Consider the following 72089-nt stretch of genomic DNA (forward strand, 5'->3'; position numbering starts at 1 on the left):
TAGGTTTATCGTAGTTAGAAAAATACAACCCTCAAATAGACTGGATTTCTCGAACTCTCACTTTCTCTACAAGTATAACTAATAGTGTTGTTAAGCAAGTAGAGAGTCATAAGTCCAGTTCAATTAAACCCATATTTATAGGTGCAAAAGCTTTCTTGCATGTTGCTATGAAAGAATCACCATACATTATTTATGCTACACCCGTTTCTATTGGTGAAAAGACTTCAAGTGGCATTCTAAGCCAATATCAAGAATTTCAAGATGTATTCGAAAAACAGAATGCGGATACACTTCCGCAACATCATCCCTATGATTGCTCAATTGACCTTCAAGAAGGAGCACAACCGCCATTCGGACCAATCTATAGTTTATCACAAAATGAGTTGGCAGAACTCAAGGAGTATATTGAAGAAAATCTAGCCAAGAATTTCATACGCCATTCTAAATCTCCGGCAGGAGCTCCAATTCTATTTGTGAAGAAAAAAGATGGATCATTGCGGATGTGTGTTGATTATCGAGGACTCAAGAAGATTACCATCAAAAACAGGTATCCACTACCTTTAATATCCGGACTTCTTGATCAACTGAATCAAGCTAAGATCTATACAAAAATAGATCTTCGAGGAGTATACAATCTAGTACGCATCAAAGAAGGAGATGAATGGAAGACTGCATTTCGAACTAGGTATGGACATTTTGAATACAATGTCATACCTTTTGGACTTACAAGTGCACCAGCAGCTTTTCAACATCTAATGAATGATATTTTTCGAGAGTTTTTGGACGATTTTGTGGTATGTTCTCTAGATAACATCTTGATCTATTCTAAGAATCCAGAAGAACATGAACTTCATGTTCGTGGTGTGTTACAAAAATTAAGAGATGTAGGATTCTATGCCAAGATAGAAAAGTGTGTATTCCACACTACTCAAGTCGATTTCTTAGGTTACATCATTTCAAATCATGGACTTATGATAGATCCTAAGAAAGTTCAAACTATTATAGACTGGAAGATTCCAAAAACGGTAAGAGATGTCCAATGTTTTTTGGGATTTGTCAACTACTATCAGATCTTCATCAAAGACTCCTCTCGAGTTGCAGCTCCACTTACACGTTTGACTTGTAAAGACAAACTCCAATGGAATCAAGAAGCGGAAATTGCTTTTGAATCTTTGAAGACATCGTTTGTTTCTGCACCAATCTTGTATCGTGTTGATTTTTCCAAAGCATTCTTTATGGAAAGAGATGCATCGGACTTTCCTCTGGGTGCGATTTCATCACAAATGGGAATAGATGACAAACTTCATCCAGTAGCCTTTCATTCAAGAAAATTCTCAGCAGCAGAAATTAATTATGAGATCCACGACAGAACTTCTTGCAATTGTGGATTCTTTTCAAGAATGGCGTCATTATCTAGAAGGCGGTTCTAGTCCAGTCATCGTGTATATGGATCACAAGAACCTCGAATATTTTATGTCAGTACGCGTATTAAATTATCGCCAAGCTCGTTTGAGCATGTCTTTATCAAGATTCGAGTTCATCATCACTTATCGGCCAGAAAAACAACAAGGTTTGTCCGATGCCTTGTCTAGACGTTCTTATCTTGTACCAAAAGAAGGAGATGCAGCTTTTGAGCAACAAAGAACGATTCTCTTGAAGCCGAAATAATTTCATCTTCGAGCAATAAAATCAACATTGACTGTTGATTTAACTTTTCTTAAGCAAGTCTAGTTAAGTATGTCTTCATACCCTCTTGTTCATGATATCAAGAACAATTCTTCTAAATCTCATGAACCATCTAAATTTGAATTCAAGAACAACCTACTCCATTTCGAAGGACGCCTATATGTTCCAGAAGGAAAAGCTCGTTTACGTGTTCTTCAAGTTCGTCACGACTTCCCAGCAGCAGGATATTTTGGATATAATAAGACTTTGGAGCTGATATTTAGGGATTTTTGGTGGCCTCAAATGTAGAAGGCTATTAAAGATTTTGTACAATCATGTGAAGTTTGCTCAAGATCGAAAACTCCTCGTCATCGATCTTTTGAACTTCTTCAGCCATTACTTAGTCCATAACAACTATGGTCTTCTGTTTCTATGGACTTCATCACGGATCTTCTAATCTCAGGTTCTTATGACTCTATATTCGTGATAGTAGATCGTTTTACCAAAATGGCACATTTTGTACCATGTACAAAATCTATCACACATGAAGAAACATGTAAGCTTTTTGTTGACAATATCTATCGCTATGATAGATTATCCAAGGATATTATATCAGATAGGGAAATTCAATTTGTATCAAGATTTTGGCAGACTCTTTTCAAGATTCTTAAAGTGGATATAAAACTATCTTCGGCATTCCACCCTCAAACTGATGGACAAACGAAGCGTGTTAATCAAGTTTTGGAGCAATATTTAAGATGTACCATTAATTACCAACAAGATGATTGGACAACTCTTTTGCCATTGGCAAAGTTTGCTTACAAAAAAACGGTACACTCTTCTACAAAATAAACACCTTTCTTTGCTAATTATGGTTATCATCCACGACTTGATACTTTTGACTTTTTAAAAGTTGATCATCCTGCTGCGAAAGATTTGGCAATTCATTTATCACAGCTACATGCAATGATGAAGGTGCAGTTAAAAGAGGCTCAAGAACAACAAAAGGCCAATGCGGATGTCTATCGAAAGGAACAACCATCATTCATCTTGGGTGATAAGGTATGGCTACTTCGTCGTAATATCAAGACCACTCGTCCTTATGACAAGTTGGACTATCGAAGGCTGGGACCATTTTCTATTTCTGTACAAATCAATCCAGTTGCATATCGTTTACATCTATCGAAGACAATGAAAATCCATCCAGTATTCCACGTGTCTCTTCTTGAACCATACAAGACAGTAGACATATCAAGAAGACGACAAGCTCTACCTCCTCATATAGAAGTGGACAATAATGAAGAGTTTGTAGTAGTAGAAGTCTTAGATTCAAGGCGACACCGAAATAAATTAGAATATCTTGTCCATTGGCGCGGATATGATATTAGTGAACGCATATGGGAGCCAATAAAGAATCTTGCAAATGCAGCAAAGGCGGTGGAGGCTTTTCATCGACGACATCCATCAAAATGAAGATGAAAACCTTCTTTATAAAAGAAACAACATCTAGGCAAGATAACATTCTACTTTCAATTCTTGTTCGTAGCTTCGTTGTAGTAGTGGCGCTCAAGAGATGGAGAACCAACAACCAATGGACTTAACTCAAGAGCCTTCATTTGCTGACCTGCTGGACGAGACATTACGATTGTCACAACCTTCAAGACGACGCAATCGAGATGAAGATCTTTAAAAACGACATGTTCCTCCTCGAATAGATAGTGAGATACAACGCGTTTGGTATCACGATTTGGGAAGGGACTCCCAATGTTTTCTGATTTTGCTAGAGGTATGAACAACTCCTGATGGTGTTTCATATATTCTATTGGAAGGAAGTTACGAAGGCCTCAACAATGATCAAATAACTGGCTGGTCTTCCCGCCCTAGTATGAGACACTACCGATGGTTGAGAGGCCCTATCAATCATCTTCGAAGAGAACAGAGATTAGAGTATGTGGCGAATACAATTCGTCGCATCATAGATTTCCTCAACATATGATGATCGCTCCTCGTGGAACTCGTCTCTAGAAAGGGGGGTAATGTCACGGCCATAATCATGTAAGCTAATAATTACATATAGAAATAGGTAGAAGTAAGTAAAAGTAAATAAAAGTAAGTTAATTCTATAATATTTAATATGGAAGCTTCCTAGAAACTTCTTAGATACTGCTTTGACTTCATAGGTGTCTTTAATTGACTTTTTGGATTAGAAACGTGGTCAACAAGTTGGCCATGTGCCACACATGTTGTTAGCTTGAAGATCAAGCTAACTATGTTGCCCACACGTAGAAAAACTTGCCTTGTAAGTCAATGCATGTGTCCTACAAAGTCAACACATACTAGAGGTCCTATAGAACGTCGCCACGAAGCCCATAGTTAGATAGTATATATAGAGACAAGAGTAAAGGCTTCTTCACTCTTGTCAACTCCTTTCTTGCTTCTAGTCTAGTTTCAAGGGTCTCTAGTTTTCTTGTCTTTTGGCAATAGCCATTCCAATTTCTCTTTCAATATATATACTTGTTTATTTATATTTTGTTACCTCTCTTTGAGTGAAGGCTCACTTGTCTGAATTGTTTTTCATCGAGTTCTTATCCTTGACATCTGGTGTTGTTCTTGTATTCATCTGATTAATCTAGTTTTTGCCAGTTCTTCTTGAACTTCTTGTTAGATCTCAAGTCTGTATTTTTGTGTCTGTGTCATCAAGTCGCTTGCTATGCCAACATTTCGATGACATGGAGTAAAAAAGCAAAAGGATTCAAGTTACTTGCTATGCCAATATTTTGGTGACATTGAGTAAAAAAACAAACAGAATTCAAGTTGCTTGCTATGCCAACATTTTGGTGACATAGAGTAAAGAAACAAACAGGATTCAAGTCGCTTGCTATGCCAGCATTTCGGTGACATGGAGTAAAAAATCAAATAGGATTCAAGTCGCTTGCTATGCCAACATTTTGATAACATGGAGTAAAAAAACAAACAGGATTTGAGTCGCTTGTTATGCCAACATTTTGGTGACATGGAGTAAAAAAGCAAACAGGATTCAAGTCGCTTGCTATGCCAACATTTTGGTGACATTGAGTAGAAAAGCAAACAAGATTTAAGTCGCTTCCTATACCAACATTTCGGTGATATGGAGTAAAAAAACAAACAGGATTCAAGTCGCTTACTATGTCAACATTTCGGTGACATGGAATAAAAAAGTAAACAGGATTCAAGTCGCTTGTTATGCCAACATTTTGGTGACATGGAGTAAAAAAGCAAACAAGATTCAAGTCGCTTGCTATGCCAACATTTTGATGACATGGAGTAAAAAAGTAAACAGGATTCAAGTCGCTTGCTATGCCAACATTTTGGTGATATGGAGTAAAAAAGCAAACAGGATTCAATTCGCTTGCTATGCCAATATTTCAGTGACATGGAATAAAAAAGTAAACAGGATTCAAGTCGCTTTCTATGCCAACATTTCGATGACATGGAGTAAAAAAGCAAACAGGATTCAAGTCGCTTGCTATGCCAACATTTTGGTAACATGGAATAAAAAAGCAAACAAGATTCAAGTCGCTTGTTATGCCAACATTTCAATGACATGGAGTAAGAAAGCAAACAGGATTCAAGTCGCTTGTTGTGCCAACATTTTGATAATATGGAGTAAAAAAGCAAACAGGATTCAAGTTGCTTATTATGCCAACATTTTGGTGACACGGAGTAAAAAAACAAATAGGATTCAAGTCGCTTGCTATGCCAACATTTCGGTAACATGGAATAAAAAAGCAAACAGGATTCAAGTCGCTTGTTATGCCAACATTTTGGTGACATGGAGTAAAAAAGCAAACAGGATTCAAGTTGCTTGCTATGCCAACATTTCGGTAACATGGAGTAAAAAAGCAAACAGGATTCAAGTCGCTTGCTATGCCGACATCTCAAGCCTTCTCAAGCTCACACATGAAATCGACATGTTCCCATGCAAAGAATGGTTTCAATAGGTGGGTGGATTTAGTAAAAGTTGGGGTCAATTTAACATTCTCCTATTGTTAATGCAAGGAAGGAAGTAGTGATGGATGAATGGATGAGTGAAGGCGACTTCGGGTCCTTCGGGAGAGAGGGAAGGAAGCAAGGCACGAAGGGGGTTAGTGTGTCTGCGTTTTCACATGCACGCATGGCGCACGCGATTCTAAAGGCCGGATTGAGACTCCGAGGCCTCGTTTACTTCTGCGACACAGCCACGCTCGCTCATCGAAATCCACCCCGCAAGTGGTAGTGGGGCGCACACACAACAGGGCGATGGGATGGCGCTTTCTCCAAGGCCAAAGCCGTCTGCTGCGGTTCGGATACTTCGCTCCTCGTCAGGCGTTGTTAGGACCGAAGCAAGTCGGAACCGTCGTCGGCTCTTGCGTGACGACCGCATGGATTCGTTCGCTGCTTTTCGTATGACCTCGCTTCCTATGATTCCATTCCAGAGCTGAATCGCAAGCTCCCTGTTGTTGCAACCAGTGCGTGAGCGAGAGCCGGTTTGATGGCTTCACGTGCGTTGCAGTTCCTCCTTCTATGGAATGTGAGAGAGAGAGAGCTCATGAATCGATCCGGGCTCGTTGTTGCGGTGCTGCGCGGCATCGGTTCCGCTTGCAAATGCGATTCAATTGCCTTGGTCGCCGATGAATCCCCTTCGCGGACTCGACAACGAGCTCGGTTGCGCAACTCGTGCATGTTGGGTATCTGCTTTCGTAGATATTTCACGAAGTATCTTGTGATGAATTTAATCTATTTCTTCACATGGCTATTGCATGGCTACTTCTCAGCAATTTAAAAGAATTGGAATTTTCTTAAAGAAACAATTATTATTGCATGATAATTTATAATTTAATGATGAGTGACAATTCAAATAATGCAACAAAACAATGTGTTCATAATCACATGTATATATAAAAAAATGTGTTTCTCAAAAAAAAAAAAAAAAAAAAAAAAAAATTATGAGTGACAATTCAAATAATGCAACAAAACAATGTGTATATAATTACATTATATTTTATTGTCTTTTCACTTTATTTTGTCTCTAAAAGCCAATGCATCTTAAAATAGTATATATTTATCAATCCAAAGATCTTTATAAGATTTTTGCAAACTATAATCTTTCAAAACGAGCTTTTGGTGATAAAATCCCCCTACAATCAAACTCACCTATGCAATTACTAAAATATCAATTTGTTAGACACAATTTATTTATTAATTATTACTATTTTTGAGGATCAAAATATTAACATGAATTTATTACCTATCATTTCAACAATTTAAGATTGCTACTTCACAACTCAAACTATAAAAAACTACAATGTACACCTAGAACATTCTTTTCGTATTAATGATAAAAGACATATGTTATTCTGAATCATTTTACAACACTTTATACTACTTCACTTTTTTTACTTTTTCTTTTCGAAGCATATATTTCACTACTTTACTGTATCCTAGTCGGAAGAAGCTCCCTAGTGCATGAAACAGCACTCACTCATTCTAGCTTTGGATGGGTAGAAAAAAACGTGCTTTATTCTATCCAAACACGGAAATAGGGGAAATTTTGGAAGTGAGGTCCAGCCAATGGGAAGCCACACACCACCTCAGGCCAGTCCGGAGCGCTTGGGTTCGAGAAGCTCCAAGTCGCTTCCGCCACATGGCAGATGGTGCACGAGGTGCCGTGGTCCTCATCCATCGCGAACTCTGAGGGGAACGTGGTTCTATCCATGGGCTCAACATTGGGTTCGCATGGGAGCGCCGTGGGCACAACCCTCGGTATGTCACATCTTCTAGAAGACTAGCTGATGGGGATGGGGTTGCTGTCAGCGCCTATGCGTAGGTGGCTGCCACCTCGGATATTTTACACGTCCCATTCGCTGTCGGCTAATCACATCGCTTCAACACATGTCGACGCTGCTTGAAGATGGATGGATGATCCATTTCGGTCACTGTAGCTTTCTTAACTATCTACCGTTTACTTCGGTTTCAATTGAGGGAAATGTTGACGATAACTGGTTATTCTTCTTACGAAGAGGAAGCTTCATTGTGCACTTCACTTGCAATTAACCCATAGTTTCATTATAATACACCACTTTTTCTCTTTCTTTTTCTTTTTAAAGTTTTGTTTCTTACAATAACATATTGGTTTGTTTTATATCAAGTTAACATGTTCAAGATGAATTAGCGAACAATTTAAATAGAAGAATGTTAAATAGACCCAAGTTTTTACTAAATTAACCCACCCATCCTAATCATCATGAACTAAAAAAAAAATGACCTCTAGATTCATTTCTCCTTAATTGAATCTCCAACCAATTAAAAGCAACCACATTCATCATGATTACCATATTTTTCATCAAGAAGTTGGCATATATTTAGTAAAACTATGAGTCTATTTAACATTCTCCTATAAATATAAATATTTCACTATTTGTGATATATGTTGAGTATAAATTGTAAAGTAACACTAAATGGTTAATGAAAATTAAAATAAGAAAAAAATATTGCATGAGTGTGTGCATGAGAGCACTTGTTACTCATGATTTTGAAATTCTCTTATATATATATATATATATATATATCCCTCAAATGGGTAAATACATTTGGTCTAGAGGGGCATGAAAAGAGGGTGAGGTTGTATGGAGATTCTAATAAATGGATTCTGTTGAGTCAAAAACCACTATTGGTCTTCTTATTGAAAGAGCCTCTTCGCTTTTGTTCATTCGAGGGCTGACCTGGGTTGACGTGTCGCGTTCACACACCACACCAAGGCAAGTCTACAACATACGCATATATATACTAAAATTATACGAAATATCAATACCGTACCCCATAGTGAGGGAGTTCCATTTTCCTGCTAGAAAGAAAGGGGGAAATGTGCCAAAAAGATAAAGAAAAAGTGGAAGGGGGAATGGCAAAAAGGCAACAAAAAAAGTATAGCATGATAATGGAGATTCGAAACCTAGCCCTATGTTTTATTTATTTTTGTTTTCAGACAAGTTTTATGTTAAAAAAAGGTTACTTTTCCCAAAAACTTTTGTTAATGACATGTTCCCCAGGGATAAGACTAGGGAAATGTTAAATACTTCTACATGTATATACGTATCTACATACATACAGACATATAAATGAAGAAACTTTAACATAGAATAAGAGTTGAAAGAATGATGTTGTTACTGATACTTTGGCTATAGGATATATTTTTAAGTTTATTAAATTTTGGATGTGTTTACCAAAGTTCCGTGGAATAAAATTGGGTTTTGTAAAGGTGGTACCTTTCAAAACATAAGTGCATGACTTTTATTAATAAAACATTATACCATGAATAGGAATAAGCAAAATAGTGGTGTGTGAGTGAGTCACTAAACATGTGGGAGAATTTTAAGGCAGGAATGAATGCTCGATACGCTTCTTCAGAAAAAACGATATTCTATGCATTTTTGTAAAATTTTATTTAAGGTTCACCTGGCGAACACTGAAGCACTGTAAACACTGTATACATTTGAAAACGTGGCATTACTGGTATGAGAATGGTTCATTGTATACAAGAAAAAAAAACCCATTTGAAAGAATTTGACGTTTGAATCGAAATCATCAACTTCATGGGTATTTTTTGCAGACTAAAACAAAACACACATCTCCCCATTAAAAAGTAAATTTGCCATCCATTTTCTGTGCTGTCTTAAGATATAACAAAAGCACAGGATCTTTCCTTTTGAGGACTTGTTATGACATTGCCATCCACTACAAAACAAAAGGCGAAAGAAAAACACACATCTGTACCATTTTCTTTGCAAAATGAAGCTTCAAATTAGGGTTTCACAGCTGAAGTCAACAATCACGATACAAATGACGACGATGACGACGGCGACGGCGGCGGCGACACGGCGTTGGTGGAATCGGGCGAGTAATCGCAATGGGAGGTTCGGAAATCGTCGTGTCGAAAATCATGCCCAATTTTAAAAATAACACAACAAATCGAGAGGAGGATGACTCAGACAAATTTGGAGGCAAAACGGGGGCCACTAAGTAGGGTCTTGTTTGTCTTCGGCAGTGCGGAGTGGAAGATGGTGGTGACAGACGCAACTAGATCGCTGACAGGACAAGACCAGTTCTGTGTGTTTGTTTTTTTGTGTATTATTCCTCCTGGTTGTTGTCTTCCTCCGCCCACCCTCCTTCCTTTTGTGTTTTGTGTTTTTTGTTTTTTTTTTATTAATTAATTTATCACAGTTGAAATTTGGGTGCATTGTGGGGGAAGAAAAACGGGGGTATGTTGATCACATGATGTTTCCGTGTTCACCTACTGCCTCATCATTCGTCATGTTCGGCGAGGATTTGCTTGCTTTCTTCTCTTCGTCTGGTGCGGCACAACCAATGAGGTGGTGGGCGACGGTGGGCCATGGTGTTTGCGGTGTCAGCAGTCCATAACCTGGTTGCAAAGCACACAGAGAGAGAAAGAGACGAGAAAGTGAGAGGGCAATCGAGTAGGTGGTTTCTTCGCAAAGGGCTGCGTTGCGTGGGAATTGGACCTGGGGGCTTGACACGGTGAGAGATCGGGATGGAGTGTCGAGCCTGCAGTTTGTTGGGGCACCAGTCGGCATCTAGGGTGATGTTTGAGGTCGGCGATTGAATTCAGGGGAGTGTGAAGCGGAAGGAGATGCATAGTTCCGAGTGCCGACTCTGAGGTTTACTTGGGAGGACGGTGGTTTGCGGAAAGTTTCAATAGTTGTCGCTGTTGGGTGAATGCGTCGTGGGTATTGATTCACCGTGTGAGAAGAATCTCAAAGAGTTCCTGCAGCGCTGAGTTGAATGCGTCTTTAACGTTGTCGCTCGTGAGAGAAAGGTTTTCGCTGTTTGGATCAAGAACCAGTTGTGGTAGATGTTTTCTATCGTGAGTTTGATAAATGTCTCATTCCAAATCAAATTCGCTTCGATCTGGTTGTTCGGAAAGTCTACCTCTCTTCAAGTTTGTGGCACCTTTTGCAGTCGCAGAATTGTGAGACTGAGCTGATTTTCATCCAGATTTTTCTTTCTCCTATATTAGGGTTGGAGTTTTAAGCTCGTCTCAGTTGCTAGACTGGAAATTCATTTCGAGGAAGGATCTTCCTGTCGGAGAGTTGTGCCTAGGAAAACTCGAAGGTATCGTTGTCGGTCTTCATATGGAGAAGGTGCAATTGTACGAACGACGAAGGCCAGCCAATCCCACGTCTTAAATTCAGGCATTAGTTTTGTAGCAATCGCCGTGGGTGAGCTCCGTTTTTAGCACTTGTGAAATGCACAGATCCATCTCATGATCCGAGAAGGAAACTCTGTAATACTGGAAAATGGCGGAAATTTCGTCCGGGTCCAAGCTATCACTATGGCCGAAGCTCAAGAAGAAGATCGGAAGTGCCGCAAAGAAGACGACAAAGAAGAAGCAGAAGGTTAACCCATTCGCGTCGCAAGGACTGGAGAAATTTGCTGTCTTGATGTCTGAGTTGCAAGCGAAGAAAGCATCTTTAGTAGACAAGACTGGGAACTCGGTGTCCGCGGCCAGGTACTTGTCCCGATCCGCTCAGGAGTGGACAGCCACAACCTTGGCCCGAACGGCAAGTAGGTGCCGAGAGAGGGAATCTCCCAAAGCGTCTGCGCTCTTGTTGCAACAAACCTCGTCACCATCAAACCCTCATTTGAAGGAGAGGGTCGAAATTGAAACCATCGATTTCTCTCAGAGCTTCTCTTTTCCAGACCCTCGGCATGAGACGCAGGACGGGTCCTATGGATTTGGGTTTGGACCCGAGGCGTTGATAATTGGGGATTTGAAGGAGGAGACTGCTTCTACTCCAATTTCTTTAGAAGATGCTGAGAAGTCAGAGGAAAGAAGGGCTTCCTGCGGAGGTCTGGACGTGGAAGAAAAGGCCGGTTGCTCCGGGAGAATAGCCGGTAGTGCAAGTTTGCCAGAAAGATCTGAAAGACTTATCAGGAATGGGCAGCTTTTGATGCTAGAGAAAGGATGGGCACGGTCACCAAGTTCAGTCTTTGCTTTGCTGGTTGCGTTGGGTGCTTGTTTAGGAGGACGGGTAACGAAGTTAGGAAATTCTGTTGTAGAGCTATTGATCCTCAGTGTCATGGTCAGATTGCAAAAAGGAAAGACTTATGCTCAATTGTTACGGTCTTTGGTTTCAAGACATATTGTACCCTATTTCTCCATTCGTGTACCAAGAGGACTGACCTTGCTGCCCCTGGTTAGCCGCAAGACGTCGACAGAACCAGGCGCAAATTCTAAAAATTCTGAAGGGCAGACAGGAGAGCTTCCCAAGCCTGAGATTAAGAGTGATTACGATGAATGTTTGGGCGTTACATTGCCTGTTGCTCTTGAAAGCTCTTCTTCTCCCCTATCACCAGTGGATAACTGTCCAGCTTCAGCAATACTCCCGAGAGCAGAAGCTTCTGATGACAGTCCTCGGCCATTGATCAAAGTATCCACCAGTTTTCTTACTCCTGCGTCCTCACCAGACAGAGAGACGTCAAGCCCGACCCGCCGTTTTGTGAAGAAACTATCCTCAAAGTTGAAGTCAAAAGCTTCAAGATCTTCTCCTCCTGCATCAAGTGCCCCTGGTAGTCCTCTATCAGATTCCTGCATCACATCTGGGGGTTTAAGCTCCAGGAGGCATTCCAGAAGTTTCTTCTCACGAAGAGATAAGGAGAAAGAGCTTTTGGAGGATTCAAGTGGCTGGCCAACTGACGAAGTCTTCTCTGATGGAAACCTATCGTCGAAGAGGCGATGCATAATGGCCAAAAAATGCAGCTTTCGGAAGGACAAGACGCCTGAGCCCAGTATAAGCAAATCAAGCGTTATCCGAAAATCCCCATTGGGCAGGATGTCCTCGTCGAAAGCTATGGATCCTGCATCAAGTGCGGACATCACCTCAAGCTCCTCTTCAGGGGTCTTTGACGTCAAAGTAAAAAATTTCGAACTCTTGTTGACTGTGGGACTCCTTGTCGCATTGACGTTTCTTGTAGTGAGCCGATTCTCGGCGATTGTTGCAACATCCGTGATGTTCTTGGTTCTCTCTTATGTCTACAAAGATAGTTCTTATCCTGCACGAAAGGTGCAGAGGAGTCCACCTGTGCGTGGACGGCTTGGATAGTCCCGTTAATGGGAATGTCATCCGACGCGCTTCTTGAAGAGAAGATTTCCAAGCGGGGAACAGATCGGTCACTTTGGTTTGTGTAACATCGTGATTGTGAATCATGCAGAACAGTAATACTTGTGAGTACATTATGTTCCTGGGGATGCTTTTGTTTAAGCTGCTTCACCCTTTGTGATAGTGGAAGATGCTGAGCATGGTAGTTGTCTGCTACCGTATCTCAGCAAAGAGGAGCCAGATTCAAGGTTGGGATTGTTGGCCCAGACTTCCTGCACCTCGCAGCTCTCTGCCTTAAGTTAAAAATTCTATGCTGAAGGTGTGAATTGCATGTCAAGTCTGGGGTTTCTCTGGAAATTGGGAATGTGTATCATATGCTTTACACTCAACCGGGTGTTCCTCAGCTTGCTGAAGCTTATACCGTGGGGAATCTGCAAATTGTAAGGATGGATTGTAGAGCCGCTTGACTAGAGCGCGTCTTACGACAGCCAGTTCATTTTGGTGTTCGTTGTAGAGTGGTTAACTTTTTGATTGGTCATTGTGATAGTGTTGGTTTTCGAAAGTGCATAATTCCATCGAATTTGTACTTAAAAAAGAAGGGCGTTTCATTTTTGTAGAGGGGTGTGTAGGAGACTATTTGTCTTCAAACTTATTAGAGAAGATGTTTTTGTAATGTCTGAGAAAGTAATCCCTGCAGTTAGATCGATGCTAAGATGCAGTGAGAGATGCATGGTCATGTTTAGGTACACTTCCGAGGAACTCGAGCTAATATCACTGCCTACCTTGTGTATATATTGTGTAACGCTTTGCACAGCTCTTTTAATTAATAGTATCACCAGCTCTTACCTCGATATTGTCGGACAATTTGAGGTTCAGCTTTTATTTTATTTTAAATTTTGCCTTCATGAATTGAATGAGAAATTCCCACTCGGCAGTCTGACATATACTTCGAATATATGGATTTAGGGTTTACACAAGGCTACTTGATAGTGGGGTTGGGCTCAAACCCACAATGCAAAGTAGCTAACCAATGTAGGTTTAACCTCAACCTGAGTTATCAGAATTGAGAAATGTCACAAAATGAATGCCATGTTACAACTGAATTTCACGTAGAGACGACCATGTACAAGATGAAATTGCAAATTAGGCAGAATTCATGCAATTACATCCAATCAACTTTACTACACTTATCAACAAATCTTCCGCAGCTTGAGATCGGAAATCTATTTCATTGTCACGAAATTGATAAAACTGCCACCAAGAGTTCTTCCTCGTAGCTTGTGCTTATAGATCATGTTTACTCAATTTCCTATTTAGATCTCCAGAGAGACGAGGCTGTTTCAAAAATTTCAAAATAAATATCTATGTATTTGAAGAATGTGTTTCTATTCAAGAATCCGACTCCCAGAAAAAGTTGCACAACCACAGCATGGAGAATGATGCAATTTAGAGGATACTGCTATGACACTGAAAGTACTGGAAGTGTACCGGATGTATACTGCATGGGTACCTGACATTTGAGGTGATTTGGTGTACAAAGTGATATACAGAACGCAAGTGAGCTGCATTCATTTCTTGGCTCATCCACCATTTCAATCCGCTGATCTAAACATCGAAGTGCCATAATTAGTTCTCCCGAATGTGATGTGCTGCGCTACTGATGTCACTGTTGCCTAAACAGATTTAGGCGAGCTGCGGACTGGTTATTCCTGTAACATTTCTGCATGCTTCCGAGTAAGTTGAACCGCCTCTCATCAAGTCACACTTCGCACTAAACAAAGCTTTTTATCACACAGTTCACCCTTCAGTAAGCAAAGACGCTTGTAGGTTTATGAAATCTGTGGCACAAACAGTTGCCGCTTCAAAAATGCTGCACGAGAGAACGAGATTAGAAAGTCGCGTGAAGATGCGCCTCACGTAATGAAACTTTAAAATTCTGTTCACGTGTATCTAAAGATTTACGAGAGGATGAGTGGAATATATACATTTTTACGAGGAAAATAACTGCTATCCAACTTATTACCTTATCCTCGAAATCTCAAGACTCTTCCCAGCAGCATAAAAAGAGAGGATGTAGTGGTATCCCCAACGTAAAGTTGAAAACCTCGCCAGAAACATGAGCACATCACCCATGTTTCAAAAACAACCTGCAAACCTTCCAGAATCTCTCTGCTCACAAGCTTTCATTGTAATCTAGTTCTCTCTGACCCCCGAACAGCTGTTTGATAAAAACATCCAGTTCCCTGCAGTCAACAGGTCCCTTGTTGCATTTACATATATATATATATATATATATATCTGCGGATTCAAGCTAATCCGATTCAAAACATATTGACAACACTCGCTGTGATATCTATCATCATCCACCTTCAAACGAAAGTTTCAAAGCACCACCACTCTACCCTAAAGAACTGGAGCAGAAACTTCCGTTGAGAGCTAGTTTCAATGTCAACGCAAGTCTTGCAGACATCTTCAATTAACGCTTGCATAGCTTGATCGTCCACTGTTCAACACACCACCACACTGTGGCTGAAACCCTGCTAGCTATGGTTATAATTTTTCACTTAATTTTTTTCCCCCCTTATTTTACCAAGAGGAGAGTGGATAACACAAGACTGGAATGATAATCATATTGGCATCGGAAGTACAAATATTTCAATCTACGACGAAGGCCGACATCTGAAAATTCTTTCTTTTTGTACGGTTGAAACAAAGTTTGTTAAGAGTTCGTTACACATCCAAAGAAAACGTACTAAAGAGGGTGCGCACGAAGACCTCGCTGACAAGCAAGGCTTGCAACAAGCAGAAGCTTTAACCCCAAGGCCGATCGGTGGGCTCAAGAGGGAGAAAGAGTATTGTTACCTATCTCTCATGAAAGAGACTGTCAAGGCGAGTGAGCATGTGTGAGCTTGGTCGCAAGGACTCACTTCCTGCCAAGGAGCAATTCAAAGAAGCAACTCCGTCCTCTACATGAGAGAAACTCAGGGAAGCACTGTCCACTCACCAATGCCTCACAGCAACCATGAATTCCAATCACGCTGTGCTGCCCCACGTCGCACCTCCAGAAGCACTGCTCCGGTGCCAGTGCAGGCGGACCCATTCTCAACACAACCTCGCCAGGTGCGGTGCATTGCAGTGCAGGTGGGTGGACCTCAAAAGCACTCCGGCCAGGCAAACAAAAAAAAACACTTTAAAAAAAAAAAAAAAAACAAAAAAACAAAAAAAACAACAACAACAAAACTTGTGAGTTTCTCCCTCTTCTTCTCCTCCTGCTTCTTCACATGTACAACTCCATGCTCTCTGCTCTCTCTGGAGTGCACAGCATCCACCACCTCATCGACAACCAGACGACAAACGCAAGCGCCCAACAAGAAGCAGAAGAGGAGAGGCTGCGAACAACGTTGCCATGGATTTGTTTGCAGAGATGGCAGATTCTCGAGGAGAACAAAAACAACACATTCATTTCTGTCCCTCGTGCAATTGCAGAGTTCCCGGTGGGACAACTACTTTCATGCCGCATGTGTCTGTTCCTCTAGATCGTCTTAACTGTGAAGGCTATTGCGTTGCTACAATTGTGGGGATCAGTGGGTTGGTAAGGAGGGAAGAATCTTTTTAACACATAAACAGAGTGTGGTGATAGCACATGGCTGTGGGGAGATTATTGTTGTGTTTGCTTCTCCTTGTAGTTTATTTGTTTCCTTTTTGTTACTGTCACCGAACTCTTGACTGTATATGTGGACTTTGAGACTAGAATTGATACAATATGGAGGATTAAATTGTGTACTTAAAAAAGTGCTGGGGGGGGGGGATGAATGTCTAAAGTTTTTTTTTTGTTGCTTAATAAGATGTTTTGTGTAAAACGATTCTATTTTTGTATTGTTTAGATACAATGCTTACTTGGTTCTAATTAGTATTTTTTTTTTGTTTTGTTTCATCATGTAGGTTAAAGTAATTAAATGTTAATTCTATTAAAGATTAGTTTTCATGAATCTTTAAGACATAATTGTTGCATATTTTTCTTTTCTTCTTATTATTCTTATTTATTTTAATGGTATAAAAGGTGATATTTTTAGGAGAATATTAAATCAAACCAAGTTAATTTTAGATCAATCTGCCTATTTCACTAAATCTACTCTACTAAAATATTGTTGGCTATTGCTTGTTGTAATTGTCAATGCAATGCCCAACTTTTATTAAACCTCCAGAAATAGATCCAATTCTTCAACAACACTTCAATTATAAACCTTTATCAAGGAAAAAATCCTTAGTTGAAGCTTCAATCTCTTTATGAAACATTTTTGGAAGTGCTCACTATTATTGATCATGGTTGTATTGAGGATTCTTAGGTTGTTGTATAAGTCCAACTCCACCTCCAATCAACACCTTTATTGTTTTTTGATTAAATGCTTGGTTCAATTGCACAATGTGTGTGTGACTATTCAAACTTTGGTTTTTTCATTGCAACCTATTTGTGTCTATAATTTTCAATCTCAATAAAACTTATCACAAATTTTGGCCTTTAAAGTATTTATTTTATCTTCCAAACTTGTAGTTTTAGAAAACTTTTTAGTATCATTTTATTAATAAGTCAATTTGAGACTTGATTGGATTGATTTAATACTCTTTTTTATTTAATCAATTTTTTTAATATCTCAATACAAGAGAATGTATTATTTAAATTTGATGTCTATAACTTGTGATAATACATGCTTTTAGAATGTATAAGTTAAATAATTAATCTAAAAAATATAAAATACCATATATGAGTGTTTTAATAATAGTATATAATAATATCTTATTTATTTAATTAATATTTAATAAATCTATTGATTATTATTAAATTATGATTAATTTAAAATAAATATATTATAAATTTTCATATTAGAATTATCTGTAATTAAGTAACAATTAGTAATATATGTAATATATGACAACTATATTATTAATGGTATATGCAAGTTTTTATTGGAATTGATATATAAAACCAATCATAATACATTAAAATCTATATGGATTTAATTTTCCTTACCTAATAGATTATAATATTTGTGAAAAATATTAAATAAATTATTTTTAAAAAACCTAATTGACAAAAAATTCTATTTATTTTATTTAAAAAATAAATATTTAGATTAAAATAATTAAATTAGTTAACATTTCATTATGTTTATATATGATAAAAATGTTTCTTTTGTCTTATATTTATTGCAAAAATTTACATTTTAAATTTGAGTTTTTTTTATAATTATGTTTATAAATATTTTTTAAATAACATAATATTATATGTTTAATCAAAATCTTTTACTTCAAATTACAAAAAGGAGTTTTAAAATTTATTATCATTATTTTTTGTATCTAAATTTACTAATTAACTTTGCTATAGCTATTGATATATCTTATATAAATAATCTATATATATATATATATTATTTAGTAAAAAAATTATAATGATAAAAAAAATAGTGAATACACTTTGGTTTTAAAAAATAAAATAAATTATAAATGCTATTTTAAAATCAAAGTATATTCTTTTTGATAAGTTTATATTCTAATTTTATTAATAATATAAATTTTTATTCTTTTATAGATAAAAAATATGTAAAATTTACTGAAGTTAATATATACTATTTTAGATACGATTTTGCACCTTAAAAAGATATATTAGAAATTAATAGACTATCTAATAAACTTTTAAAGAATCTATATAGTTATCAAAAATGTGATTTTAATTATATTCAAAAATTAATGTTAATAATATAAATAATCATATATTTGTAATCATATATAGCCTTCATAAATTTGTAGCTATGGCTAAATAGATAAATCACATATATAAAATAAAGCTATATCAAATTCTATATGCATCTAAATTTTGGCCTATATGTCAAGAATATTATAAAAATTATTTAGAGGTAATATCACAAATTTAAAATGTTGTTAGTTCTTAACTACAAATAGAAATTCTAGTATTGTCATTTTTTTTTAACTATGTTGTAATGATTGTAGGTTGGATATTCTCGTACCCCTTATATTGGAAGATGTTTTTAAGGAATATTACTATTAAATGACTAAAAAAACTAGTACTTTTAGACACTACTTATAAGAAGTTTTCTTTTATTGTTATATTGTTTTAAAATATATTAGTAAACCTGCTATAAAGCATGTCAAAGCAATCTGACTAAGTCAAATGTAACCAAACATCTTTGAACAAACAACTTCTAAGTATAGTTTTAATTAGTGTCTAAAGTATCAAAAAATACTAAGGATTCCAACTTAACTTGGTAAATCTTGTCTTTGGTGTTTGGTGAACTTATGTTAAAAAAATTGTTATTTGATTAGTAATAAATGCAAAAAATCAAATACTACTAATAAGTATCAACTTTAACAAAAACAATAGGTTTCAATTCACTAAAAGTTGCATTGTTGTAATTTTTGCAATAAATGAAAATAGATAAGATTTCATTGACTAATAAATACACATACTTTCTAACAATAAAATATAAAAATAAAACATTTTATGACTAAGATTATTATTATTATTATTATTATTATTATTTATATTAAAGCATTTTAGAATAAATCCATCATCTTTTATAATATTGAAATTATTAGCATTATGTAAATATAAGAATGGCCACTATATTAGATAAGATAAAATAATCTTATATTAGCCACCATATTAGATAAGATAAAATAATCTTATATTAGCCACCATATTAGATAAGATAAAATAATCTTTTTGATATAATATAAAATTAGTAATTTAAGTCCACAAAAAGCAAGTATATACATTATTTTGCGTATATAAGCACCAAAAAAGTGTCACTATATTATATAAATTATTAAAATAAAAATAAGACAATCTTTTGTATGGAGCATTACCATGTATAACATTAAACAAGAACAAAGATTGGAAGAGTTATAAGAATGTATCAAATTTATTACATACAAAATATAAATAAAAGTAGAAATATAATTTGAGTTAATTTTAATAAGAATTATAATGCCAAATATTTCTTTGGTATTAATAATAGCAATAAAGTTTTTATTGAAAGAACATTTTATGTACATATGTGCAATAGAAAGTTGATATTTTTGTACTAATTTAAAAATTTATCTAAGCTTAGTTCTATACACAATAGATTATTTTTGTTATTTGTGCATGTAATTAAATTTTAATGATAATTTTTTTATAAAAAAAATTAGATTTATTTTTATTTTTAATAGACTTAATATTTTTTTTAAAAAAGAGCTTAGTTGGCTAAAAATAATAATGCAAGATATTTCAAATAAAATTTGCAAAGCATTAAGATTAAAAATGAATGATTTTTTAAAAATAAAATTATTTATTATTGTAAAATTTTAAAAATACTCAACTTAATAAGTTTTTTTAATAGTCTTTTTGTTGCTCATTTGTTTTTATATGTCTCTTAGATTTGCTTCCACATCAAAATTATTATAAAAGTGATATTAAATATTATATATAAAAAATATATGTTTATTTTGCTCATTTATCTTTGCACGAAATCATAGTTTGTATTTAAGCTAAACAAATACATACTATGAGGGTTGCAAAGATACTCTATTAGAATTTCAAAAAATATCTTACTGAAAATAATTCTAATAATTTACTCTATATGTATAATATTAATTTTTTTACAAAGCTAAAAATAATATCTAATATGAATTTAAATAAAAAAATTAGAATTTTGGAACAATGAAGGCTTGGTTATGCATGAAAAAAAAAAGAAAAGAAGTAATGATAGTAAATAAAAATTTGATATTGTATTGCATATGCGTGGCATTACAAATAGATGGTAGAAGGCAACTTAAAGGTTTCATATAGTTTATAAGTTTATTATAAAAATATGGTAATTTTTTGATAAATTATTTTAAAAAATAAATTTGATATACTTCATTTTTTATTATTATTATTTTGGATTATATATATTTTAAGTTGATTTTATATTTAAAAATATATTTATAGATCCTATAGAGTTAATTGCTTCATTAATGCAGTTATATTAATCTAAAATAACTTATTTACGATAATTTTTTTTTAATAGATTACTTATTTGATATAAATAAATACATATAATTAGACATATATTTAAATTTGAATTATTGAAAAACAATATTAATTTCTTATTGAATCAAATACTTAGATATTAATGTGATAAAAAAATTTGTAGTATAAAATTATAAAGTTTCTATAAAATATACGTTTTTATTATTTGGGCTTCCAAAGAAATGATTTATTCTATACTATGTTGTCAAAATATCATGTCAAAGCTATAACATATTCCTCTTTGATTTCACCTCACAACTATAAAAATAAAAATATTTTTCATATTTCTAAATTTTTTAAAGATTTTCAAAAATACATTGTTTATGTTTTTAGTATCAAAATTACACTTTTACAAATAAGAAGATGTATACTTGAGATTGCTCCCTTTTTAGTTAAATAGTAATGAAAACATTATTTAAAAACATTTCTACGAAGTGGTTTATCACATCAATTCTTTCTTCTCAATTTGAAATTGCAACTAGTATTGTTTTCTATCACATCCTCCAATTCAATCTTATGATACCATTTTATTAACTCTTTTTTCATTTTTCTAAATTTTTTCTAATTTTTTAATTCTTTACATCCTATTGTGATGTTTACGGAAATGGTAAGTTTTCTTTATGCATGATTTTTATGATCACTCATTGTTGTGATGCGTTCAGAATAAGAAGTGTGCGGAGAACTCTGGCTCCACATCAGTAGCACGTTAAATTATGCCATATTTTTTGAATGCTGAGTTTGTAGTCTTCCGCAGTTCCAGTTTGTACAGGTCATCAAACTTTCTACTCGGTTTCCATCTGATGGAGGGGAGGCAGAAGCATCGTCTGATTTTGCTCTTGTCTATCGTTTTGGTCTGCAACATTGTGCTCGGAAATGCTTGTTCGCAGAGAACCCAGTGCAGCCGTAGCTGTATATAGTGAATAGAACCAGAGATGATGCTTTACAGTCATTTACTGTATCCTTCACTACTTTTGTTCGTGGTTTAGAGATTCATGCACTACCTCCACGGCTCGAACTGGGTACTACGATTTGAACTTCGTATAATCCGTGGAAACTTCGGAGTGCTGCAATGATACGACTTCAGGACGTCGACTTGATTTTGTGATTCTGTCTGCGAGGGTTTGATGCTAATTCTCTAGTTTGCAGTGGAGAACGCACGTCTTCTGGGTACTTCATTTGACCTGTATCCCTGATAGCCGAAACCCAGACTGAAGCTTGAGAATGTCTATGCACCTGACCCATATTCATTGCAAGCGTACTAGGTAATGTAGGTCTACACTTAACGAGCGGGAAGAGATCAACTTTAGTATCTGTTCTGACAGTCCAAGTTATGCCAAGCAGTAGGGAAGATATGATGGTGGTGGGTTTTCTCTCTCCAACATATACTCAAAAGGATAGAACTTCACTGCCTGTTGTACAATCAGGGTATTGTACAAGGAAGCTCGCGACCATGAGCGAAATCAGCAAGAGAGTGCATCGATAACATCACTGCCTGCAAGGAGAAATCGATGTGAGACGTATCCAACGACATTTACATGAGATTCATCAATACACACATGACGTTAGACATCGTAATTTAGACAGGAAGATACCCACTCAGAAGCTCACGGATTCATGAGTCGACGGTAGAAAATCTAACAAGCAATCAGAAGTGGAAGATAATGTTTAAGTTCCGAGGTTTATCACTTGGCAGCAGTTGAAAAGCTTTGACTAGAACTGGCATTTTCATTAATCGCATGCTGATACACATTCTGTCAGATGTGTCACTAAGTTTCATCAATAATTGGACGTTGAAATCCACAATGCTTTGATAAAGGCTGGGTTCAGCATGCGATAATCATTCGAGTTTGCATATATACATACATATATATATATATATACATATATACATACATATATATATATATATATATATATACATATGCATCAATAACATCCTCATGTTCAGCACAAGCAGAAACCCCTTGTAGTCTGTAATCGCGAGAAATGAAAGACCAGATCTTAGACATTGCTCGCTAAATAAAACATGATTTTGATACGCAGTGGAAAGAGAACCTCCCGTATCAACTCCAAGAGTACGTGGTGAAGTCTTGTCACCGAGAAAAATAGCCTCCTCAACGGTAAACCATGTTCGGTATAAAGAGTGTCATCCATTGCTGGACTTAGGTCTCGCTCGATCTCAAGAGGAACAGCATGACTGAAAGGCTGTCGCAGAGCACCAAGCTGGAAGAAAGGCTGCTAGGCGGCTCAACAGCATTGGCTTTTCGGCATTCAGAAGCTCTGATTCAGAAAGGCTTCCACCCCCGTGATCTATTCGTCGCAAAGCTGCAATTAACTCCCCTCGTTGCCTTTGCGATAAAAGACTGCCAGGAGTATTCCAACAGTCCTTGTACAAAGGAAGATACCCAATTGCTGCTTGCAAATCTAATGGCAACTCACCCACACGCAATGGCGACCTCGCATGCTTCTTAACAAGCATAAAGCTCAAAAAATGGTTCTCTCCAGCCTGCACCCCTGCTTCGAAAGCTTTCGGTGACCACTCCGTTTTTAAAGCCATTTTTACCGATGGATCTGTTTCAGGCAATTCCGCTAACATAACGGCCTCTGTCAAGGTGTAGTCCTTATCCCTCAAAAAGTTTGAATGAAGGGCACACAGGACCCCTTGTGGCCCACGGGGCGGGCCCCTCCTATTCGAGGCCGCCAGACGCACGGCCTGAATCAAACGTGCTGTGTCGACTGGCTGGGATACGACACCGAGAAGGTAACGGATTGCATCCATTTGACAAAATGTTATGGACAAATCCAGATAAACGTACACAGCCTCGAAGCATTGAAGTTCGATGAAGAGCTGCACGACAGGAAGCAGAATGTTTAGTCGGGCTGCCTGAAACGCAGCGAGCGTGGTAACTGTGTCACTCAAATCCTTGATGCCACAGTCAGTAAGTAAAAATTTAATCATCCTCAGTGGCCACTCGGCGTAGTTGTTTTCCATAGGTAAATTCGAAACGTGCAGCAAACGCCCGACATCTTCAAGTCTTCCGAAGGTAACATTCAGTAGTTGACTGCTGAAGACGTTAGCTCCCTCGTTCTTACATAAGACTGACAGGAGATTGATCATATCCTGCACAATCGCTTCGCATCTTAGATCCTCTCCAGATTTGAGGTGCAGTTTCGTTGACTCCAACTGACTTCGACTAACCTTCTTCTGGGACTGGAGTAACTTGAATAGGAAGGTCACACAAGTCATCAAGAGGATCCGCCCGAAGAAATCTGGAGTCAGATGGCTAATCCCCAAATCCACTAGTCTCTGAAGAATGCTAGCTTTTTCCATGAAAATGAGGCCATTCCAGTGTTCGATGACAGCGTCGCCACAACTCAGTTGCAAAGCTTTTTGGAAGCTTACAGCTCCAGCATTAGTCAAGCTCTGAATAGCATAGAGTAAGAATTCAACGTCCTCCAGAGTGCTACAACTCCAAATTCGAGCTGCGCTCATGAGAAGGCATTTATCAAGTCCATCTCTGTCAGCAGCGCGGACCACATAATCAACGATGTCTTTCTGAAGACCTGATAATGCTCCCACAAAAGCTGCACCTAGTGCTGGAGGAGAGCTAGAACCCTCGATGAGGCCGTCTACAACATGTATGTGGCCGGACAAGCCAGCACAAGTCATGGCGCTCACCAAGTTTGTTGCACTTGCATCAACCAGAAGGTTTCATGTTGGACAGCTTTCCGATACAATGTCTTGTTTTAGCTCAGCGTTCAATTGAGCCAGCGATCAAGCTGCTCCGATAACTGCACTTGGTCTTTGATGCTGCTTGCTCTCGTCGCGGATTCAAGGCCAAACTCAGCTGCAGCCGCAGCTACTGATTCAACCACCAACTCAAACAATGAATCTCTTAAATATTTCAATTCTATTTTAAATAAGTAATTTAATAATATTCTTATAGTTTAAATGCTCGAAAAAGTATATGAAAAAAACGATCTTAACTTTCTGGAGCCTCATTAACCTACAGGATGAACCATATACGCCTACAACTCCACTTAATTTCCAACTAGAATAGCGTGGTAACTTCGTGCTTGGCTCAAGTGTATTACGAATAGATGGTGAAATTCTGAGTGAGGAAAGAAAGCCATACATGAGAATTTGAAATCTTGCTAGAGCAGCTGAGCTAAACCTTAACGACGCACATAGAGCTGGACACAGACTCTGCACCTTCGTGCTACTCACCACGGACTCGAAAAACGACGCTGCTGAGAAACGATTGTCGATTGCTGATAGTGCTCACAAGGGTGCTCACAACAGATATAATCAGCTAAAACCAAACCCTTTTGTTTAAAATGGATGTCCCACCCATGCTAGTGTTGGAATTACTAACCAAACCAAGTGAACCTACCCTGGCTGTTGAATGAATACCTTTCATCTGCCTCGAGCGACGGTCTCAACGTCGGGAGACTTGCAAAATTAAGGGCTTCATATGTAATCAAGGCGATCTCCGATCGAAGCACCAATGCGACGCTACAGCGTACCCAACGACGCCCTGAGTAAGAGCTCTCGAAGCGAGAACACCTTGGAGTCTAATTGCCGAAAAGGCTGTTCATTTTAACTAGCCCCTCATTCCAGATCACTAAACCGACGAACAAAGACAGGCAAAAAGGAGTATAGCTAGCAAACAGTTCAGAGTAATCTAGACTATACCTTTTGGTCAATCCCAGCCGTATGTTGTTCTAAACACCGTGGTTAAATAAAATAACCCAACGCCCAACTCGCAACTATCCAAATCTTATCCTCAGTGCAACTCTCCTCTCACTCTTCTTCGTCACCGTCTTCTAGGGGACCCGCCGCCGGCTCTTGTGCGCGATGCCTTCCGGTTATGAAGTAACCAAGCTCCTTGGCTTCGATTCGTCAGTGGCTGTCGCCGAGCCTGGTTCCGCGTTCGGCCGACGCTCTTGGCCTCGCAGCGCTGGCGACGCGAGCACCGCGCAACCCTTTCTTCACCTTCGCTGAGCGACTCCGACGCCCCTATGACCGAGGCCACGGTCATTTCCGCGGAGTGTGGTACCGTGGCCCACAGCCATGGGTCGGACACGGTCTTGGGAGGCTCATCCACTCCCTTCTCTCCTTCGCAGCTACAAATGCGTGGCTTGCAGCGGTGGGGCTTATCACCGTGGCCCATCAGTGAAGCCACTCTTTCCTTTCTAACATCTCACTTTTTATTTTGGTGGAATGTGTTGGTATTATTATTTCACCCCCTTTTTTTCATTACTATTCTTGTATATTCCTTCCCCAACATTTAACTGTGCTGTTGGGTAGAAAAGTTTCTCTTGTTAGAAAACTTGGACCCTAATTGAATTTTAACTTTCATTTATATTTTTTGTTACATGTATAGGGGGATGTTAAATAGACTCACGTTTTTACTAAATTTACCCAATTATCTTAACTATCTTTTAAAAAAAAGACCTGTAGATTCATTTCTCTACTAGTGGATCTAAAACCAATAAAAACCAACCACATTCATCATGATTACCATATTCTTCATTATGGGTAGGTTGACTTAGTAAATACTTAGGTCTATTTAACATTCCCTTATTATATATATATATATATATATATATATTATTTTATTTAGTGTAATTTGATTTGAGTAACTAAAAAAATCTGTTGTGATAGCAAGTTTAACTCAGTTCTTAGTGTCAAATAACAAGGAATCCATGGTGAGATGATGTTTTTCGTTGCTTTAGTACACAATAATACTTTGGATGATTGCATTTGTTGCAAGGTTATTTAAGCATCCCCACTACCTCTCTAATAAACCATGGACATCAGCCTCCAGCTTTAATTTTAATATTTTAATGATCACATGAATCATCATAAAACCAAACAAACAAAGCAGCAATAATTTTAGAAATAAAGAAATCCAACAGAAGTGAAACTTTGTCATCTTGTAATATATACGAACGCATATAATATTTGATTTCTTAAATAATATATATATATATATATATATATATATATATATTAATATATGGGTATGCCTTGCAAACAAATGCACTTTGTAATGCGAAATTGTAAGGTCAATTTTTTCTCCAGATAGTTATTTTCAAAAAATTTTGCATGAAAAAACATGTACAAAAATAGCTGTAAAAAATTTACATGCTTCATGTTGGTTCAAGGTGCATGTTTTTTTAAGTTATCTAACACAGCATGAGTAATTGCAATAATTGGAAAGATGCATATGTGCTATGAGATTTATTTATTTTTTGAAAAAAATGAATTGATTCATCTTAAAGTATGACTAGTCAGTTATATAATTTATAATTTATTACTGCTTCACTACAACATCATATTTAACTATGGTCTCTTTTTTTAAAAGATTGTAAAGGAAATGCTACATATATATATATATATATATATATATATAAAGCATATGTATGGGGTCATAATTTGATGTAAATTCAAAAGGTATAAAAATGATGTTCTTGAGAGAGACACTGCAACTTTTATCATGGGTTTTGACAGAAATAAATCTTTTTCAAGTCTTTTTGAAGGCAATGACTGTAACGCTTGCCAAAGAAGCAAACTCACTTCATGGAGAGAGATAGTATCTCAATTAGAGCAAGAACAAAGTCATTTGTAGGACCAAAGACTTTTCTTTCCTTTTGGTTTTTTTATAAAAGGGAAGGTGAATTTACATCCACTATTTGGCAATCATACTATGTTGGAATTAACCCCCTTCTAGTCCCCCCCCCCCAATTGTATTGTTGTATTCTTTGAGCTAAAATTAGGGTTTAGGGCCTTTGCATTGAGAAAGCCAAGTATTTGGTTTTAGGGTTTGGAGATGAGAGTCTTGATTGCCAAACCAAGTTTTGTAAGCACAAAACCATGTGAAATGAATAGAACCCTGACATAAAAGAAGTTTAAAAAGGCTACCCACTCATTGATGTTAGAGAATAATGTGGCAAATGATGTGTGTTTTTACATGTTGGACTTATCACACCTCCATCACCCAAAAGTTGATGAATCAATGAATTGAGTTCAAATCCTTTTTTTTTTTTTTTTTTTTAACTTTGCTTTACTTTGCTTTTCATTTTCTGTTTGTTCATGTTATCATTTCATTCAATAAATCTGAGTGGTACATGGATGCCCCAATGAAGAAATTGGCATATAGGAGGAAAAACACTTGTGCTTAGATTTCCATCTATTTGTTTGTGTTTAGGTTATTTTTCAAGAATTTTCATTTACTTGGATAATGATCTAAGATACATGAATTATTTTTGCTATGCACAAGGGTTTAATGCAAAGAGTATCCAAAGTAAAATGAATACATTATGGTAGCAATAACCCTAAGCCTCTATATAACAGCAATTAGCTACAGTAAATAGGTTTGCAGTTCAAATCAAAATTACAAATTTGTTAGTTTGCATGATGGAATAAACCACAATTCTTAATTCCTTATTGATTAATCTATACATTAACCAGCTAAATCATGTGAGATGTTTTTGCAAGGTATATACAAATGCACATATAAATAAACAAGATTTTTAATTGCTTCACAAGTTACCAATTACAAAGCACAAGATCTTAATTTGAGCTTGAACTTTTTTGGGAATTGATTGAATAATCGAAGCAACAATGATACTAATCACAACAATGGAAAATAAAAATAAAAACAAAAACTCGAATACCCACAGGCTACTGAGTGTTATTCTTCACTTGTTTTTCCTTTTCTTTTTCAAACTGGTCATGAATTCTGTTAATTTTTTTATATTGTTTTTATTATTTTCTTTTAGGAAAAACAAAAGAATGGGTTGACCCTCCCCCTCCTCTTCAAAACCAAGTCCATAATTGCCACATTCATTAAACTATTTCAAATCAACAGCTAACGTGTGCCAGGAACTGATTGATTCCTATTTCTTTTTTCTTCGTTTTTAAGTAATAAAATTAAATGAAAGCAAACATCAAGTGTGATAATGTCATTCGCCTTTGTTGGGGGAAGTTAAACAATTACAGATATTTGTAGTGGAAATAATTTTACACTTTGGCCAAACCTTCGTGATTTTGTATTATTTATCTGTATCGGTAGACATGATATATATTATCATTTTATTTTTACTATTTTAAATTTTTTCAATCCGGGACATGTTTGGATTCCTCATGCCTTACAATTTATTCTTTTTGACTTGAGATGGGTATTTTTCCTTGATCACGTACGTACATGAATGCATGAACGTGTGTTTAAGTGTGGTTATATATATATATATATATACATATACATATACATATATTCCTTTTGTCTTGCATGTGTGTGTATATATATATATATATATATATTTATAATGAAATCCAACCCAGATGAGAAAAATTGTGAAGTGTGTACAGATATAAATGTTTTTTTATCTCAGGATTATACAAAGTTGTATGTTTTCTCATTCACGTTCTCTTTCATTAAAAAAATCAGAAATTTTGATTCAACATGTGTGCTTTATTTGATTAATTGGTTTTAGGTACCCACTCTATTTCCTTTTATGAAATTTACAACACAATTTTTTATTTTTAATCTTCATTCTCTATCACTTTTTCTGTATTTTACAAAACCTTGGTACATATCAAACTCTAGCAGTACAATATTAGTGTAGCTGCTTGTAAAATCTGATTCAAAGAAAGAATTAATCAGCCATAAAAATGAGTTTAATTTGTGCATGATATCGTATTAAGCCCATGCCCAACGTGGTGGGCGAAGGCCCGGGCCGGGCACTACAGCACGGGTGACCCGCCCCGGCTTCCCCACGACCCGGGCTGCGTCGCGCTGCGGCCGTTCCACGGTGGACGAGGGGGTAACTGGACGGGACGGGCCGGGTAAGGACGGGGCACGGGCACCCGCTCATGAGCTGGACCCGTGGCTGTTGGCCCTTGGGGATGTGTGGGTGCTTGTTTCTAATTATTCACACCAATTTATGTATATTCAATTATTCAAATTTACTTTATGTGTAATTTTTCTTCAAACCCTAATTTTATACTTAATTTTCATGGAATTTTTATTATTTTCTCTTCTTTCTTTTTTTTTTCTTTTTTTTTAACAATGTATTTGCTTAAATGTTAGATTTCAAAAAAGAATTAGATTTTTAAAGAGTATTAGAGGTATGTATGTGTATGAGTGCATGTGATTTTTTTTTTTTTTTTTTTTTTTTTTTTTTTAAGTTTTTAAAGTGCTGTCAAATTTTTACATCTTAGATTCAAACCACCAACCTTTTAAACATTTTTTGGGTGCAATGTGCCATGTTTTGGTAGTTTGAGGTGATGTGGAATCAAATTTTGTTTTTATTTTTTTAAAGTAGTTCTTTCGCACTTTTTGTATGTAGATAAATGTCTTCATCTTAAAATGGGACGATAGTTGTATGTGTGTGTGTGTGCATTTTGTTTTTTTTTTTTTTGAAGGACATTTATTGTTTGAATTGAAAGCATGCGTGGGTTTAAAGAGTGAAGGTTTATTCTATAATTTTTCACTTATGGTTTACGTACGCAGAAGCATAATATCTTGTTGTGTAAAATGCTTAAGTAATAGATTGTGCTCAATTTCAACAACAAACAATCTACAAAATTTTAATTCAATGCCTTCTGCATTCACAAATTTACCATAAGTGAACATCCATTAAGAACTAATTAATTTTTTTTTTACATATTTTTCATATTATATAACACAGATTCATTTTCACTATTCAAAACATGTTTTTCATATCCTATATATGCTGTATTCGGATCTTTTTTTTATAGATAAAATATTAAAATATGCATCACATAAAAAAGTCTCTTTAATCTTCTACAAATTAATATCATAAAAGAATAATAAAAACTCAAAATCTCGAAACAGCCATTATAATATATGCCTCATGATAAAAATTATTATTTATATTTTTATATTATGACATGATATCTCAAAACTTTATTACAAACAAGTGCAGTCATTTCTTTTCTACTAATTTTTGGGAGTCATGAATGCACTTGATTATAATCAATTTGTGAACTCAGACCAATGCACAACATCTTGAGATTCAGACTGTAAATGGAAAGAAATAAAAAGGATAAACAGCAACTGTGTAAGAATCAGCTTGATAGTTTTCAGGGAGCAGGGGAAACTTTTAAAACGAAACAAAACAAAAGAAGTTAATAAACACAGTCTCATAAGCTTCACAAGCTCGTCACTCTTCGTGAATAAAGAATTCCTATACATATCAGATGACCATTTGTTTTTATGAGCCATTATTACAGCCTCCCAAGTTTGAGTAGATACACTGTCATTTTTGTTTTGTTGCTTTCCTCAATACATTACGTTTGGACTACTGGTCCTGGCCTGTAATGGTTGTCATTCCCAGCGAGCTGAGTCCTGCACTAAATGATTGTTGTGACGTTAGATACAGTAACTATGATTGAGATCTATGTCTAGTGAAACTTTAATGTTTGAATGAATGGTTCAAAGAGAGAGTTTCACCATACCTTCGTGTTCACACCCTAGAAGCAAGTTGCTGCCAACATGATTATCTCTGCAAAGACTATCAAACTGGAATCTGGAGCAGCTCAATCCCATCCATCATAATCTTCCCAGAGCCCATGAACTGTGTAAGACAGCCTTGGGGACGTGCTCTGAAATCTAGTTCAGGAAGGATTTTAGAAGATACAGTTGAACTGAAACTGAGAGTGGGCAAGAGGGAGACTGGAGATGCCTGGCTCTAGCAGCAACGCACCTTGGCACAAAGTTTTAAGACGAAATGATGTAGCTAAACGAAAAAATATATACAGTAGAGTGAGAACATTTCACTGGGAGGATAACAGCTTGTGTATTTTTCAATGCATCAAGCCAGCTCCAGTTCGATGAGTTCCATCCTAACAAGTAATGTTATCCCAACTGTTTGCATCCTTGTTCACGACGGCACATAGTACAGTCTCCTTACTGATCACTGAATGATGCTGGAACTTGATAAGGCTATTGAAAATTCTGAGAGCGGTGTAGCTTCCAATATTCTAACCAATTGCCAGTCCCCTGGGACTCAGACCACATGACACTGAACCCTCTCAACATTAATGGCATGCAAGGAATATGTCTACTATCCCAAACAAGGAGCATACAAAAGTAAAGCGAATCCAGTGGGGAAGCCAGGCATGGGTGTCTGAAAACCTATAGTACAAAGTTACAGCAACGTGGCTTCCATTACTTTGCTGAAGCAACCACCTGTCTTAGATGGGGCAACGGAAACCAGAATCTAGTGCATTTTATACTCAGGTACCTGCTGGGTCTTCTGACACTATTGATACCAAAAACTGCAAATACTCTCCACCTTTGAACGGTTAAAGCTCCTACTCTGCAATCTCCATGAGACTCACGTGGTCAAGAAAATCCTGGCCATAGACCAAAAACAACATTCGAATTTGTACAGAATATTACTGTCGCTGTAACGTAGACAGATTTGACTGCCTTGACCATCAAGAACATTTCTTCACTAAACTGACAGCACCACATACACGATCGTGTACTGCAAAATAGAAGTTTACTGAAAAACCCATGCACAACTGACAACGAAGAAACGTTCGAGAACATAATGTAATATATGACACGAATCCGTACCAACGCCTAGGCATGGCGTTTTCCTGGTCACACAAAATCAAATCGTTTCCGAATACCTATAAAAATGAGGACAATATAATACAGAAATTAATACGAGCATAGTATCGATTTGTCGTGAGAGCACAATAACTGAATGATTTACAAGAGATAGGTCGTTTGCACCCGTAGACAATCACCACAATCACAGTACACGCAAAAGAGTTGACAGAATGTCTTTACTTTCAAAGTTTCCACAACATTGATTAATTCTGAGAGCTTGCACCAACATTGACTTTCCTGTCATCACACCCTAGTCGATATAAAGAACAGGCTAGTTCTAGACAAACTGCAATTGAGCTTTCAGCCTCTAATAACGCCTCTAATCCCCCACACTCATTGGCAGATTAAAAAATTCGCCAAGACGCTGGTTGTCGGATGGACTTAACTAAAACCTGGAGATCATCTGCATGTGTGAATAGAATTAAAAAGAATTCGGAAACCTCAAGACTTACCACTTCAATATCTCACAAAGAGACCTATAATTTAATACCGTAATGGTGGAATAAAGTAGACAGCCCTAGATACACAAGTAGAGTACTCCGATACATTATTCCCTAAAAACACACTGAGTACACTTAATGCTTCTCCTCTTTCGTGGTGAGCTTTTCAGACTTTCCTGCTTCAACCTCCCTTGGGTTTTGCATGTCTGCATGCACATGGAAACCTAGGATTTCAGTACACAACTACAATAGTCAAAGTCAAGCATGCGGGGTAACTAGCAAGTTGCAGAAATTGGATAAAAATGCACCACGTCAAGGATACACGGCGATCAATGTCTCCGAGTATACGATGCGCATACCAATTGCAAGAAGGCAAACAAATTTGTCAAAACAATCGAGAGTGAAGCAGAGGCATGTTACTTGGACGCAGAACCAAAGGAGGCTTGTTCCTGCTCAAGCCAGGTGCGCACATGCTTAAGATTTCTCCGGAGATTCACAGCGGATCGGCGCACATCTCTTGAAAGCAGGACAAATCCAGCCCCTACTGCCGCCACCGTCAACAGAAAATTGCTCAACGCCATCGCGATTCAACAGCTTCCTGACTCGCTCTCACCGATTCCTCACCATTCATCGTTAACGTTGGAACCCCAACTACTGCAATTGCACCTTCACCATTGCGCCACTGAAACCCTAATATGGAGCCTCTGGGCCGTAGCCTCTGTTTCTCTGCAGGTGTAAGAACGGGAACTAACGTTCGACGACATCGTTCATAATTTCCAGCATCGTTTAGAAAGTAGTGCAGGAATTTGTTTGCAGCGTTGTGTGCTGCCTCTAATTTAAGGCATCTGCCTTATTCAGAAAAAAAATGTTTTTGGAGAATCGTTAGGAGAATAATATAATTAATTGTGTTTGTTCATCCCTGATTCACAATCTATCTGAACTAATAATTTGGTCAATCACATAGCAAGTAGTGAGTGAAGGAATTGGCTTATATTGTCATGCTGAGTTTCCTTCATGCGTGATGTTCATCTCATACTTGCAGTGCAAGTGATCTGTCTTGAATGCAACCCTGAGCAATCTCGACTCTTGATTTCAACCATCAACAAGAGTGGAACAAATAACCCAATTCTGTCGAGGGAAGAGTTGTGAAAATACCACTGAAAGAAAAAGACAAAAAGAAAAGTAATCAATGAGTAAAAATTAATTGTTCTTGCAATGCATGTCCTGTTCCCAGAAAACCTCTCCACGTTGCACTGATTCAGCCGTCACATGTGACTCCATAACTGCAGTTAGTGCACAGCAGGACTTTCGAAGCGCAGATTGCTTTGGTGATTTCTGATGCTGGTAATCGAACACCCAACAGAGGCTTCCACAGTGTGAGACTCCTACTGGGCCTGCTGCGTCTTCACATCAAGACATTTGACAGAGCCACCGTCTTTCCTTGAATGCACTCATAGCCACATTTCGTGTGAACTTGTATTAGCCTATTGCATTGTTCATCACAAGGTCCGTTTGAATAATTGAAAGGATGTTGCACGTTAAGGATGTCAGTTCGCATGAAAGGATCATTGCATATTAGCTTCAGATTCGTACAAGCCTTTATTTCAAAGCTAGATGCTTGTACCTTTCCACGGAATGTACGCATTCGGAGAAATCAGAACAATGACTCTATTTGAAACTGCTTCGAATATTAGTGCCGGTTCAAGGATTCGACACCGTGTTCGATCGAGGATGGTCGGTGCGCATGAGAATTGGCATTAGAAGGCTCCATGTTCAGTTCTGGCATGAGTAGCTCTTGCAAATTTAAAAGTGATTTGTGAGCATTGTTCGTCAAGTAGCAAATTTTCCTCTAGAATAGAAACAAAAGACAGGAAACAAATTAAAGTTGTGAAGTAGGAGGTAATCGTACTCGGTGCCATTTGCGAGCGGTACTTTGAATTGTACGTAACGGAGAGCTCCTTCACATTGATGCGCACGCACTCCTAGATTCCAGGCCACGGATGCACCGAAAATTCAACACCAATTGACAGCACAATCGCCTCGTGTTTTGCGTGAGATCATGAGTTTCAGGCCGAACGACCGAGCTTCAAACTAGCATTTGTTAAAGCTTTTCTAAGAAGACTCCCCTAATAGTTGTCAAAGAGTTGGAATACCCTGTCTGCTTTGGTGAGGCTGCTTCGTATGTCGAGAAGGTGACACGGCTGAAGGAAAAAGCGTTTGACATACCTGTAACAAATCCTCGACACTTATAAACTAGGAAATGGAGTGATCATATTGTGATCATAGAAATGGTTGACGTTAAGTCGATCTCGACAGAAATTAGTAATATGTGATGGCAGGTGTGATTAGTTATTACTGGACGAAGAGGTCTATGATGACGTTCCGATGCTCTTGCACGGCATTTTGTAATCGCTCCTGAATGCCGCCCAAATGTCTTGAGACAGGCTGCATATAGTGAATTCGACACCGTGTTCACTTCAACTGAGTTCCAACTCCGAGCCTGGAACAGAGCCCAAAATTTGTGGAAGTGCATTGATATCAATAGAAATGGATCTGCAGCCCGTTCAATCTCACAACACAGCTACAACTCCGACTGCAAGTGTTGCTCATGCTTGAATGCCAGTCACTCCGATATAAACAAAAAAATCGTGACGCCCGTTGCCAAGGGAGCACAGAATGGATCAAAGCATGAGCTAACTGACTCTCAATGACTAGGCCATGACACTTGACTCTAATAATCCTGTAATTATCTCCATGCACCGGAGTGGCAGTCCGCAATATCAAACCATGACGCAGCGGATGGTTCAGGGAACCTCGAAATAATGTTCCTCTTCCTCCAACTCGATGAATGAATGTATATCACCAAGCTCAATTCAGCATCTCGTAGTGCATGAGACGGGAAGAAAAATGATCAAATGTCATAGGCCCGCTCAACTGCGAACATCTACTAGAAGCTCTCGCTGACGGGAATGATCGGACGAATGCGCAAGTAACAAGAAAACAATGTCAGGCTCAAACGCGCACCTCGATGCTCGATTCCGTATCCACTACAGGATCTCCTCGTGTCCATGTCTGCTGCTTAGTCAGAATCACAATATCCCTCTAATATGTGCTGACTATCATTAGAACCGCAGTACATCACATAATCTGCAGTACAGCCCATATACCAAATCAACCGCTTAACTGCATGGCAGTGTTCACGACCCGGATTCAGGTTGTAAATGGCCAACATACTCACAAAATATGCAATGCCAAACCTAGTTCCCCTCATTGCCCACATCACGGATCCAATCGCCTCCTGACATGCTACATCCTCCATGCCTTTCTTCTTCCCATCTCCAATTGCTCTAAATGGAAAATTAGGGTCCATTGCTGTGGAGATCGGGTGAGAGAGTCAGCCATGCCAAAACATCTTGCCACTTCTTCGATGTAGCGGCTCTAGCTCAAACGCAAGCACCGCTTCTTGCGATATCTAATGATATGAAGACCGACATAGTATTCAGCATCACCAAACGTCACCTCCAAATGCTAGTTGAGGTAGCTCGTCATATCTTCTATCGTCTTCTTGTCGCGATAACACACAGACCATTATCTACAAAAACTGCAATTAGGATCTTCTGCATGAAAACACATGGATCAGCTGTGGTAGGTGTAAGCTGATATACTTCCAGCAACTCTGAACGTCAGATTCCAAATACGTGATTATTGATAGAGGCCGTAGAAAGCCTGCTGCAATAAGCATACTAACTTCTCTTCTCTCTTCTTCGCATATCCTTCCAGCTGTTTCATGAAGATGACCTCGTCCTACCCAGATTTGATGAAGGCTGTCTTCGCATCAAACTGCATTCTCGTAATATCTTCTGTTGTTGCAATAGAGAGAACTGTCCGCACATATTCAAACCTCTCAACTGGTGACTAAGTCTCGTTGAAGTTGATGTCGGGTACTTGCAAGAAACCCTTTGCTACCAACCTCACCTTGTTGCGAGCAACCGTCCCATCTGCCTTGAGCTTGGTCTTGTAGACCCACTCGCACCGTAGTGCTCTAAGGCCATATATTGCTTCAAACTGTCAAGAGGGATATGGAAACACTATTGTGTCAAGGCTTGCAAGAGGGAAGCATTCATGGAAGTTTACTTCCCTATACTCCCTTACCTTCTGGTTTACAAAATCTCACAACTTATAGGTGCGTGCATACTGACAGTAGCCAATGAAAGGTGAACTTTTTACTCTTTGCATCCAGCTTCTTCCGCAACTGTTTTAGAATTAGGGCATAGACATCACAACTAAACGTGCTTAGATGAGCAACAGATGGTTTTTTTTTTCCAGTCTCTGCCCACAAAGCATCTACCAATCCTGCCGACCACAGCAATGTCCTCATGCACTCTGAAACAGTGTGGTTCTCAAGCTCAACAAGACCAAATTGTTGCGGGGAGTGTGGGGCGGAAACTTCATGTCAAATTCCCGCTTCATATAGGTTGCTTATGAACTCACCACCTCAATCATTCCTAAGCTTTCTGATCTTTGTAAAAACACCTCCTTCTGCAGCTGCTTAAAGCATCTAAGGGTGTCAGACTTGTTCTTGATGAAGTAAATGAAACGGTAGATTCTGCAGTCATATTTGAACTACACAAAACACTTTGCTCCTTCTAACAAAACTTGGTTCGTCATACACAAATCTTTGTGGAACATCTCTCCTGGTTGTTGAAATCGTTGATGTGTGTGTATTGTCAAATGGTATCTGATGTTGCTTCCCAAGAACACAACCCTTGCAAAACAAGTCGGATGGTTCAGCAAATTTTGCTGGCAATCCATCTACGATCAATTCCATGACCGCCCTTCTTGCTGCAACTGTATAGGGCATGTGAGTCGCCATCATTGGCCCTGCTCGCTTAGAGCTCAACAACTCATCTTTAAGAAGTCTCGACTGTAGCTTGACAATTATCTGTTCGGCGGCTAGTACATTGTCCCATGTTGATAGGACATACTTGTACTCTGATGGTATAGTGTAGATGATCTTGGTTAAGAACGCGGACTGGTTTGTAGTCTCACCCAACACATTCAACTGGTTGGCTATTGCCCCGATCACACTGATATGAGTCACGATTTCGTGTTTGGGGTTCATCCGGTACTGAAAAACTGTGCTTGCAGTAGGTGCTTGTTATCTGCCGCATGACTCTCATAGAGTGAAAATAATCTACTCCACTTCTTAAATGCCGTCATGCAATTTATCAACTTCTTCAATATCTTTCCATCAATGGCTGCACACAATAGCATGCGTGCTCAATCATTCTTCTCCTTCCATTCTGCAATCGCGGTGTTAGCAGCAACAAGGGTCAATGCGGCATTTGATGATAATTCAGATGCCAATGTTGCATATGCTGCTGGTTGCTTCTCACTACCATCAACAACACCCATCACCTTATTGGCTGCAAACACAATCTTAATCTAGAACTTCCAGAGCTGCCAATCTGCATCACTAGTGAGCTTTGAGATGCCACCGACAACTTGTACAGTAGGATCAATTCTGCTACCCATCGCAAAAGTAGGAAAAAGAAATGTCTCTAAAATCCTGTGTTTGAGCCGCAGACAAGTACGGCAGATCAAACTAATTGTCGGACATGTAATACAATCTTGTGAAACTGCAAAAGTACTCTTTGAACTTGAGAAGCTACTCGATCTCTTGCAGTTATCCAAGTACAGTTGGATTGTTGTCGTCCTACAGTCGGCAGAATAAGCTGGTACAGTATCTCAAATCCAGCTTCTTAGATGCTCTTGAGAGTATGCACTTATTCAAGGACGACAGTTGGTAGTACGATCACTGCAACAAGTACGATAGACTTGATCACGACATTCACTAACTCCAGTGGGGCATCAATGTGAAATCCCAGGGCGTGGGCTCATAAACCATTGAATGAACTGAACAGTAACATTTGCACAGCACATAGAAATTGATTCTCAACATAAAGAAACAATGGGATTCAAACAATCACATCAGCGATGCTTGCTAATGGGTGAAACTCCTATGGCTAACTGTTACAGAAGTTGCACTCTGCATTGAGCAGCAATTCAGTGGTCACATTGAGCAGAAAAGGAGAGCCTGCTTAAATACTGCATAGAACCATACATAGCCAACATCAAATCCAAAATCACTGCTTGAGTCTGAGGAGAACTTGCCTTGTCGTCTGGCGCAGGAACTAGGCCATAAGAATACCTTTTACTCTCCATGCGAAGTTAAGTCAACTATCTATTCTCAAGTTCATTGCCAATCTTGGCAGTGAGATGAGTCACTGACAAGTGAATTCCAACGCAAAACGCTATGTATTGTTCAAAGTCCATCGCAGCCTTGTCATCTCCGCTTCAAAGCATGGCAAGGTTTTGCAATTCCGGATGCTTTGCAAAAACACGTTCTACAATACTATTGGTAGAGGCAGGAAAACTTCGTCTTGAGACAAACTCCTTCACCAATCGGCCCGTGAACATTCAATTTTATTATTTTTTATTATTTTTAGCACTATTGTAAGTATGTGAGATGGTTGTGTTATTCAATTTAGATATTTAATTATGATTGTTTAAAAATCATAAAACATCTACAATTTACTTGAAAGTAGATTTGAGGTTGCTAGACAATATGTTTTATTTTATATATTATAGAAATAAAGGCATGACAAAGCTTTTAGTAGAGGTCTTTAAAATATCAAAAGATATTAGAAATATAAAGAGTCTTTTGTAGAAAAAAAACCTATGAATGTTTTTTAAAGAAACATTTTAGAAAACTATAAAAGCCTTTGGAAGGTTATATAAGATATTATGTATATATATATATATATATATATATAGATACATAATTCTAAAAAATTCTAAAATTTTCTAAAAAGTGCTTGCAATTATAATTTCCTATATATGCATTATGTTATTTCTTCTAATAGCAAATCTTATAAAGATCTTCAATAGAATATCTCTTTATATCTTTCAAAAATCAAAGATATGTTGAAAAATTCTTATAATATTTCTTCTCCATTGATTTTTAATAAATAGATGCATGTATTTATTCAACCAAGTATTAATAAATATATCTATTTATTTATTAAAAATCAAAGAATATTTTGTAATAGCATACAATTCTTTATAATTGATAATATCTTTGATATAGTGATGCCTCACATCTATAAGCTTTTTCTTAGAATAAAATATACAATTCTTAGCCAAATGTATTATACTTTGACTATCATAATGTAATAGAATCTATTCTTACAATAGATCAATCTTGCCTAAATATCTCTTTAAATATAGAGTTTTTTTAACTACTTTTTTTATATCCATATACTTAGCTTAAGTGATTGAAAGTGCTATAATAGATTATAAAGTTGACTTCCAACTTACAAGTCCACCAACCATTGTAAAGATATAATATATAGAGGACATTTTCTTATCCAAATCTCTTATAAAATTAACATTAACAAATCTTGTAATTTATTCACCTCTCTAATGCTTTGAATCTAAATAGAATATTAATACTTATAATATCCTTTACATATCAAAGAATCCACATTTTAGCATTTCATTGTTCTTTTCTTAAATCTATCATGTATTTGCTCACTACACCAATTCTAAACAAAATATTTAGTCTAGGATAAACTATTATTTTTATTAGATTATCTATAATATTTTCATATGAAATTACAAACATAGACTTCTTGTCTTGTTTAATCTTAGGATACTATACTAAAGACAATTTGAAATGAAAAGCTAAAAAAATACTTACTATCTTCACATTCTTTATGCCAAAATACATCAATATCTTCTCAATGTATTTTTCTTATAACATTTTTAAGTTGTGCATCTTCTTATCTTTGTAGATATTAATGCCTAGTACATTTTTTATAGGTTCTAAGTCTTTTATGTCAAAGTCTCTCCTCAGTTGACTCTTCAATGTATCAATGTCAAATCTCATTTGAATTGCAATTAGCATATCATCTATTTAAAATATCAAGATGATATAATTATATTTTGAGATCTTTTCAAATTTTTTGAAATAAACACAATAATCAAACTCACTCCTAGTATAAATTTTATTTGTCACAAAAGTATCAAAATACTTATATCATTGTCTAAGACTTTGTTTTAGTCTATACAAAAATTTCTTCAACTTATTGATCCAATTTTCCTTCTTAAGAACTTAAAAACTCTCTTCTTATTTCATATAGAACTCTTTTTTCAATTTCCCATATAAAAATATTATAACAACATCTAATTATTTTAATTTTAGATCATAACATGTAAAAATAGCTAATAAAATTTAAATGGTAATAATTTGTATTATAAGAAAATTATTTATATTAAAATAATTATCTTTTTTTTGAGCATATCCTTTTGCTACAAATCTAATCTTATGCTTGGTTTTGCCAACTTTTAGGTATCTTTTCTTCATCTTGTATATCTATTTATAATCAATTTTCTTCTTTTTTCTAAGTAATCTTATCAAATTTCCTATCTTATTCTTATAAAGTCACTTTATTTCTTCTTCTATTGGTATTTTTTTTTTTATTTTTTTATGGCATTTATCATTCGTTGATTTCTGAAATATAGAAAATTCACCATTTTCTATATTCAATACAAAAACAATAGTATTTGAATAGCCAAACGTCTATAGTATTTTTTTTCTTTGTGATATGTGAAATTGAGATTGTTGTAAATCTTTATCTCTGGTTGTCTAAAATGTAAAAATATTTGAGACATTTTTATCTATATTTATAAGTTTATAAATATCAACTTCCACCTCAAGCACATTAAGTATAGCCAAGCTATCTTCTTTATAAGGATGCATGTTTCTTAACAAAGAGGTCTTATCAAATCTCACATATCTACTCATCAAAATTTGGTTTTTATTTGGATTCTACATTTTGTATCCTTTCTTAAATTTTTTGTAATCTAGAAAGGTGCATTTCCTAGTCTTAGGATCCAACATGAATCTCTTCTCTAACTAGACATAAACAAATGATAGGAATCAAAAAATTCTAAATATTGACTAATTTGTAAGATTTCTTCTCCAAATTTTCTTTGATGTCTTATAATCAATAGCTGTAAATAGAAAGAAGTTTATCAATATACTTATTGTATTTACAACTTTTTTTCAAAAGCTCTTTTCTAATTCTACATTATTCAATATACTTTGAGTTTTTTGTAGCAAAGTCTTGATTATCTACTTTGTTATTTCATTTTTCAAAGGAATATTTGAATTAGTAAAGTAATAAATTATCTCTTTTGCCATGAAAATACTATTAAATTTATCAAACTTTTATTCTCTTCCAATATAAAACCTAAGGTTCTTTAGCTTTTTGCCAATTTATTTTTTTATACTTATTTTTTACAATTTAAAGATAAAAAAATACTTTAATTTTTTTTTTCATCATATAAACTCACGGCTTTTTAAAATAAGTATCTATAAATAAAGCGAAATAAAATGCTCTAGCATTGGAAGTAATTAGTATAGATTACCATACATCTAAATGTATATAATTTAATATACCTTCAGTTTGATAAACAAAAGTGTTGTAGCTTAATTTATAATGTTTTTTAAACAATTTAGTGCTTACAAAAGTATAACTTACAATACATATATTTTTTTCTTTCAAGAGTTGGCACTTGTGCAATTTGAGAAGTCTTTTTTCACTCATATACTCTAAATAAACATGCCACAATTGAGTATCATTTGGAGTGTTTTTTCTAGAGAATATAAAATAGTTATTCTACCTATAATAGTATTTCTTAGAAGCTCATATAGATTTTTAATTCAATTATTCTTTATCACCACAAGAACTTCCTTCATAACCTTCAAGATTTCTACTTCTACTGATCACTTACAACCCATCAAATCTAATTATCCTAGAAAAAATTAATTCTTTTTCAATTTTAAAATATGTCTAATATTAGATATTGGCTTATTCAGAAGATTTATCTCTATTTTTGTTTGAGTATTTTTTTATGTTTTTATAATATTTTTTGTAGTACAACATTCAAAACACCTGATCTTTGATTAATCAAATTTTGATTTTGATTTTGATTTAAATTTTTCTATACTTTGTTCTATGCATAAGCTTAATGCTTATAAACAAGGCCTCTAATTTTAATTCTTTATTATTAGGTTTCTTCTTCATTTGGCTTAATAAAAAAATTAAAATTATTTCTTCAAATTCAATAGTATTTTTATTATACAAAAGAATAGTGATCAAATACTCAAAAAAAAGAAGTAATGAATTCAAAAAAAATAATGATTTATCTTCATTCTCTAATCCGACATCAATGCTGATCAATTCACAAAGAATTTTGTTAAAGGTATTGAGATGATTCAAAACATTGATGCTCTCTTTTATTTCCAAGTTATAAAGTTGTTGTATTAGATATGGTCAATTTTTCAGGGACTTAGTCATGTACAAACTTTCTAATTTTGTCCATAGCTTTGATGTTGAACTCTTATTCCTGACATTGTACAACATCTCATTTGCAAGACTTAAACAAATTTTACTTATATCCCTCAAGTTGATCTCCTTTATTTAATTTTTTTAGTCTTATCTACAAGTTTTTTTTTCAACTCCTTATGCAATCCTTGTTGCACAAGCAAGTCTTTCACCTTCAACTACCACAATCCAAAAAAATCCTATCCATTGAATTTCTCCTTCTGAAATTTTTTATTTGAAATCTTTAATGTAATTGATTTTTTTCAAACTGAGCTTGCAAGATTTATGAAGTTCATATCAATGTAAAAATAATTGGCATATTCATATTTAAATCAACATCTTACATGACCTCTTCACCAAATTGCCTCGAGAAATCAATTTCAACCTCATTTAGATGATCCTAAATCAAATCTACACATCACAATGGATCTTGTTAAGGCATCCAAGTGCACACTCACATTTCTCTATTGCCAAGTTTCTATAAGGGCCATAATCAACATCCAATTGATAAAGACAATTCCAATGCTATAAGATCTAATAATCTTCTTGTGCAATACTTGTAGCTACTTTCTTTAATGTGTATATACTTCTTGTTGTTTTAATACCAATTGTTAAAACTCATTACAAATGCTCATAGATCATATTTATAGCAATATAATTTTAAAAATACACAAAAAATCCAATTCTACTACAAAGAACATAAGAGATCTTATTCCAATACACAAAATATACATTGTGCAGTACAACAATGTCCATATCAAATTTAAACAAAAAAAATTAAAAAATTAAAAAATCCCATTATTCTTCCTAACACTTGCTTTGAACAAACTCCAAATTGTATTTATACCAATCCACAACGATGTTGCCTCTGCACTTCCAAAAAAAAGGGGACTAATTATCTTGAAAATTGATATAAGAATTCCAAGAACGAAGACACATTTCCATAATTAACACTACTTATTTTTTATCTCAACTTTCCTACACTTAATAATTACAATTATTGGTACTCTAAGTGTATTTTTTCCTAAAATATAAGTAAATCAATTTGATGACTCACAATATATTTTATATATTTATGCAGTATAGTGTTCTATTAATTTTTAATCTCAAGTTGTTAAAATTTTTGTGCTACCAATACTAAAAAGTAAATCATCTATTGACACAATAGCTTCAACTTGAGTTTGATCCTTCATATTATAAAAGATTAGGATGACTTTTTTTTAGTTAAGAATGATTTTAATATTTTTGGAAATTCATTCAAATCTTTTGGTAATTTTTTTCAAATTTAAATTATTTTAAAATACTAGAAGAGATTTTATAACAATCAGCACTACTTTCAATGCACTCAAAAAAGTAAAGACATTATATATGTGGTTCACATTATTCAATGTGGCCTTTACTATTGTGGTCTTGCCTATTTTAAATATTCCAATAAGACATAATACCTTTATTTTACTTTTGCACAGTTGTAATATTTGCAATATGCACTTTTTTTCTTTCAAACACTTAATTTTCATATATATATATATATATATATATATATATATCAACTTAAAATTAAAAATCAAACTATGAATTAATAAAAATAAGTATAAAAATAAATATACAATTCATAAATTACATACTAATCTATTTTTTGTACATAAACCTTATATTTAAGAATCTAACCATCATCAAAATCTATAAATATGTATATATATAGAAATAAATAAAATCAATCAAATCCATATATCACATTCTTATCTTATTTTTTTATTACATATCTTAATAAATATAATTTATTATGAATTTAATTTAAACTTATGTTTTGATGATATTTTTATATTGATGCATCAAAATATAAAGCTTTATTATAACCATTCTAGTAAAAACAAATAATAATATAAATAAAAATTTACAAATATTTGCAAAGTTTGGCTAATGCAAAAGATTTAAGTTCCAACATTATTAATGAGCTCAATAAATTTATCACAATTTGAAGGTAACTTTGGTCTTTCATCTTTTTCTATACTTTGCAATATTTATTTTTTTAAAATACCATCAAATGAATCTTTTTTTTGAAAGTATCTTAAAAATATTATTGCATATGAATAAAAAATAAATAAATTAAAGGGCATATTATAATTATTTGAAATTTACTCTTGAATACATTAAGAGTCATATAAGTTATACTATTATATTTTTTCATATTATCTATAGTTTTTAGATTGCTTCTAACTTTAATCTTAGATATTTTAAAATCAATCACTTTTACAATTACATATTGAGTAGTTTCATCTATGATTTACTTCTCATTGATTTTAAGCAAAATATTATTAAGCTCTAATCAAAATATATAATATACATGCTTTACAAATGACACAATTTTTTTATAATTTGATTTATAATATCAATAAAAATATCAAGTATTTATTTTTTTTCTTTTTAAAATATTCTATACATTTTTTTTTATTATTTTTTTCCTCAAACATAAATATATTTTTTTATTATTTGATTTAAATTTTTTAATAATTTTTTTATATTTTATTTTATTTCAAAATAATATATTATTAATTTGAAATAGCTTTGCCCTAGTAAAATGCTTATAGCTTTTATATAATACTTATTAAATCTTAAGTTTATCTTTTTGGTTATATAAAAGTACAAACCACTTTAATTTATAGACTTTTCCATAAGGGTGTCCATTTACTCACTCCACAACTTTAAGGCTTTTTATATTTGGTGATGGTTTCAAATTATCCAATTTTCTACTTTCTACACAATGTAAGTCTTTGGTCTTGTAATAGATGCTTTGCTAATCTATTTTTTTTTTTAAAATCAATTCTTCATTGACAACAAAAAATCAATCATAAAAATGTTTTTCATTGCTTTTTACTTCATCATTACATGCAACTTTAAGCATAACATATTTATTATTTGCATATATTTTGGAATGGTGCTTTACAAGCATATCACTTATTACATCACACCAATACTGTAAATTCTAAAGTAGTTGTCTAAAAGTCTCTTTGTTCTTTAGTTGAATCATAGCTAGTTCACACCAAAAAATAATTACATGTCTTTATTATTGAATAATATTTTTTTAATATAAGAAATAACTTTCTTAATAAAAACTTGTACCTCAACTTGTCTTTGATAAAATTCATTAAGACTTGAGATTCTTTCATGACATGTTTAATTTTCTTCTATAAATTTGTAGATTAATTTTTATTCAGTATTTTTTTTAATAAAATCTTAAATATTATAATACAAGCTTGACAATATCTCTAATTATATTTTAAAGTGCCTTCTATATTTGATATAATAATATTATCTTGAAAAAAATCATTGATTTGTTCTATCTTAGTTAGATATCTTTGATTATAAATTCATTGTAGAAATGTTTAAACCAACATGTAATTCTTGATCAACTCCAAAATATATGCCATAATAACTTATTTCTAAGTATTTGAATTTCATATTATTAAAATATTTACAATTACATGTTAGATTTACATTATTATTTGAAGTATTTCATCTATATTCTTGTTGCTACATGAATATATATATATATATATATATATATATATGTTTATTTATTTATTTTTAATCCTAAACACTTAATATATCATCTCAAAAATACACCTTAAATTTTCAATTATATTTTTATGTTTTTAATTTTCTTGTTTTGTATTAAAATTTCATTTAGTGCCATAAGTTGTTACTATATATTATCAAATTTCTATACTTTCAATCAATACTACATTCTCTTTATTTAATTTAATCTTTACAATCCTAAAATAAAAATTCTTTTGTTATAATAAATCTTAAGAAAATCCTAACAACTATTGAGATGTATATAAATTTTATATAAACCTTAAAATATCCAATTCAAACCTTAAAAAAAAATTAAACAAAACAAAACAAAATCAAACTTATAAACCTTAAAAAAAAATATTGTTAAATTCTACTTCCACCAAACATTACTAAATCTATAAAATCCTACCAAATCCTAACAAATCATAATCCTAATTCTAATAACTTGTCTAAAACAATCATGATAGTTAAATAAATAAGAAAAAAAATAATTGCAATCATAAACCTGATTACCTTATCAATTCATATACACAAGCTTCAACTTTTATTCTTTTTTCTTTTCCTTTTGTTTTGTTTTTTTTTTTTTTCTTGTTTTTTTTTTTTTTTTTTTTTTTTTGATTTCAACCACTTACCTTACTTACTCTACAACTTGTCAAACTAGAATCCTTGCTTGATGCCTCCCTTCACCTTGATATTTCTCTCTTGACAATATTTAATTCTATGGAATTAGAATTCAAGCCACTTCAGCAACACAAACGGTCACAGAAATCCACCGATTGAGCTTCTAGAACTGCTCTTCCAAAGTTGGGTAATGTAAACTGCGCAGGCAGGCAATGGATCACTCAACACTTAATTTGTTGCCAAAAACTAGTGTGAGATCTGATTTTGATGATCCTAAGCTTTTCAACAAGCGGCTCTTACCTCAGGAAGTATATGAATTTAATTTTATATAATAACAAGTTAAATTAAATAAAACTAAATTTTTCAAACAAAAAAATTAAGAAACATTAGTAAAACTTTCTATATGCAAATAAGATTTTCTATAATTTTTTTTGATATGTCATGTAACTATAGAATGATTTTAAAATTTTTAATATCTAAAAAGCTACTATAGAAGCATTTTATAACTTTAATAATTAATCAATAAGCTTTTTGATTTTTATAAAGCCTCTATATAATCTTTTTATTATTTATTATGTATAGGTACAATACTATAGCCACAATTACATATATGAATATTATTGTACTTTGATTTTTGTTCAATATCTTTTGTTTTTATGTACTTCGGAATAATCATTCTATTATCTTTTTGTTCTTATTTATATACATCTTTTTAATATATATATATATATATATATATATATATATATATAATATTTTTTTATAGTTTTATATTTTTTAATATATATATACATATATATATATACATATGATAAAAGTATTAATTTTTTTTGTTATTTTCTTATAGAATTATTTATTGTTATATTTATTGATTAATTATGAAAAATTATGCAAAAAAAATAATAAAAAATATATGTATAAATAAAATTATAAAAAGAAATAAAAAAGTAATGCTTGCAATGCACCAACTTTGTTTTCTAGTATAATATTCAAGGTACCTATCTATGATAATGCAAAAATTAAAGAAGGTTTCTTAAGAACTATTTTATTTTAAGTAGACCTATTAAAAACCATCATAAATACATAGTATTATCTATTAAAGAATAAAAAATTAATCTTCTAAAGATATATAATGGTACCAAATTTAAATTTTAGAAATTTTTCTATCAATCAAAACTTGCTATTATACTCAAACTACATGTATATCCAACTTCAAAATCTCAAGTTACACTTATTAGAATGGTACTTAGTAGACTATATTTTTTGGTATAATTCTTAAAAAAATAATTCTAATATTCAAATAAAATAAAAAATGATAAATTTTTAGAATAATTTTAATATATTTATAAAAAATCATGATGTAATTTAATAAAATTAAATCTTTTGAAAATAAAAATAATTTAAATTTTAACATATTTTAAAAACTTAGTAACCAAAAATAATAAGAAATAAGATAATGCTACTCGAGTTTTTTTTAAATCTAATTTGCAACATGATCAAATAAAATAAAATAAAATTTATTTTTATCTTCAAATATTAAATGAAGCAATAAAAGAAGATATTTTGTTTTATCAACTATTATAGGAACTATATGGCTAAATTTTTATACAACATCATCTCATAAAGATTATATATTATTGTCTAAATTCTTTTTTATTTTTATTTTTAAAATAAAATTTAGCGATATAGTTCCAAAATCTATTAAAATTTTATCAATTATAATAGAAACTATAATAGAAATTTTTTTATTATATTTTAGAAATATTTATTAAATTTTATACAAAAATTTAAATTGATATATGTAAAACTTACATATAGCCAAACCATATATTTTAAAGATAACATCTATAAAATCTTAGTAATAAAATAGTTATACATAGTCAAATATATATGCACATGTGTGTACTTTATTTAATTTATATTCTTTAACTAATATTCCTTGCTTTTCTAATAATATTTGCTAGAACAAAGGTTGTTCCTAAATTGTAAATTGGTAATCTTGCTTCTTTTAAAATTATTAAAATAAACAAATAAGATGAAATTTTATAATTCAAATTCTCCCATGGTTAGGAAGAGAAAGAAAATGAGATAGATATAGAGATAAAAGTTAATAGTGAGATTTGAAACCAAAGAGCTATTGTATAGCTTTATCACATTTTAGAATATTTTGTTGAGTTTAAGAAGTACTAGCCAACTTTGTGATCTTAGTTTATAGGTATTAATTACCAACAAGAATCACACACTATTGCATTAACTTCCTCATCAAAGTTTTATAGCTTCTTGTCTTTTCCACTCTATTCTTGTATTGGAATGAAGCTATAGACAAGTGTAGTGGAGCATAAGTATGTACCTAAAGGACTTTTGCAGTTAATAGACATGATGTTTGTGTTAACCTTGAGAAATTAAAGTTTCCTAAATCAATTATCATTTGCAAGGTTTGAATCACAAACTAAAGAAATAAGGAAAATACATTGCTTTTGTGGATTCAAGAAAGACCAAAAATTGATATGAGGGATAACAAATGTAGTGCAATCAAGTTGTATTATATCGCATTGCTGTGATATAGCATTTATATTAAGGTGATTTTCTATAATTTATGAGATAGGGAGGATGTTTGCATGCAGTAGGGGAGAAAATTTATACCAAATTAATATTTAAAGGATGATTAGATTTGTAGTAATATTGCAAACAACTCCTTGTGGATCTAGAATTGCAAAACTTTACAAATAGTTATTTATTGGTATGTCAATGTTGTTTGTTTTGAAGTCCACTTAAATTATAAAACCTTGTTTAGTCTATAAAATTTCTACCAAAAAAGATTATAAATTGAACAAGATATATATATATATATATATATATATATATATATATAATAGTAGATAATATTATTAAGTATCCAACTAATTATATTATTTTAAATTTATTATGGATACAAAAAAATATAGTTTTTAATTGAATTAAATATTTTATAGTATTTTAGAATTTTAAAATATATTTTAAAGTATATATATATATATATATATATATATATATATATATAATATTTCTAAAAAAATACAAGTTAAAAAAGGAGCTTTCATGTAAGTTAGAAAAAAATATGTATTTTTCATTATGTGACATTTAGCTTTTATTCAAATAAAGCTTTTCATATCATTTCAGAAAAATTTTAAAATTTTCAAGTTGATTTTTTAGAAAATATTTAAAATTTTTTGTTTAAATAATGTCTTTATAGTAGTAAAATTGGTTAAATAAATAAATAAATAAATCTATTACTTAAAAAATTAGTCGTTTTTAAGAATAGATTGGTAAGAAATCTAATCATCATATAAATCACCTACCAAATATATTAATCTTTCTTCTTAAGGTAAAAAAATATATCTTTGTTTATATGTGTAGATGATTATATATTTTAAAAAATCATGATCAAAAACTATTATATTTTAGTATTGATATCTAGACCTTTTGTCTAATTAAATTGAGATAAGATTTTTATTGAGATAGATTTGATAGGAGTATACAATCTTGTTTATAATAAAAAGTAACAATTATAATAAAAAAAAATAAAGATGATATTTTAAATTAAGTACATATATTTAACTATAATATTATGCATTTTTTTCTCATAATTTTTTTACTATTTCTTTGACATTCAATAATTAATATATTTTGCGATTTTTTATGTAGTTTGTTGCTAAAGTAATATTCTTATTTGTTCTAAGTAAAACAAATATATATTATAAAAAATATTTTTTATACATTATAAAAACTTAGAAATGCAAGATTATATATTAAGATAGAAAAATATTTTACAGAGCCCAAGTAGAATTACATATTATATATATATATATATATATATATATATATATATTTCAAATAATAGTCTACATGTATACTCAAAATGTACATAGTTGGATTTTTTCTTGCATTGTTGTGAATTTAAGAAATAATAACATTTACAATTATATATTCAAAAAAAAATTAAAAAGACAAAACCATAAAATAAATAAATAAATAAGATTTTACTTTATTTCATTTTTTAAGATTTCTGTTTATTTACGATAAATCTTTTTTTAGATTTGTTGAATTAAACTATATATATATATATATATATATATATATATTCATATATACTAGATTTTAATTAAACTAATAAATATTCGTAATCAAATTAATATAATACAAAGCTTATTAAACGTATAAGATTCATAAAATATATTGTTGCATTGTGATTAAATTTTGTTAGCAATTCATAATTTATTTAATTTATAGTCACAAATATTTTTAGTCATTAGATACTCAATTTACCTAAAAATTGAAGGAATTATTAAATTAACCCATACATTTATTAAATCAACCCACGCATCATCATTGGTTGCAAATCCAACAATTTTTTTTTATTAGTTTTTAATCAATATGGATCCAGCAATAGAGAATTTTTTGATGATAGTTGAGATGGGTGGGCTGATTTAGTAAACAACTACATCAGTTTAACAATTTAGAATACCAAGCTAAATAATAATTTTATTTTAAATTGTTGCAAATTTATTTTGTAATATGATTATAATTTATATATCTTGTTCTAACAAAATTACAATCATTAATGCATAAACTGTCTAATATTGCAAATATACAAATTTTTACTGTAACAACTATCTCAATCTTTTGTATTTTAAGCTTATAATTCTTAATCTAATGATCCTTCGTCAAATACATCTTCAATTGCTTTCAATGCAAACATTCAATACATTAGTCAAACAGTGTATTCAAGCAGGTACTTCGTTAAAACTGTAATGTTACCTTCTACACACTACATTCATACAAGAGACTTGAAATGATTTGGATTCTATTACATGTACTTTCACTATGGATCTTCCAAGAACAGTCTGGGAATAGAACACAACCAGGAAGTTGTCAATGGACAGTACAAAAACCCACAATCTCTACACTGATACCCCGATGAAAGAGAACCATTGGACTTTTGCCACAATTCAATGAAAGCTGTTAGTGTTGCGAAAAGCGAGAATTCAACCAGAAAATGTGAAGCTCTATATTAGACAAATGAAAATCTAGATATAACCAGTTAGATGCCCCAACTCTTGAAGAAACCATGACTCAAAGGAAATTCGTTATAACACAACACTTTACGAAACCTGGATAGTCACTGGGAAGTTGCAGGACTGATAACCAATAAGACCAACATTACTAGCTGCAGAGAAATGTGTCGACTTCAGTAAGGCAAACTACATAGAAATGTCCTAAAACAGCTGTACAAAACCAACTCCTCCAGGTTTGTCTGAAACTCTTCAACCAATAACTCCAAGAAATCATCCGTAGTTCAATGCAATTTTACGCCCTGGTGATATTGCCATTTCCCATAATAGTTAACTTGGATATCCGTGTAGAACATTTCTCAGAGGGATAGCTCGACAACTACAACGCTAATTCACCCTACAAATTCAAGTAATTCTTCACACCATGTGGAGCAAATCCGATCTCCGATAAGGTGAAAAGCAAAAACACAGACAAGATTAATGATGTAGAACATCTGAGTCCACCTCTGAGCAAAATCTTTGACACAATGATCGAAGCTTGGTCACAACGAATAATAAATTCGGTACGAGTCAAAAAACGTACGAATATTTCATAGTCAAAAATGAGCAAAGCTGTGGAGGAGCCCAAATCCCTTTTATGTATGATCAATTATTTAGACAAGGCGTCCAGATATTCCTGTTCACCTGGGGGTATGAATATTTACTTTTGTTTTGGATACTGGGCTGAGGCTGCGTCAGGCAGACGAATGCTCTACTCTTACGAACGTACGTCCTCTCCATAGTTCAGTGTGGGTTGAGAAAAGGTTGAGAGTGGGGAATATGCACATAACAAACCAAGAGGTACCGGACTCTGATATCTATTTATTGCAAGAGATTAAGAGCTGGGAAACTGAGCCACTTAACCTTGCAGATCACTGAATCCTCTCGAGTATAGACTTAAAAAGCATTTTCTCACACAATTTCCCAATCGTCGTCCTCCTCCTCGTTCTCGTCCTCGTCCTCGTTGATAACAATATCATCCCCCTCCCAGCCATCAAGAAGAGTTGAATCAGATGTTGCATCTCTCTGAGAATTCCTTGCATCATCTATTGGTAAGCAGGTCATTGCGGATTGGTTTTCTCTCTCCATCTCATTTGAATTCTTCACATCCTCACCAACGTCCGCTACTGCATCCTCCTGCAGAAATAAGACCAAACACCATGAGACTCTTGTTGAAAAATCATCATGTCCATTTAGTATGTAGTAATTTCTTATGATGCGCACCACATCAGCTGAAAAAATTCATATGCAAGGGAGTTTACATCACCGGACCCCAAAAATCAAACTCGCAACTATGAGCAATCGTCGGAAATAATTGTGCTAATGACATTCGCTATTGATAACCAAAGCAGATTCATGAACCCTGATGCTTATGCATCAAACAGTAAGCTGCAATAGACTACAGGTATCCCACAGAATGTCAGAAAATGACCTTCACAAACGCGTCCATTTCAGAATCAGATAAATCCAGTGATCCACAGCTGGCCTGTCCCACTTCATGGTATCTTTGTGGCTCTATATAAGCTTCAACCGACTGGTTGTAAGGTTGCTGCGGCCAATCCCATGCAACTTCAGCAAAAGGAAACTTGTCTCCGTCCTCCACAGGGAGAACATTCAAAGCTCTGCAGTTATTGTAGTTTGTGTCACGAACATCCTTCAACTCACCTGCAAGCACCCAGCTACTTGAAATGTAACTCCAACTGCAAGAAACCCATTTGGTAATAAAGAATATTCTACGTTCACTCAACTAATTGGGTCAACTCAGCAGAGATGCTCAGAGGATAAATACTGAACACGCATACCTTCTACAACCTTTTCCCGGCTAGTCTTTTCATTAGATTAGATACATTAAAACTAAAGCATCTGCAAAAGGCACCTTCCGAACATTTGGCTAACTATCTTCCAAGATAACAGACGCAGAGACCTTTAAAAGGCCACCATATATTTACCTTTCTTGGTCATCTTCATACAAGCTTCATCAAAAAAGTTCATGGGAGCAGCTCCTAGTTGATTAACTGGCTGCTTGGCAACCTGCTCCTCACCCTGCACTGCTTTCAGATCACGTTGTTTTGGCAAATCCACCATTTTCTCCCCGATTCCCTCGTTGGGAGTCAAGGGAACATTCAGAAGCACTTGCACGAAATCGTTGGCTTCATTAGCGAACTTCCGTAAGCCAGCGCCAAAAGTGTTGAATTGTTCTTCAATCTCCTGTTCATAACGGATCAAAATCCGACTAAGTGAATAAAAAAATCAAAAGTGAAATTAGATAACTAGGGGGTCATACTCTTTCACCTGGTATGATAAAACCCGGAAAGGAATGAGAAATACAAAAGTCCACATCGCAAACGGATAGTAAGGCAGCCCTAACTAGCCATACAATGTTCCTAGCCCTAATTACCTATCAAAAAGCATGGCAATGACTTGCAAGCGTACCAAAATTCATAATGAAAACTGTGCGAATGAAAAACACAAATATAGTATACCTGAATGATTGACGGTCCTCGCCCAGGCTCTCCTAAGTCGCAGTAAGTCTCAATTTTATGGCACATCCGGTCCATCCATGAAAGCTCCTTGGTGGCATTGCCATTGCTCTTAATTGCGTATCCTTTGGGGCCCATTTTTTGAAGTGCCTGTTCAATCACTGCCAGCGTATGTTTCGATGAGAAACAAACAAACAAACCTCGAGTAAACGAGCAATCACAGCCTTCACACAAAGAATATAACAGCGCTATTCCAAGCATACCCGCAGAACCTTCATTTTTTCTTTTCTTTTCGTTTCTTTCTTGCTATCTTTTTTAACTTAAGAAAAAAAAGAAAGCAAGAAGAAAAAGAAAAAGAAAAAATGCTGGGTGTGCAAATTAAGAGAAGCCAACCAATCCAAGCCTATCGTTCTTTCCTATCGAAGCCTTATTACCTACAGTGAAAAGCCTCATACAGGTTTAAAATACTCTACAAATAATACAGCTTCGACGGTACTGAAACTATCCGAAGCCCAACTTTCAAAAAAGAATTCGACGATTCAACGTATAGAAAATTGCAGATATTTCCTATAACACAGCACTCAAATCTAAGCACCACAACCGAATCTAGTTAAATTGGGCGTTAACAACGAGGTTATCTGAAAGCGAAATGTTGCTCGAACAACAATATTACGACAGTATACACCTTCCATCGTCAACATCAAACAAGACCACAATAATAAATATGTAAAGTTTTAAGAAAATCAACAAGACAAAAAAAAACCAGAGATGTGAACTAACACTTGCGCAAACACCCGTCACCAAAGGCACCAGATGTTGAGCGACTGCTAAATGAAAAAGCACACGCAAATCTAAATCGTAAACTTAAATGCATCGTCTGAACCAGAGTAAGACAAGCACTAGAGTATTAATTAGTTTTGCTCCCTGTCAGTGGTATCCATGCGGGGCACCACTGAATTCAGCAGCGCGATAAAGGTAAAAAGCAGGCCTGGCCACTTAAGCCTAAATTGACAATTCGTAAACTCCCAAATATACGCTCACATGAAACGCAACTGGCATCTTACACTAAATTCACGTGTTCTTAGTCAGGCTAGACAGACAGAACACGGTGGCCTGGGAAATCGCAAACAATAAAGTAAAAAGCATATATGACAACGAAAACGCAAAGCATGAGTCCTGTCGCACTGACCATAGTTCATCAACATACTAGGCTAACAAGCCTAAAACACAGGAAAAACACGGTATACAGAGTCATAAGGAAAAGCACGAATATGTCGTACGAGGGACAAACCGTCACCAACCTCTCCATTGCAAGACTTTGAACAATAGGAGGAAAACAGCATCAAAGTATGGCCGCCCACGAGACAGTAAAACACGAGTGCCTCACTAATTCTACATGCAAGACCAAGGTGTTTCAAAAACGGATACGGAAACTGTGACAAATTACAAAAATTCGGCATGTCGAGTGACTTACCAAAGTTACCGCTCCGCAGACGTAAACTTGCAACAAAGAGACGTCGTCGAGGGAGCAAAAACTGGTTGAACAGGCAGAATAGAGGACAAAGTCGATGGTCCGTACAAGCAACACAATTAACCCCAACTCCTTCGAGTTTTGGAGCCTTGGTGTTCTGAGTTACTAAGAAGCCACAATTTTCGTTGTCTGTGACTTAGGAACGCGATCTTCCTTCCCGTCCCGTACGCGAGTAACGGTCCGAAGACAGTCCCGACAGGCGCGCCACACAAGAATACCTCAAGTACCTCCTTCTCACTTCCAAAAACTCCACGAGCGTCGGAAAAACACAACTAGTCCCTTCAACACGATACCTAACCACAAAATATACCCTCCTTCAACAACACAGCCGAAAAAACAACGAAACAACCACGGTCGTGTCTCTTCTCGCTACTAACCAAAAACCACGACGACACTTCTGGCCGTCGTGAACTCCAAACCCTCACCGAATTCCCCGTCTTAAGAGCCACGCCCCTACGCCTTCCAATTCCGCTCCAACCTCTTCCTCCTCCTCCTCCTCGATCGCTCTTCCCGCGACTATTCGACACGCACAAAGATTCCACCCTTCGATATTCCCTTCCAAGCCTGAGCACCAATTGGCCAAGGTTCGACTTCCGAAACACACACCTGGCGAAATACGGGCACCGTGAAGGTTCGAATGCGTCCTGAGAATTAAGCGATGGCGAACAATCCCGGAGCGCAACTTGGCAAGCACCACACGAACAGACGGCAACAACAGGGTGGGGCAGCTTTGAAGAGGAAGTGTCGTGCCGGGACGGCCTGACTGATCCCTGTCACAACGGAACAGTACCCCCCCCCCCCGCTCGGTCGGTCGGTCGCACGAGGCAGGTCGTATGGGACTGTCGCAATGCTGAGCCTGCCACGTCGGCTCACGCTGCCAACGCAGCACTGGACCCTGTACCCTAAAATATCCTCGCGTGTGGATATATATATATATATTTATATATAAATGAATATACACATGTATTCAGTCCACATCTACTCGTAATCTTGGCTTTATGATTATGTAAGTGATGGAAACATTGAACACAAACTAATCTGCTTGGGCTCAAACAAAAGATGCTCCCCCCCCTCAGTTCCCTGTTTCTTAGTGGATTTCTTGTTTATTTTTAGTGCCGCTGGGCTCATCACCACTTTGCCTCCACTTTTTCATGTAGGCATCCTTTTTCTTTTTCTTTTTCTTTTTTTTCTCTCATACTTTTCCTTCTCCATCCTATTTTTTTCTTTTTTGGACTGTCAACTGGACTGATCTTTGTGCATAGGTGACACTGCGGAGAAGATGACGTTTGCGAAATTTACTCCGAATTGCACAGGAATTTCAAAATTAAAAATACTCTAGATCAGCTACAACCAACTTAAGCATGAAAATTCATTTTGAGAAAACATAATTGGAAGTGGATTGTCAAATGAAGAATAAAGATGAAGGTCAAATTTGGTGTCAAAGAGTCAAATGGGTGGCAAATAAGTCGAGGAAAAAAACACACACATAAATATTTATTTATTTATTTAAAAGAAGGAAAAAGAAAAAAGTATATATTTCTATATTAAGATGAAATTTGTAAGGAAAGTAATGCATGTGAATTCCATATCACATATGATTCACAGAAAAAGGTTTATAATACATGAACAAGTCATCCACCTGATATCAAAACAACATTTTTCTTAACCAGAATGATGTGCACATGTACATATTCGTGTATCATAGAAAACTTCTTTCAACATTTAAACCTATTTTTAAATCATTGATAATTTTATATCATGTGATTCATTGGTGTTTACAGACCATTGCCTTTGATGGTTTGAGCACTTGTATTCAAAACTCACAAACAATACACATACACCATACAAGACTTTAATTCTCATTCTTTGTTAAACACCCATTTCAACACCTGAAGTTTTACCCAACATCGTTGACTGCATTGGAGATCAGTGCTGAGGACAGAAGTAAACAATTACCTCTAAGCAGGAATGGTGGTGTGAAAAGGGGAAATTTTATGCTTTAGAGTACAAAAGCAAGTTGAAGCTTTGCAGATTCTGTGAGTACATTAACAGGAAGTCAAGCCAGGGGGGGTCCTCTTTTACAACAACAACAGATAAACAAAGGGCATCATTCCATCATCCCTGTAGAGGCATGTGCCAAATGAAGAACCTCCTATAAATCTGACCCCACTAAGTTATGGGCCAGGATTGCATGAGGGAGGAACTTGGCAATTACTCTGTTCCAGTAATAAGTAAAGTTCGCTATTTCCAGTGGAACTACTACACAGTCATTCGATATATTTGTTTGCTTGCTTGCTTCACAATCAAGCCCTGGTTATTTTAAACCTTCGCTTTGCTTACTTGGCAACCCCAGTGGAGATCTCGTCTAAGTTTAAAACTCAAACTTAAATGGAATTATATGAGATGTGCTCCTACAGGGTTGGATTGATTATTATTGTTGTTATTGTCATTTGATTTGACCATTGGAAATTTAACTTCTGGTTTGAAATGATCATCAAAACATTTATATATATGCATATATATATATATATATATCGTGCCATTAATTTTAATGCGGAAGATAAAAGAATGGAAACAAAGAAGGAACCCAAGTGGGAATATTGATAGTTTATGGCTTAGGGGTTGGCGCACTAAAAAAAAGATGGCTTTTTCTGGGGTTTGGTGCCAATAAATGCTTTAATGGGTTGATAAGGTAATGTGATCCTTGAATAAGTCTCTGTCCATTAAAAAAAATACTTAAATGTGTGTCTGTGCACAAATGCCAGCCCTTCTTTCCTCCTTGCTATAATACTCTTATATATATATATATATATATATTCATCTTTCATAAGTGTTTGTTGAAAATTTTGAAGACAGTCTCTCTGAGCGAACAGTAGTAGCATATTCGTATTCTTTTGGGAGTGTTTATATTGTATATTTTATATTTTTATATATTTTTGGTCTTTTAGAAAAGAACGTGATTTGGAATTTTGATGGGTGGTGAAGGAATATGGTTGAAAAATATATGCATTTGTCTGTTAATTTTTTGGCACACACGTTCAATTTAGTACCGAGTATGATAGGAAGTTCTATGCTAAAAGTATGTGTGTGTGTGTGTATACGTATATATATATATATATATATATATATCTACATAATACTGGTTGATACATGCAATTTAATAACTATACTCAAAAAAAAAAAAAAAGTAAAAGTAAAATTTTCCACACACAATGTCAACGAGAAGTGGTATCTACAACAAATTACTCTGCTGCTATTGCTGTTTCTTTTTCTTTCTCCCTTCTTCTACTTCTCCTTCTTTTGATACAGAGAAGCTTCATTCTAAAACAAGTGGTGATAACTTATACTTCGCGTCATATTGATACAAATACAGAGCCCAGTCACGAGGTTAAAGAGGAGTTTCCTTTCTGGAAGTGATAAAGAGAGCAACAAACCTTTGATCCCCACTACGACACAGAGCAAGCAGGGTGCTGACCTGGACTGACGACGCTTTCAGGGCACACACCCTTCCTCCGCTTTGATAACCTGACGTGGCCCTCCTGCACTGCCACCATGGCAGGCAGCGCGGGGAAAGACCCCTTGATGTCATGCGTCCGTCGCCGTTGACACGCGGCGGGAACGGTGAGTCAACCCGCTCAACCACACCCTATCACCGTGGCGCTGATCGAATTGTCGTTTCTAGGGTTTTGGCGGCTTTCGGAGCCGGTTTTGTGGATTCGCTGCTGCTATCAGTAATTGCTTCCCCATTAGTTCATTAAAGCCTATTTTTTCATTCAAACGTTATGCATTCAAACCCATTTACAAAAGAAATACCAAACAAGAAGGAAAAATAAACCTTGCTGGTGTCCCTGTGACATAGTCTGAAACAGTTGATGTTGCTCTGCACACCAGTTGATCGTTACAACAGGGTTAACAGTAGATATGTTGAGTTGTGGGGATATTGCTGGAGCGTGTGCAATTTAGCATGCAGATTTTCAACTGGATTCTGTGTTGGAGATGTTCGGTGGTGAGATTTAGTTCACTTTTGCTTCAAAAAAATCCCTGGTTAACTTTAGTTAACATTCTTAAGGTCTGGGGATTATCTCCTGAGAATAAAACTACTGCTGTAGTTGATAAAGTAAAATTGCAATAATGTCTCTATTTGTCTTATTAGATTAGTGCACCATTGTGAATCATCTCAAGTTATTCATTTGTTCGAAAGGACACGATGCTTTAACGTTGAGATGACAACTTTCAAGTCTTTACTTTTAAGTGATCGTACATAATCTGTACCACCTAGTTGTATATCTCTACAGGCTTTCCAAGATGGCAGGTTGAGTCGTACGAAAACAAGGTATTTTGCAGAAACCCTTAGACAACAAAAGTTAACGAAACCATGTTTTAATTTACACAGTCACAATTGTCTGCAAGTCATACAAGCCCTTTTCTGTATGTGAAACCCTTCCTTTCGTTCTCCGCACCGAGTGCAATTCCCATCTCAAACCATGAGTCTCCAATGCTAAAAGTGAGCTTACTACCCATCCATCCACCCACCCACCCACCCCCTTCACGAAAGGAGTGAAATTTTGCAAAGAGGACTCACCGCAGGAACGCACAAAGCCGCCGCTTCCCTTCAAAGCCACAGCGGTTGACCCACGCAAAGGTGTACAACTCCAAAAGCACCCGGGAGTCAAAATTTTATAGCCGCTGGGCTGTACTGGTCCATTACTCACTCCCCTTTCGCACAAAAGGATAGTCACGCTCTCGTGAGCCGCGAGCACCTTAAACCGCGACCACTCGCGTCCACCACGTCACAAAAAGGACCACTTCCTCGCAGATGCCAGTGCACCTCGCTGGCCACGCTTCCCTTTCGTCCTAAACCCCATCCTTCCACGTTTCACCGGCTGAGGATGACAAGGCCCCACTTCGGAGCTGAAGCTGAAACACTTCGGAAACGGAAACCCTTCGTTGGAAATGGGCGTTGACGTCGCGTGGCGGTCCGCAAGGGGCGGTGTCAGAGCATCTGCCGCATCCCATTCCTCGTCGTGGGGTCTCCTTATCCCCTCGCAGATTCACGTGGCGGTCTACTGGGGAGCTTAACCCCCTCACATAGGGTTTTCTTGAGCTTCCCTCTCGTCGCTTTTCTCGTCGCCAGTGCTTTTCTATCGAGGATTTGTGACTCGCACTCACCGCGATCGCTCTCGTCTTGTTGTTTCTGTTTTTACTGCCTCGATGGGTCCTCTCTCGGCCACTTTGGGTTGGGTCCCTTCGCTTTCTCGATCAGCGCGGGAATTGGTCTACTAATTGTTGTGTTTGTTGCTGAGATGGAAGCGGGTGATTCATTAGCGAGTTGGTGTCTTGTAACCTTGGGCTAGTAACTGTGCCCGTATGTGAAGTTCACTGAGAAAAAACCAAACTCTTCTTTTGGGTGGATCGTTTCGCATCAGCTTCGCTTCGTGCTTCGGTGATGATTTCAGAATCCGATCGTGTCTATTTGAAGCATCAGATTCTATGGTCTTGCCACATTTGGATTCGACGGGTCATGGATGGAAGGCGAGGAACCACCGTCATCGTCGAGTCGACGAAAGCGCAACAGAAGCCCCCGACTGCCGTTATCCACTCAGTCCACTTTTGATGAAACTTTACACAAAAAGTCAGACCTGCGTCATGGTTTACTGGGCTGCAGATTATTATGACAACATTCCTTGAGCTCTTCAGAACTATCGGCAAAGCTACTGATGCATAAGTTAAATAAATGAATATCAATACTGCAGAGATGAACTTAGAAATGATAAATGTATTTTTCCTTTTTGAACCGATGAACCCATGAGTAAATTCAAAATCAGTCAGCTTTTCCTGTGAAATCTAATAGCATTATCTAAATAGCCCAGTTTGTATAAAAATATTCATGACGATTTTGAATAAATCGTTAGTTTTATTTGATGTATTTGATATAAAGTGGGTTTAATCACATCCAACAAAAAGAAGGTGTGGTTATTTAGGCATTGCAAGAGAATAGAAACTGCAAATTGCACCGATCTAAAAAGAATCACCAAGTTTGACAATAAGGAAACTTGTCAGATATATTTATTATAGAATTTTACACCTATTGTTGTTAGCATGACATGGAAATCAGAGCTGGAATTGAATTTGATAACACAGAAGGCACAAAATGAAACACCGACTTTGCATGCTCTCAGTTGGGGCCTCACTTGAAGATTTTAGGTCAGTTGCACGTCTTGAACACCGTACGCAAATGGGCTCCTGAATTTTCAAGTTCTGCTCATTCTTTCATCACTTCACACCAAGGGTGTAGATCAATTTGAGTCCAGTGAAGAGCAAAATTTACTCTTCTTATTGATTAAGAAAGAGGGCTGGTCCAGTGGTCTTCACAAGAAGAGCACTGAGCAAACTTCAGGAACTGTAGTTTGATACACCAGTTTTCCCTGTTTGGGCACCAAAAACAAGGTCAGATGTGACCCCAACGCAATTTATTTTTGCAGACACATTCTCAGGCTTGGGGACCACTGTTGGCATTCTGTAAAACCTCTTTCTTCTCCTTGACTTTGCTTTAAGTTTGCTCGGCCTCCACTGCTCTCCGAGAACAAAGCAACGCCAGGCTGACCTCTGGCATTGTATTTGACAACATTTGACATTCCTCGCTGAACCCGCAGAGCCCCAAGGGCTAGAACTCGAAGAGCCTTGGACGGTGTGATAGGCTACTAGAAAGCTCAAGATCGCGTTGGTGGTTTTCTTTGCATGGCCCGAGTTGCAACAAGTCGAGAGGTAGTTTCTAGAGTTCTCACTCTCGCAAAAAGCATGCTTACGAATCTCAAATTTCAAGGATGAGTCTACATGCTCCTCTTATATTGAACCATTACAGTGACCACCTCCGCAACCCACACGCACTTCCATTCGCGAAGGACTGTTATGAACGAATCCAAATTCGCAATTTGAACATGTGAGCAGGATACGAGAACTTGGCCCTGTGAGAAAGATCTCGAGATCGGATCTTCTAAAATGGGCTCTGCTGGAGATCTGAAAAAGCTGCAAACAGGCCAACCATCTGCAGTTAATTTGAAGGCCAGGGGCTTTTTCTTCTGCACTGGTTTCGACGACTGTGTTCAACACGGGCCTAACTTTCCCTAGCTAATACTTCTTTACTGCCGCTCAAGATGTCGTCCTCCACTGACGCGAAATGACTGAGCCTGAGATGCTGGTTGTGGTGTTTGCTTAATCAGATCCATCCCGTACGTCATATCGAAATGTCTAAATAGATCCCTTGTACCACATCTACGCTATAATGATGCTGGGCACGAATCTCTAACTGTCCTCGTCCCTATTGATGACCTGGAGAACCTTGCCAGGATCCATGGCATAAGGCTTATAGTGTCCATAGATGCAGGAAGTTGGCAGACTTGATCGGGGGTTTTTACGCAAAAGTGCAACACCCTTAAGGCCAAGAGAATGACGAGCATTCCGACGACAATATCTCATAAAGAAGCTACAATTCGCTACTGGAACCTTCTTTTTGACATCTAAGACCACCTGTTGCGTCAAGTCTCAGGAAGTGGTGCAATATTCCTGATGAAAGGAATAAGTTGACTAGATTAGACCTTGTGAGCTCCAAATTTCAAGTAACTTTTCTTTACTGTATATGCTTCGCTACAATTATCTGCCCTTCACTTTGGGATCGGAGATTTGTTATGAATCTCTGTAATTTGGGATGGGAATTCTTACCGCTCAATCAATTACTATTGTACTTCAAAAATATCTGTCGATGCAATATGCACAGTTTTCGTGTTTCCTTCAACTTTAAAACGCGCAGGGTAAATGGGAGACTGAACAAAGTTAGCGAACAGAGCTCAGACGATTAGGTTATCAACAGCACGTCAGACAACATCACAACCACAGAGTAGCCCCAAAGCTTCCAAGAAGCATTCCTCAACGCGGCAAAGAGTAACTGATGGCACGAAATAATTTAGAAGAACACTATTGCAACTTGCTTACCTAGTTGTTAAACTAATAAGAGGGTCTACGCACTGAAACCAACAACTAGAGCAAAGGCAAAACCCATGACGATTCTAATGAATCGAAATGGCCGAGTTCGGCAATCATTGTAAGGAGCACGGACTGCAGCAGCTACAGCGAAGAATCCTCACAGACAAGGCGGTGGAACCTGGTGAAGTCCCAGGGCAACTTTCCGCCAGTAAATCCACTCCTCTACATGCCATTGCCGCCACTTCTATTGCCTTCCATCACAATGCCGTCCTCATGTCTTTCGTCCATCCTCACTCCAGCCCAGGTGAGGGTGAGAGATAGTTACGACTTGAGGAAAGTTGTACGCTGAAGAGTTGGGTTTGATGAGCTTTTCACGAGTTTCCATCTCACATCACTATGTGACATTCGAAATAGAAGTGTTTCATTGTGACATGGCAACGACCCACTCCCTCTCTCGCCCCCATCTCAAAGCTTTGAGTGTGGAAGCATGATCTGCTCCTCCATCACATCCAACTCTGAAGAAATCATTCCCATCAATCCCATTGACATGAAAATGCCTAAAAGTCTACCCACGAGATGAATACGCAAGAAATACTGTGAATGTTGCACCCAACTCACACAATACCTCCTGCGTGATTCTGAACACGAAAAGAAATTGGATATAGATCGTTCTCGTCTTCCAGTACTATTCTGGAAAAATTGACATAAGCCCAAAATACAAATTTGAGTCGAGTGTATTAAGATAGATGAGTGTAGATCTAATTTTTGTTTTAGAATAGAAAAAAGATGCAGATTCGTAAGTTGGATTTTGAAGAAATACGGTGAGAGGTTTGTAGAATGTACAAGTTGAAAACTGTATGGCACCATCAAGTCTTGTATAACAGTGGCAATTGGCATTGCATTATTATGTTGTTTGAAAGATCTTGTTACAAATGCATGTCCAACACAATCCTAAATATTCAAGAAAAAGAAGAAAAGTAGGCTTATGCCAGCAGACAAGTGGATAAAGACATCAAAATAACAATTGTTCTATTCAATAAAATTCCAAGCAAAGAATTTTTAGTAGGTAATTTAAAAAAAAAATCATATTTATTTTATTATATTTTCTTATATATTTTTTGCTTTTTAGATCTTTTTGAATTTTAGAAGTTCATGTAAAAATTATTAAATGAGTGATAAAATACTTAGAAAAATTTGTGATAATTATTGATTGCATAGGAGGTATGTCATTAAATTTAGTCTTTAAGCAATAATTTTTAAATTTAAAAAAGAAATATAATGGCTATTCCTTAAAAATGAAATATTTTTTGATATAAAATAAAATTTTACAATAATTACAATTAGCATAGAAAATAAACCACAATTCTAAAATCCATACTAAACCACCATTGTAATATATATAATGTCTAAATGTTGTCCAAATTTAAAAGTATTTGGCCTTAGTATTTACAAATCTAAGTTGTGATTTTGTCAAGGATATACATATTAATACTAATATTTACTTAGATAAGAGGATTTAAGTAGAAGTAGGTAAATTTGATAATATCTTGTGAAGAAGATTTTTTTAAGCTTCATAGATACAAATTTGACTTTTTAAGATTTTGTAGGTGATTGATAGGTTAAAAATTTGGCCGACATGTTGGCCATATGTTACATATGTTGAGTACTTCCTTTACAAGTTAGTGTCAAGGACAAAGACTCGATGAGGAAAAATATACACCAAAAAGCTATCTCGATATAATAAGTCAAAATATAAACAAGTAGGTATATTAAAAGGAAACTGGAATGGCTATTGCCACAAGACAAGAAACTAAAGACTCTTGAACCTGGACTAGAAGCAAGAAAGGAGTTGACAAGAGTGAAGAAGCCTTCACTCTTGTCTCTATATATACTATCTAACTAGGGGCTACGTGGCGACGTTCTATAGGACCTCCAATATGTGTTGACTTTGTAGGACACATGCCTTGACTTACAAGGCAAGTTTTTCTACGTGTGGGCCACATCGTTAGCTTGATCTTCAAGCTAACAACATGTGTGGCATATGGCCAACTTGTTGACCACGTTTCTTAATCCAAAAAGTCAATTAAAGACACCTATGAAGTCAAAGCAGCGTCTAGGAAGTTTCTAGGAAGCTTCTATATTAAATATTATATAATTAACTTACTTTTATCTACTTTTACTTACTTCTACCTATTTCTATATGTAATTATTAGCTTACATGATTATGGCCGTGACATTACCCCCCCTTCTAGAGACGAGTTCCACGAGGAGCGGTCATCATATGTTGAGGAAATCTATGATGCGACGAATTGTATTCGCCACATACTCTGATCTCTGTTCTCTTCGAAGATGATTGATAGGGCCTCTCAACCATCGGTAGTGTCCCATACCAGGGCGGGAAGACCACCCAGTTATTTGATCATTATTGAGGCCTTCATAACTTCCTTCGAATAGAATATTTGGAACACCATCAGGAGTTGTTCCTACCTCTAGCAAAATCACCAAACATCGGGAGTCCCTTCCCAAATCATGATACCAAACGCGTTGTATCTCACCATCTGTTCGAGGAAGAACATGTCGTTCTTGAAGATCTTCATCTCGATTGCGTCGTCTTGAAGGTTGTGACAATCGTAATGTCTCGTCCAGCAGGTCAGCAAACGAAGGTTCTTGAGTTGAATCGGCTGGTTGTTGGCTCTTCATCTAATTAGCATCACAAATGTAAAGAAGTTACAAACAAGGATAGGAAATTGAATGTTATCTTGCCTCAATCTTGTCTCTTTTATAAGAGAGATTTTCATCTTGGTTTTGATGGATGTCGTTGATGAAAAACTTTGACTTTAGCTGATGCATTTGCTAGATTCCTGGATGGCTCCCATGTGCGTTCACTAATATCATATCCGCGCCAATGAACAAGATATTCCAGCTTATTTCGGCGCCGCTTTGAGTCTAATATCTCTTCCACCTCAAATTCTTCATTATTATCTACTTCTATAGGAGGCGGTGGCATTTGTCTTCTTCCTTGTATATCCACTGTCTTATATGGCTCAAGAAGAGATACGTGGAATACAGGATGGATCTTCATTGACTCCGGTAGATGTAATCGATAAGCAACTGGGTTGATCTGTTCAGAAACAGAAAAGGGGCCAAGCCTACGATAGTCCAACTTGTCACAAGGTCGAGTAGTCTTGATATTGCGACGAAGTAGCCATACCTTATCACCCACGTTGATTTGTGGTTGCTCCTTACGATATAGATCTGCGTTTATCTTTTGTCGTTCTTGAGCTTCCTTCAATTGTGTCTTCATTATTGCATGTAACTCTGACAACCCATTTGCCATATCTTCTGCTGCAGGATTATCAACTTTTGAAAAATCAAAAGTATCAAGTCGTGGATGATAGCCATAATTGGCAAAGAAAGGTGTTTGTTGCGTGGAAGAATGTACCGTATTATTATAAGCAAACTCTGCCAATGGCAGAAGGGTTGTCCAATCATCTTGTTGGTAGTTGATAGTACACCTTAAATATTGCTCCAAGACTTGGTTTACGCGCTCTGTTTGTCCATCAGTTTGAGGATGGAAAGCCGAAGATAGCTTTATGTCCACTTTTAAAATCTTGAAAAGGGTCCTCCAAAATCTTGACACAAATTGAGTTCCCCTATCCGATATGATATCTTTAGGTAATCCATGATAGCGATAGATATTATCAATGAAAAGCTTAGCTGTTTCTTCACCTGTGATAGATTTTGTACATGGCACAAAATGTGCCATCTTGGTGAAACGATCTACTATCACAAATATAGAATCATAAGATCTTGAGCTTGGAAGATCTGTGATGAAATCCATAGAAACAGAAGACCATGGTTGTTCTGGTATAGGTAATGGCTGAAGAAGTCCGTAAGGTCGATGACGAGGAATTTTTGATCTTGAACAAATATCACATGATTGTACAAAGTCTTTGACTGACTTCCACATTTGTGGCCACCAAAAATCTCTTGATATGAGTTCCAAAGTCTTATTATATCCAAAGTGCCCTGCTGCTGGAAAGTCATGACGTGCTTGAAGAACACGTAAACGTGCTTCTCCTTCTGGAACATATAGGCGTCCTTCAAAATATAATAGATTATTCTTGAACTCAAACTTAGAAGGATCATAAGACTTGGAAGAATTATTCTCGATATCATAAACAAGAGGGTCTGAGGACATATTGGACTGGATTTGCTTGAGAAAAGTTGAATCAACAGTCAATGTTGATTTCATTGCTCGGAGATGAAATTGCTCCGATTTCAAGAGGACTGTTCTTTGTTGCTCAAAAGCTGCATCTCCTTCTTTTGGTGCAAAATAAGAACGTCTAGATAGGGCATCGGATAAACCTTGTTGTTTTTCTGGCCGATAAGTGATAATGAACTCGAATCTTGACAAAGACATACTCCAACGAGCTTGACGACGATTCAATACGCGTGCTGACATGAAATACTCGAGGTTCTTGTGATCTGTATACACAGTGACTGGACTAGAAGCGCCTTTTAGATAATGACGCCATTCTTGAAAGGAATCCACGATCGCAAGAAGTTCTTTATCGTGGATCTCATAACTAATCTCGGCTGCTGAGAATTTTCTTGAATGAAAAGCTATCGGATGGAGTTTGTCATCTGTTCCCATTTGTGATAAAACTGCACCCAAGGCAAAATCTGATGCATCTGTTTCCATAAAAAATGCCTTGGAAAAGTCAACACGATATAAGACTGGTGCAGAGACAAACGATGTCTTCAAGGCTTCAAATGCTGCTTCCGCTTCTTGATTCTATTGAAATTTATCTTTACTAGTCAAGCGTGTAAGTGGAGCTGCAACTCGTGAGAAATCTTTGATGAAGATCCGATAGTAATTGGCAAATCCCAAGAAACATTGGACATCTCTTACCGTCCTTGGAATCTTCCAATCCACGATTGTTTGGACTTTCTTAGAATCCATCATGAGACCATCATTTGAAATGATGTATCCTAAAAAGTCAACTTGAGTAGTGTGAAATACACACTTTTCTATCTTGGCGTACAATCCTGCATCTCTAAGTTTTTGTAATACTTGACGAACATGTATTTCATGTTCTTCGACGTTCTTGGAGTAGATCAGGATATCGTCTAGATAGCAGACGACAAAATTGTCTAAGAATTCACGAAATATATCATTCATGAGATGTTGAAAAGCAGCTGGTGCATTCGTGAGTCCAAAGGGCATGACATTATATTCGAAATGTCCATACCTGGTTCGAAACGCAGTCTTCCATTCATCTCCTTCTTTGATCCGTACTAGATTATATGCTCCTCTTAGATCTATTTTTGTATAGATCTTAACTTGATTCAACTGGTCAAGGAGTCCTGATATCAAAGGTAATGGATACCCGTTCTTGATTGTGATCTTGTTGAGTCCTCGATAATCAACACACATTCGTAAAGATCCATCTTTTTTCTTTACGAATAGAATTGGAGCTCCTGCTGGAGATTTTGAATGGCGTATGAAATTCTTCGCTAAATTCTCGTCAATATATGTCTTGAGTTCAGCCATCTCATCTTGCGATAAACTATAAATTGGTCCAAATGGTGGCTGAGTTCCTTCCTTGAGGTCGATTGAACAATCATATGGACGATGCTCAGGAAGAATATCTGCATTCTTTTTCTCAAAAACGTCTTGATACTCCTGATATTGACTTGGAATGCCACTTGAAGTCTTTACGTTTTCAGAAATAGGTGCAGCATAAATAGCAAAAGTTGATCCTTCTTTTGCTGCGTGTATAAATGCTTTTGCACCTATCAGTACGGGTTTTACTATACTAGACTTATAATTTTTTACTTGGTTCGTAGAACTATTAATAACGCTTTTGGAAAAGTCAAGTTTACGCGAATTCCAATCTATTCGAGGGTTATATTTTTCTAGCCAGGATAAACCTAAAATAACTGGATTGGACGGGGATTTAATTATGTTAAAAGCTATGTAGCTATCATGACCGTCTATTGTTACTTTTATAGGATGAGTTTCATGAGTGACATCTCCAGAAGATAAGGGACGACCATCTATGACTTCTACATGTACTGGTTTAGGTTTCTGTACAAAGGGTATTTCACGACTTTTAACAAATTGTTCATCTAAAAAACATGCTGAGGCTCCCGAATCTAATAAAGCAGAGGCTTTGTAATTCTTAGGTCCTAAATATAAGTCTATTATAAAACAAGGAGAGGGTTCTGAGGAGAGGATAGGACCTTCATTAGGAATTGTACAAGGTTCCAGCTGCACGGTCCCTATTGTAGCTGGACGAATCCGTTTTCCGACATGTTGTCTTCTTTGACCGTCGTACCCCTCATTTTATAGTTGCGTCGTTTCTTTGGACAATGTTGAGCAGTGTGCTTAGGTTCTCCGCAATATAAACATAATCCTTCTTGACGACGACGAATCTTTTCTTGCTCAGTTAGAGGTTTAAAACGTACCGCGTCAATTTACATGTCTTCTACTTCCAAATGTACGTTTGGCAAAGATGTTGATGTTGCCATTGAGTAATAACGTTGAGGTTCTCGTGAATGATTCTCAGATCGAAATTCAAAAAGTCGATTATCACATTTTACCGCAAAATCGATTGCTTGACTCAAAGTTTGAGAATCAGGTAAGTTGAGCATCAATTTCTTTACTTCGTATTGCAATCCATAAAGAAATTGACTGATGAGTGCAGCATCATCCCACTTGATGTCAATTGCAAGTTGTCAAAATTGTGAAGCATATACTGTTACTGAGCGATTTCCTTGTCGCAGAATTCGGATCTTATTTGTTGCAACACGAGTTGCATCGTGTTCACCATACATAGATCGAAACTCCGCCAAAAAAGCTTCCAAATTGTCCAATATTGGATTTCGTTGTTCAAGAAAAGACGAAAACCACGATAATACAGAACCAGAAAGTAGAGTGCCAATAAACCTGACTTGTGATCCTGGAGTTGGATAGCTTTGCGGTTGAAGTTCAATTGCCAATTGTACTTGATTGATGAACCCTCGAAACTTTGATCTCGTACCATCAAATTTCTCGGGTAAGACAATTCTTGGTTCTCTAGTGCTTATAGGGTGTTGTACAATTGGAGAAGGAACGTGATTTGTTGTAGATGTTGAAGCAGCTCCGATCATCTCTATATCTCCACTTTCTGCTATTCTTGTTCTTTCCTGTGTTGGTGAATTGAGTTGATGCATTGCAAGCATTAACTCTCTCATTTGCTCTTGCATTTGTGCCATTGCACTCTTCATTTCAACAAGTTCTGCCATAATGACACTAAGAAGAAAAATTTGTTTGATATTGCTCAAGACAAAAGAAAAGAAAGACTTGATAACAAAGAAGATACTAAGAACAATATCAGTTTAGAAGTGGGT

General features: G+C 35.6%; 3 protein-coding genes and 1 long non-coding RNA gene across 15 annotated transcripts; all 4 read right to left on the bottom strand.

The window, feature by feature from the left end:
• Positions 1-13918: 13918 nt before the first annotated feature.
• On the bottom strand, positions 13919-16326 carry LOC149987811 (uncharacterized). Of its 3 annotated transcripts, none has more exons than XR_016506265.1 (3): positions 14821-16318; positions 14308-14667; positions 13919-14132 (listed from the first exon to the last, which is right to left on the bottom strand). It is a non-coding gene; the product is annotated as an uncharacterized LOC149987811 (long non-coding RNA). The 3 variants fall into 3 exon arrangements; XR_016506263.1 differs by lacking the exon at positions 13919-14132 and having other exon boundaries at positions 14272-14667; positions 14821-15300; positions 15660-16326; XR_016506264.1 differs by lacking the exon at positions 13919-14132 and having other exon boundaries at positions 14272-14667; positions 14821-15300; positions 15802-16310.
• Positions 16327-22570: 6244 nt separating this feature from the next.
• LOC112291073 (ankyrin repeat protein SKIP35) lies at positions 22571-25837 on the bottom strand. Of its 7 annotated transcripts, none has more exons than XM_090255688.1 (3): positions 25562-25837; positions 25280-25381; positions 22571-24725 (listed from the first exon to the last, which is right to left on the bottom strand). In XM_090255688.1, the coding sequence occupies exon 3, from the start codon at positions 24533-24535 to the stop codon at positions 23045-23047; it is 1491 nt and encodes a 496-aa protein (XP_090111814.1). In that variant the 5' UTR covers positions 24536-24725; positions 25280-25381; positions 25562-25837; the 3' UTR covers positions 22571-23044. The 7 variants fall into 7 exon arrangements, with proteins under 7 accessions (XP_090111814.1, XP_090111813.1, XP_090111815.1 ...); XM_090255687.1 differs by having other exon boundaries at positions 22571-24728; XM_090255689.1 differs by having other exon boundaries at positions 22571-24728; positions 25260-25381.
• A 6844-nt stretch (positions 25838-32681) lies between these two features.
• On the bottom strand, positions 32682-34297 carry LOC112291193 (uncharacterized). The gene is made up of 2 exons (XM_024538298.3): positions 33380-34297; positions 32682-33165 (listed from the first exon to the last, which is right to left on the bottom strand). Exons 1-2 carry the CDS (start codon positions 33538-33540, stop codon positions 33141-33143), a joined length of 186 nt encoding a protein of 61 aa, XP_024394066.1. The 5' UTR covers positions 33541-34297; the 3' UTR covers positions 32682-33140.
• An 18952-nt stretch (positions 34298-53249) lies between these two features.
• LOC112291366 (uncharacterized) lies at positions 53250-57403 on the bottom strand. 4 transcript variants are annotated; one of them, XM_090255690.1, is made up of 6 exons: positions 57137-57403; positions 56655-57004; positions 55184-55341; positions 54650-54908; positions 54133-54365; positions 53250-53837 (listed from the first exon to the last, which is right to left on the bottom strand). In XM_090255690.1, exons 3-6 carry the CDS (start codon positions 55316-55318, stop codon positions 53613-53615), a joined length of 852 nt encoding a protein of 283 aa, XP_090111816.1. In that variant the 5' UTR covers positions 55319-55341; positions 56655-57004; positions 57137-57403; the 3' UTR covers positions 53250-53612. The 4 variants fall into 4 exon arrangements, with proteins under 4 accessions (XP_090111816.1, XP_090111818.1, XP_024394418.1 ...); XM_090255692.1 differs by having other exon boundaries at positions 54650-54905; positions 55184-55330; positions 56655-57403; XM_024538650.3 differs by having other exon boundaries at positions 55184-55330; positions 56655-57403.
• Between the last annotated feature and the right edge of the window lie 14686 nt (positions 57404-72089).

The sequence above is a fragment of the Physcomitrium patens genome, chromosome 14 (assembly GCF_059467195.1).
Source record: "Physcomitrium patens ecotype Gransden chromosome 14, ASM5946719v1, whole genome shotgun sequence".
In the NCBI taxonomy this organism is placed as follows: Eukaryota; Viridiplantae; Streptophyta; class Bryopsida; order Funariales; family Funariaceae; genus Physcomitrium; species Physcomitrium patens.

What these genes read in the sequence shown, in the direction of transcription:
- LOC112291073 (XM_024538049.3), bottom strand. Translation starts at nt 24,535, where the DNA reads ATGACTTGTGCTGGCTTGTCCGGCCACATACATGTTGTAGACGGCCTC.
- LOC112291366 (XM_090255690.1), bottom strand. Translation starts at nt 55,318, where the DNA reads ATGGGCCCCAAAGGATACGCAATTAAGAGCAATGGCAATGCCACCAAG. An exon ending in TATGAAGATGACCAAGAAAG is followed by an intron (nt 54,366 to 54,649) that starts GTAAATATATGG and finishes GGGTGCTTGCAG; the next exon opens with GTGAGTTGAAGGATGTTCGT. An exon ending in AAATGGACGCGTTTGTGAAG is followed by an intron (nt 53,838 to 54,132) that starts GTCATTTTCTGA and finishes TTATTTCTGCAG; the next exon opens with GAGGATGCAGTAGCGGACGT.
- LOC112291193 (XM_024538298.3), bottom strand. Translation starts at nt 33,540, where the DNA reads ATGGCGTTGAGCAATTTTCTGTTGACGGTGGCGGCAGTAGGGGCTGGA. An exon ending in TCCTTTGGTTCTGCGTCCAA is followed by an intron (nt 33,166 to 33,379) that starts GTAACATGCCTC and finishes ATGTGCATGCAG; the next exon opens with ACATGCAAAACCCAAGGGAG.